The following is a 69,904-nucleotide window of genomic DNA, read 5'->3' as shown; positions in this document are numbered from 1 at the left end:
AAAAATGTAAAAATACCAACAAATGCTGAAACATGATACACAGGGATATTATATAAATATAGCACAACAATAACACTAGAAAGCAAGGTAACATGAGAATCTGAAAAAGTCATATAAATTAACAAAATTTTAATGTCATAGAGTAGGCGACATGCCATTTAATGTACTCATAGCATCAGTACGACATCATTTTCAAAATTAATTACAAGTATAATGATTTGTTGCCCACTTTATAAAGTATTACAATAAAGTAACTGTCTGTTTCAAATATCATAAGAAATAAATCAAGTACAGATTACTTCTTACTAAAGAAAATTAAATCTTATTTATATCTGATACAATTTTTCAATAAAATGAGGAAACCCATACCAGCTATGTCGTAAGATAATGTTACTCCCAACTTTTTTTTATCAATTGTAGTGGTCCACTCACCAAAAAACATTGGAACATTTAAATCATCGCCAGCAACTTTTCTCAATAAAACAAGATATACTGCATAACATATAGATCCAACAAGTGCCCACAATGCTCCTACTTCTACTGCTTTACCTAGATCTGCTCCACCTGATACGCTTACCAGGACAATACCTCCAATACTGAAAATAAATTTTAAATTTATATATTGATAGAGGCTAGGAAATAAAATTTGTAGAAAAAATAATTGAACAAAAATTACAAAAAATTGAGATTTCATAATCAGAAATCAAAGCTTCCAAAGAAATTATTCCATCAGTGAACTAGACCAGAAAAATGTTTTTTCTCTCATCAAATTGTAACAACAACTTTCATTTAAATATAAAGGTGCAATGGCCAAGTGGCAATAGAGTTAACTAAGTTGACATCGCAGGTAGAATTTTTCAAATTCAAACTCCATACGTAACAATCTGAATTGGCAATGTTAAATCATAAAGATTCCCCACATATCAGCCGATATTCGTCTAGAGCAGGGATGGGCAACGTTTTTGGACCAGGGGCCAAACATTGTGCCCATCTAAACTAGCGGGCCATGTAAGTGTGGCGTGAAAAGTTACATTCCATGAACATGATTTCATTCACAGTGTCACAAAAGCAAAATTGGAAAACAATAAACCTTGTGACAAACTAAACTTATTCGCAATCTTAACAAATTCCTTGGAGTCATTTTTTGGCTAATTGGGTAAAAGCAGAAATTTATGGCAGCATCATCACTCAACGGACCGGATTTGGCCCGCGTCTAGAGCCTTCCTTGGGATGGCTGTGTGTGAACAATTTAAAAAAAGGGAAAAATGCAAAAAAACATAATTCTGCATACTGTGATTTATGCCATTAATGAATTTTAAATTACAAATTATTACGTTATTACGTAAGTAGAAAAAAAGGAGATATCAAAATGAACTTAAATCAAAATTCTTCAAAATTATTTAATCACCATAACCTAATGTTTATGCTCACCAGACTAAAACAGCAAATAATTTGCATAAAGTAAATTTGTCTCTTTCATCAGACGGAAAAATTGCAGATAATATTAAAGTAAATAAAGATGAAGTTGAAGATAAAACGTTCACAACTGCAACTTCTGTGATAGAAAGTGCTTCTTGATAGGCAATGTTCCCTGCAAAAAACTGAAAAGAAAAATATGAAACTAGAATAAAAATAATTTAAATATTGTCGATAACAATTTAATAACCTGTATCAATATTCCACATTCCAAATACATTTAATGAGTAATTTCATGAAATATAGCATCTGCATTCTGAATATTGAAAAAGAAGATTTATAAATATTTGTAAATAAAATTCTTCTTACTATTAGAGCAAATACACAACTTATTCTTGCAATCTGAGCAATTGTTAGGTTTCCAGAGCTGCTTTTCAGTAATATTTTTGCTCTCAGGGCCGATAAATATGACATCCTGGCTATATGGGCAGCCGATGTGTCTAAAAATAGTTTAATTCATCCATGATGAAGCAGAATTAAAAACGTTTTTTACACACATAATTTGAAATAAATATTTGATAATGATGATTATGCCTGAAGTTTGTTTTTAAAATAGATCAGGAAATAATAGCGTGGCTGTTATGAAAACATTATACATGCTTGTAACATGATACATAAAAACATAATATACAGGAAAACAGTTAATTACATTAAGAGTTCAATACACATATTTATCTTCCAAGCCAGTGGCACACAACCTTTTTTGATGAAGTTCTCCCTTTGCCTCTTTTGAAACTCTACATTCCCCCCTTATTATGTACGAAAACTTTATTTGTTTGCTGTTAAATCATCAGTGGATCATTGAATGATGATATACATAATTTGCATTCATATTTTTGAATAGTTTGTTGAAGTAAATACCACAAATATAAATGGTAATCAAGAAGTTCTTTTAATCTCACCTAGTTATTATAGACCAGGGGTGGACAAGATTTTTGGGCCCATTTAGACTGGCGGACCAGGTAAGTGTGATGTAAAAGTTGACTTTTATGAACAATATTTGCAATAAGTGGAAAACAATAGGCCCCGTGCCAAAACTAATGATAATTTATCGCAATCTCAAAAAATTCCTTGACCTTTTTTGTAGCTAAAACATCAAAATTTGGTTTCAGTTTGGTTGAAGCAGCATCGTGCGAAACAGACTGAATTAACCAACGGGCGGGCCGATTTTGACATCCAATGAGGTGACCAAGATAGTTTCCAAAAAGGCATTTTAATATTGCCGCGGTTATGAAATAAAGTTTATTACCTTCAAGATGTCTTACTTCCATTAAATCATTAAATTTAACTCTGTGACCATTTGATCGCCGCTCTGTATCGCTACTTTCTAAATCAGATGGATATTTTGCTGGCACATAAGTCGGTTTGCTCTGAAACAAATATTAATAGAAGTACTATTATTAATGAAAATTTGCAGCAGAAAAAAAATTACCATTATCATGATCAGTCATATATTATGTCACATAAAAATAAATTGGTTGATATTGAATTATATATCTGGAATATATTTGCTAATTGGAACTCGCGACTATAGTCTACCTCACTATAATTCGAGATCTACCTGAAGCCAGTACTAGTTCCATTACTGATCAGGCCAAAAAATATTCTGATATGGGAGCTCCATTTGGTTCTATTTATATGAGAAGGTCTCACTCTCAGGGTACGGTAGACCTCAAGACTGCACGTGAGTAGGCGACATCTGGAGGTAGACCTCAAGTTATGGTAGCCAGTTTTGATCAGTAATTGGTATTGAAAATATTAAAACTTGAATTTACCAGAGATCGATGAAGTTGATAATCGACACCATCATCAGTATCAGTGTCTGTTTCACCAATCTTAAGGGAAAAACGAAATATGTTTCCCAGTAAAATAACTCTAAACTTGAAGAATATAGTTCAGTAAAGCAACATATAAGGTAGGGGAGAAATATACGAATAAAATAGAGCTACAAGAATTAAATCGTCTCTGTACGTGAAACACGTAATAAAGTTCAGCATTTGATCGAAAAGTAAATCATAAAAAGCAAGTGTCAGCAAAAGCAATTGCCAATAACATTTGTATTTTAAAGCATTTGCGCTACTTAATTAAAAAGTTTGAATAAAGAATTCAGATTGTACTATACCTTCAATGTAATGAAAAAAGCAGTTTCCACAAGGAGAATTTATTAATCTACAAAATCCCTTGTTACAACTTGGAAAACATTACCAAATCGCAAATATACAGACACTAGATGCATTGAGATAGTACTAGTAGCTTGAGAAAAGGAATGACCCTACCATTAGATATTGTCCTGGATAATCATCACATGCACATCTTATACATTTCTTCCTCCATGATCGAATAATAAGAAAACCAGTCAGATATATCGAGAACATAGAGATACTCAAATAGGTTGACAGATATGGTTTGTCATAGTCAAGATCCGTGAAAACATACTATAAAACAAATTCAAATAACTATTAATTCAACAATGTTTGGTTACATAAATTCATATATTTTATACTTGGTTATGAGATAAGATTTTCAGGTCTAGTCTATTCAGATAGTATAGTACCACAAGTACTTCTAATGAACATGGCATAATCATTTTGAACCTACTATGCATAACCCACATCGGTCTAGTATAGTACCACAAATAATTCTAGTCGGCATGGCATAAACATTTTTGCATATGTTATTCATAACCCTCATCTGACTACATCATCCAAAAATTATGTCACTGTGACGTCACAATCACGTCATGGAGTTTGTTAAAGTGTACCCGCGATAGCCAGTTTTAGCGCTCGCGTCGACAATAACGAACTTATTAACGTGAGCGATCTTTCTCATACTGGGTTCGTTATCGAAAACGTGTGAGAGAGTATGACTTTGTATATACGTCATTGCTTGCTCGATTTAAGGTGATCATCTGTGCGTTTTGGACGAACGCTAGTATATTCTGGCGGGTCTTATTATGTATGTGTATGTATTATGTATGTGACGCTGTATTGATGTAATTTTTGGATAAAGTGTATCAGATTCGGATAAATGGACTTGCACAATATCTGAAAATACCGTAATTATGCATCGTTTGCTCAGAGACTGAAACTCGTACTGTAGAAAAAATAAGATAAGTGAACTTTGAACTGCATCAATACTCTTGATGTTGAAATTTGAATAAAATAAATTACAGAAGTTGCTCAAATGAAAATATGAAATATTTTTAAAATTAATAAATCGAATCTGCTGTGACTATTCCAAATACAGAAATACATTGAAACATAATATGTATTGGATGAATGATCATTATAATTTACAGTTATGCAAGCCTGTACACTGCTACAGGCTTAATTATACCAGTAAACAGTGAAAAATCAACCCATTTTCAATTGATTACAGAATTGGGCCATTTCAACACACAGACACATTCTGACATTTGAATATAAAGATTTCAAAAATACATTCTGCTGTTCTGACATTGATGATTGAATTGCCTATTCCAGTATTCAAAACAAGTTAAAAGTGATAATTCAGTAATTGCAAGAAAGTGGAAACTTACTCTGCTTAATTCCGAAGAGGCAACCCAAATGACATCCACTAAAAGCAACAGGACAACACCTAAACAAAATCTTGATTTTGATGCACTTGATCTTGAATGGGTACGAGTGTGGTCGCTGTCCATTGTTTTGTATGTCTGCAACTCAATTTCTTTGCTTCACAAGTTCTAACTGAACTCGTCTTCCGTAGTTTAGTGGGCGGAAAAATTATCTTCATATAGATGGAAATATGATAAACGTATCATTGTCTGTCTCTAGCTCGAAAAAACGAAGCAAACCAAGCTCGACTAGCTCGCTATGTCTGTCTGTAGCTTCGCTTCATCGCTAAACAAAAACACAAATGGTACCGACCTTTGACCTAAGCTTTATTTTCCAAGTCGTTGAAAGTAGGTTGCCAATGAAAATGAGGTTTTTTGATGAATCTGACTCTATACAGTATGTGTTTTTGTTTCGTACGTGTTACATAAAATATTGATTTGTTTTTATATATAATTTTTTTTAGGGCAACGGGAAGCAAAAATTGACCTAAGATAACTTACAAGACAGGCTCATACATATTGACATAGCCCACCTAGTTGACTGTTTCACATAAAATGATTTAAGCATGTAATGTCCAGGGGGGGCTCCCGAAGTATGCGAACCAAGATGGCGGACATCGGAATGTAATATGTGTACTAGGTTAGGGTTAGGCCATAATTTGAGGTATAAATACTACGAGAGGCTCTTGGCTAGTCTTCGAACTGATAATAGGACTAAAATTGGTAAAAAATTATCGCCTAACCCTAACCTGTTACCCATGTTACGTTCCGATGTCCGCCATCTTGGTTCGCATACTTCGGGAGCACCGTCTAGGATTTGTGTTAACTTATTTCAAGAGTATTTCGAATAATGGAGTAAGTTTATATGCGTTGCTATTTATACAAAAATCAGCTTTAAAAGAATATTCTATTATCGCGAGAATCAGCATCACGGAAACCCTTAAAATCTGCAAAATACAAATTCGTAGAATCAAGAATCTCAATACTGCAGTGTGATGACGGTACCGGTTAATGAATGAAAGGTGCGGTAATAATGAATGCATGTTTTTCTCAGACCTCAACTTTCTTGTTTGTAATAGTAACAACGTTCAATCATAAATAAGTAACTATGATGTAACAGTTTGAATTCGTGTAGGTCTTTGGATATATTTCAACTCTGTTATAAACATCGCCTCATTTTAGTGGTTTTACGAGCTGTTTGCGGAGGAAATTACTCTTAAAAAAGCATAAAAAGAGTATTTTGGGGGTCAAGAGTTTGGGGAACAATCATGGGTATGCGAGGTTCCAGTGGGATATGGTGCAATGTAGCCTACTGCTATTTTTATACAGGCTCAAATTACAAACTTAATAATCACATTCCAATTAAGTAAGCTTTCAATTGTTTACTTATTTTTGACCTTGTAAAAACATATCGGAGTAGGTGTATGTTTCCTCGGGTGTTGACTCAACGGAAGTTTTTTTATTACTTAATTGTCATATTTTTGTCGCTATTTTGTAACCGTTTTTGTGATAAGACTGTAGGAACTTGTATACATATTCCGAACCGCAGTTTCAAAATAGCAAATGCCCTCGCCCTTAAAAATACTAACAGCTGATTTGGAGATTTTGACAAGGCCACGTCAAAGCACAGGCTATAAGTACAAATCAAATATGAGAAAAAGGTGACAAACAATGCACCCTGTCCGACTCATATAATGTAAAAAAAAAACTTTTTAGAATTGAGCTACATAACCTTAACATGTTTATTTATCATTTTTCATTAAAAACAAGTGAGCAAAGTTCAAATATATGGACACGGTCCAAAAGTAACATCAACTCTTTTACAGTACTAGTATTTACAGTAAATGCGATCACGGAACCACAGCACGAAGCGCATTTTTAATTTTTTTGGCCGTCATTACACAAAAATGTAACGAGAAAAACGAATTCCATAGAGCTCACATTAATAAACAAGAGAGCTATGCTCAAATATATGGACACGTAGAGTCACATAATTTTGATGACGTCATAGCGAAAAAAAAAGTAATAGCCTTCTGGAGAAAATTTTTATCTTTAACCACTGAAAATTTCAAAGCAATTGGTCCAGTATTCGAGAAGAAAAGCGACTTTTTAAAAACGTGTCAAAGAACAACAACAACATAATATTGAAACGATCGTTATGTCCACTACGTGTCCAATAAAAGTGTTATCCTTCTACCGACAACAACAACAATCTTTAACCACTGAAAATTTCTGAGCAATTGGTCCAGTATTTGAAAAGAAAAGAGATTTTTCACAACAATAACAACAACATGAAGAACTACAACAATAAAAGGATCGACAGGTCCACTTTGTGTCCAATAATAAATCAATTTATTTTATTTTATTATTGTTTTCATTTTTTTTTCATGCGGGATATTCAGAACATCTTTGAATTGATAATCCAAAGCAGTAAAAACGAAAATAGCAGTGGCGGCGCGTCAATAGGGCCAACCGGGGCAATGCCCCGGTTGTTTTTTCGGTATAATAAAAAATATTCGAAATATACCTCAATATCGGTTGCACAGACTGTCTACACTAGCCATATTCTCCCGACATGGTTCATTTTTCGCTCGCAAAGCCTTCGCCGAACGTCGACGGGGCGACGCCGATTTTGCCCCGGTTGCTCATTGTATATCGTATTCTCTTATCGTATTCTTTTATCTTCCACTCGCCGCGTTTGTCTCGTTTGTTTTCTGTTTCTTTTACTAAATCATCGGGGCCGATCGGGGCTAGCCCCGAAATTATGACGACACAATGCCGACGTTTCTTACAACAACGTGTTGACATATTCACGCATTCCTTCTCGTTCGTTGGTTGCTTGAAGAGTTGATAGTTTCCTCGCCTTCGTTTTTGTCGCTTGTTTCGCTACTTGAATCAGTTAGAGAGCTTTAGTCCATTTGCTTTCGATTTTCCACATTCCTTTTGAGCTCCTCACTTCTTTCCGACTTCGCATTTCTTAGCCTTAGAACTCATAATGAATAAGGTTGATGCGCTACTTCGCACTCCGTTTTCGCAGCTGCCGCTGGAACAAAAATTAGAGGTACAACGTCTTGGGCCTTATCAACCAAAAAATTGTTCACTGGAACAATCCCATGACGGAGGAAAGCGTCGGCGTACATTCTGCGCAGAAACTTGGTATAAAAAACACGAATGGTTGTGTTACATCGAGGACAAAAATGCACTTTTTTGTTTTTATTGCCTACTTTTTGCTACCGCCCGTGACTCACGTTGGTGTAAATTTGGTTTTAGAGATCTTAAACATCTTTCCGAGCGTGCCAGGGATCATCGATCTTCTATGGAGCAGCTGGACAATGCAGTAAAATACCGAACATTCGGAAATATTAATATTGCAGCACAGTTGGATGAAGGACGCGCGGTTTCTATTCGTCGGCACAACCGAAACGTCGAGAAAAACGTTCTCGGTCGATTGATAGATGTTTTGAAGTTCATTGGTTGTCACAAGCTGTCCCTCCGTGGGCACGATGAACGGGCTGGCTCTTCTAATAGAGGGGTATTTTTGGATATGGTGGAATACACCGCATCCCTAGATACAGTATTGAGAGATCATCTTGATGCCGCAACTGTTTCGAAAGGGACATCTAAGGATATCCAAAATGTTTGCTCGACTCAATGTATAAAATTTATTTACAACATTTGGCTCTGGAAATTGAGAATTGCCAGTTCCTTTCGATTCAGTCTGACGAGACAACTGACATCACGTGCGTTTCCCAACTGGCTGTGATTTTTCGGTTTGTGAAAGATGGTAAACCTACCGAGAGATTTCACAGCTTTGTACCAATCGTTGATCGCACGGCTTGCGGGATATCGGCTGTACTGAAAGAAGTGTTACAGCCTTACAACGCGAAGTCAAAATTGATAGCTCAAACTTATGACGGCGCGGCAGTCATGAGTGGGTCGAAACATGGTGTTCAAGTTTATATAAAAGAAGATTTTCCTCATGCGCATTTTTTACATTGTTATGCACACCAATTTAACCTCGTTATGAAAAATATGTGTCTTGATACCCCTCTCGTCCGTATATTTTTTGCAAATGTTTCGGGGTTTTCTTCATTTTTTTTCCGTTTCGCCGAAGCGCTCTGACCTCTTTCGCCAGATATGTAGCCGCCGTCTCCCAGCTTGTGCACCAACACGTTGGAACTTCCAATCACGCGTGGTGCAGGGCGTGTCCGAAATTAGGTCTGAGCTCATTGAGTGTTTCAATGGCATTCAGAGCTCTCCGGTTTGGGACGAACGCTCTGTGAGGGAGGCGGCAGGTCTAAAGCGTCTGCTAGAAGATGGTGAGTTTTCATTTTTTCTCGCCTTTTTCTCCACAATATTCTATCACGTGGATGTATTATACGGCGCATTGCAGTCAAGGCTAATGGATGGAGCGTCTGTGCAGTCGTGTATTTCAGACTTCTGCGATGCTGTATCTCGTATCCGGGAAACAATAAAATACGACGACACATGGAGTGCTTCTTTACGCCGCGGGCAAACAACGCAGCGTTTGATTTTGTCTGCAAAGGAATGCTGTGACATTCTGGTGAATCAAATAGACGATCGTATGCGCACTGAACACCTTGCCGCGTTCTCTTTGATGAACCCCAAAAATTTTTCGAAATTTGCACGTCAATTTCCCATCCATTTGTTGGCTACTGTCTCCAAATTTTAGCCCATGATAAACGTGGGTAAATTGGAAAATGAATTGCGATGTATATACACCAATCAAACTTTTTTGAACATCACATCAACTTGCGCGCTCTATGGGTTCCTCATAGATAACACTCTAGTAACTACCTTTGCGGCGTCTGCAAAATTTCTGGACATCATTTTGACGACGCCTATTTCTTCCGCCGACGCAGAGCGAACATTCATCACGCTGAAGCGTATTAAAACGTATCTCAGAAACACAATGAAGCAAGATAGATCAAATTCCTTGGCTGTTTTATCCATTCACAGAGACGTTATTTCTGGGATGCATGACTTTAATCAGCGCGTTATTGAGCACCTGCTTCCAAGAAACCGCGGCGTGTTGTATATATGTTCAAGCAGTAGAAGTCTAGCAGCATATATAACTATGAGTGAGCGACGCATGTCCTTATCTTTGCATTAACTTTCCTTTCTTCATAGTAACGTTTTAAACCTTATTTTAGGTTTTGTCTGCTTTCCCGAAGTTTCTGTTAATATGTCATTGTATTTATCTGGGTAAATATTGCCTTTCCTTTTGAAAGAGGTTTCAAAATAAACTATGTCTATATTTATTAATCCCTTGACTTGGACCGGTTTTAAAGACACTTTCTTTTCGTTAAAAATTGTCGCTTTTGCCGATTGGTTGTTACCGATGGAATGGTTTTTATACTCATAAAATGATGGGAGAACTTACAGCGCTCATCCTGTCCCCGTAGATGGGGGTGACTTGGTCCCGCAGTAGCTTGCCCCGGTTGTCAAAATGACCACGCGCCGCCACTGGAAAATAGTATACGGAATAAGAATATTTTAAAAATCTAAATGCTTCGGATTAAATACGTAGTTGCATAAAAGATAATTGATCGACTTTTTGTCATATGCTTTATATTTTATTTTGACCTTTGAAACACGATCAAGGCTACAACCTATTATGCTACATACGCACACAACGCTTAAACGATTTAGGTGTATTTTATAATTACGTTATTAGAATTAATCCAATCTAAATAATAATTTGTGGATCACATGAAGGTCCTCCCCCCAAAGTATCCAACTGAAGATTCACCCCCATTAGCGCTCATATGAAGATCCAATGACTAGATAATATGAATATATTGTTGTCATATATATATAGACGTCGCGGGTCTGGTCCAGATGATTGTCTCAATAAATTTAAAAATGTCTACCGGCAGACGAAAACAATTCTTCCTGAGCTGAAATAAATCAAATACCCAGACGTACTCCCCAATAGGGACAGGAATGATTATAATTATTATTTAAAGAGATATTTGTTGGCGGTAACGGCCCATGCTAGAACGTGCGGTAAATAAAAAACAAATTTTATGACTTTTAGATCGATGCTATAAATTATTCACGAACTAAAGTTTGCTCAATTCTCATTTTCACGGTTGTCAATTTTTTCTATATAAAAGCTATTTCAAATGCCGAAAAAAAAACAAGGCTTATTCGCACTTTACCATTATTACCACTGCAAAGTAGATCGATCTGTGTTTGACAACACTAAATAGAATCGATTTTTGTTGAACTCACTGAATTCTGCAAGCATTTTTATCTTAATCATAGCTGAACAAAGAAAACGAATTCTTCTCAGATTTTTATTACGAAATTGAAGTTGAGATCCACAGAATTCAATAGAAATGAAGGTAATGACAATTCCTTATCAGTAAGCTGGGTATAAACGAATAGCAGAACAAGTATCCAGACCAGAACATAAACCCTATCGCGAGAGATAGTTGTATCTGACTTAAAATTATCAAGGATAATTTACTTGTGAGTTACTTGTGAAGCGCAGTCATCGTAACAACCTTCGGAAGTTTCTCACTAGATCATTACATAATAGTGATTTACATAAACTCAAGATCATTGACACAATTTTGCAAGAGTAGTGGAATAATAAAGTATTATTCGCATTAACAGCTTTGTAATTCTTACTTTTGTTTATATACAGACATATCGATATCTGTTTGAATATATAGTTCGCACATTAGTTCCTCCCATGGGATCACTTTCACGCAACACAGATGGCAGAAACTACCAAAAAGAATTTTGGGGACAGTACCCAACATAACTGCAATGATTGTTCAAGTAAGTATTTCCACAGCAATTGTTTCCCTATTCGATTTCATTATGTCGAGTTCTTTGTTGGCACATTTTTTCAGTTCAGCACCAAGTTCGTCTATCCGTGCCGTGTGGCCAAAATCCATAACGAGAGCGCATACGGTAAAAGGAGATTCTTCGCCCGTTTCTAAATTATTATAAACCAATTTTTCGGCTAAACGAAATCCATTTTTCATATGAAAACGAACTGCCTTTTCGCTATGCGACAATACTATTGCTATCGGAGATGTGGACGTCTCCAAAGTCTTCGATATAGGGGTCCTTGACAGTGTCTCTTCTGATCTTTTTCGTGAAAATACACGTAAAAATCGAGATGATAATCGTGGTAAAATTTTCGAAGAATTGTTGTTATCATATTTTGAATAGTCTTTTGATTGGCATTTTGTATTCTGAAACTTTTTTGAGGAAGCGTATCTTCTTCTTTCAGCTTGTTGTAAAATTCTGATGCATTCAGCGTAACTGAAAGTACCACATCCTTGACCCGCAAATTCAGGATCTATTGCGCAGTAGAGACCATTCCACATTGGGATTTTTGATTTTGAAACGACTTTTGTTATGTGCTCATATTCCCATTCCTCGTATCTGAAAAATCATCACAAACTAAAATTTGACTACACTTGTTAGATGCCTTGTTTTCCTATTCGGGTTCTATATGATGCTTTTTAGCAAGGTGTAACTGCTTTTAAAACGTATTTTTCATATTCTGAATAAAAATATTTTAAATCAGTTTTGTTTTACTTGAATTATATTCAATAAATTTAGTGCGTTTGAGAAATTACAAATTGATTTCGAAAGTTTGTACTTGGTAAAACATTGCATCACATCATGAAGGTGACTTTTGGCTTTTTCATTCAGCTGTTGTACTTTTATGGAATCAGTTGAATTGGTTTGATGAACATCATACCTTTCAATTCTGTCCATTGCTTCGCTGTCCAGTTCTCTAAGGCCATGTTTCTTATATGCAAATGCAAAATCTTCATCGTTTGAGTATTCCCAGCCACCATTCTCTGATGCTGGTACTATCAATGCTCCACCGATTATTTTACGTGTTTTCCTCTTTTCGTCCTTAACAAAATTGTTAGTCTAACTTTGGTGATATTTAATCAATAAAGTTAAAATGACACCTCTTTCACTATATTACTATGAATTCTTCCTTAATTAATTCTTCATTAATGCTCAATTCACTAGGAGCGGATGAGGTAAAACAAAAAGAGCAAGTTTTATAGACCAGCAGTTGACCATAAATTGCAACATTAAAGAATTGCAAAAATGCGACCTATATATTCCTTTTTCGCCTTACGAAGAATACTAGCAAATGTTTTGGCACGCGTGCAACAAAATGCCCTCATATCAACAAAAACACGACATACATGTATTGTTCACGTACACTGTTAAATATTCGCAAAATAAAATAGGTTTATTTAGAATAAACTTAACAAAAACACAGCCATAAGATGAAAACGAAAAACAGTTTACTTGATTCGAATTGTAGAGAACGCATGTCAAAAGCAAAGAATTTCCCTTTGTAACAGTGACATCGTATATTGCGTTTAAATATCTCTTGAGGAACTCAGGTCGAATACTTTCATTTTGTATCAAATAAGTGTAGAGAGGGTAACGATGGAAGGCTCTCACAATGCACTCCCTCGCGCACTTCCAATCGTCTTCTCCCCGTGATAATTCTACTTTGATTTCTCGCCTATGAAGTGAAAAGAAATATGAACCAAAAACAATAGGAATTTTGTTTAATAATATGTGACATTCAGGTCACTTAGAATAGTAATATTTGATTTTAACATATTTGTTATCACTATTTGTGATTAACTCTATAGATACATATTATTGTAGGATAAATTGTAATGCATGGCCATTCTAACAAGATACAACTATCATGAAAACACCCATGTTACTTTGAAATAATTGCTATCAGATTTTTTCTGAATCTTTATTAACGCAAGAACACAACGTTTGCTCTTTTTTCAAAGAATGATTACATTATATTTCAAATTGGTTCATATCTTTATGTATTAACTATATCAGTAAAAATAATAATTGGTTCTGAAATATATTTGGCAACCAAAGTGTATGTAAATTACACTGCATCGATCAATAAAGTATATTGAAAGTCATGTACCGCCAAGGTAATTCTTTGGTACTTATTGACAAAATGACTTACCTTTGGTTATCCATATTTGCTGTTGTAGAGCGACCAAGATAAAATGCATTCAGTTTACAAACTGTAATTATGACAGTTTCACTGAAGGAATAGAAAATGGAGTTTGAATAAGATGTAAACCGCTCGGAAAAATATTTGTTACAGGGTTAAATAGGTTCACTTCTCATGAAAATAAATTAGATTTTACACCAAACATAGGCTGCAGCTGAAACTCGCCGTCAGTCTTTCTGTTGAAGAGTATATTTTTAGTAAGTGAAACATGAAGATCTCAATTACACCCAACGTGTTCTATCGGCAATGCTCGGTAAATCATAATTTAGCAAGCAAAACTATACGAAGGTAGTGTCTACTACAGACTATAAAAATATCTTAATTGGTATTAAAATAACATCGAAATAACTTGGAAATAATTCTCATTTCCGTTTGCTGACTTCTCCTCAATAAAATACATCTGAAATTCGATCTAATGGAGAATATTCTACTGCAAAATAAATATACTCAACAATTGTAGTGCAAATTTATTTCCCGGTAAACCATATGCTTTCTGTCCTTTTCATAAAACCAAACAGGTTAGTTTATGGATCTATAGACTATATGTCTATTGCGAGAAACATAACTTCTAAATATAATGTAAAGTCATAACGGAGTGAAATTTAAGCTACTAATCGAAAAACGTTCTAATTAGCTCTGCCCTCGAATGAACTTCCGCCGTCGAAGAAATGGTCGATTCTAAACAACGCAACATACAATGATCACGCGAATGGTTGTGTTGTTTGAGTTAATAATATTTTATGCATAAAATTGTACTTAAAATTATATTTTCCAAAACCTCTCAAAACATAATGTGCCAAAAATATTGGAAATTTCTGTACTGACTAAATAAAGTGAATTTGAATTTTAGATTCTAAAACTCGAATGATATTGTCAATATATTCTGGAAGCGAAACTGTCAAATAACTTCCGGTCATCGTTGCCACGTTCTATTACCCATTGCTTTCAATTTCAAATTAATTACTTTTTTGAATTGCTATTGTTTATTTATTACTATCACTTGGATAAGCGATTCTAATAAATCTAAATTGTCAAATCGATTAATGAGGCGTTGGCAATTCGTATTGCTTTCTCATTATTGTGTTGCAATAATACATTACTAAGTTATAAAAATTTAATATTAACATATTGGTATTGTTGTTCGGTCTATATATAATATAGTTTGATAAAAAGCAATTATAAGGAAATGATCAAACTCAAATAATTGCAAAACAACATTTGGAAAGTACATGAGCGTGCCTTCCGCAATCAACAGTTGTTGTTTTCTATACAACAGAATTAGATTTATTTCCTGGCCATGAAACGTTTTGAGACAGCTGGAAAAGAAAATTGGCCGAGGCAATGGCTTAATATTATATTCGAAAATGCTTCAAAATTGAGTCGGCAAAAATATCAAAACAATAAAAAAAGAGCTAAATATATGAATTGATTTTTCCCCAACATTGGTATATCACTGATTTTACTGTTAGGAATAGGGGATAGATTTGTATCCCTATCATGTCTGTATTATATACTATCCGCTAATTATTAGCAAAACTTGCATCTGCGTCAAGTATTATCCCAAAATATCCGCGAGTTCAAAATCGACCAAAATATAATTTATTTCAGCAAATATTACACTATAATTCCCAAACACTTCCTATACGGTCTTTTCGCTAACTGTAAAACATCAGCGTTACATGTCGCACGCGACTGTCATTTGAGGATAAATAAAATTTCTTTTTAATATTTGCAACTACTGTTGGCATATTCCACCAAGTTTGGTCGGTAACTAAAATAGATTTGAATTTTAAATAGGTGAAAGTAGGTTTTAATGGAATACTGCCAAATATCGTGCTAGACTCTTACATGGGCAATCGTTTAAATGGAACTTCATGTACGATTTCATGATGGTCCATGTTCGAAAGGATTACAGAGATAAGCATTGTAAAAATCGATGCGCCGCATAATTTGTCTGTTTTGTCTGGCAAATTATTTCAAAATAAACGCGGACTAATTCCGCTTGTTCGTGAAATATGATTCACTGAGCAATTTCCTTGTTCCTTTCATTTGAGGTCAAGGGTCGGCACTATATAACACGTCCGGCGAAAAGGCTTTAATGATGTAATGAAAATAAATTGCCGCTGATTTCCTATGCGTTTGATGTTTTCTGTACAATAAAAGAAGTAAAAATTTATCAGATTATCAGCCAAATTCAGATATCGAAAATCTAATTGAGCTGTGAAATGATTTGACAATGCCACACATTCGTCTCCGTCAACCAACTTCTAAAATTCTCGTACCAAATGAATCCTTTCTATTATATAACTGTCATTGAAAAGTTGTATGCAAGCACGATTGTGCAGTGATTGTGCTTTATACAAAAAGTTCTATACGTTCTCAAGAAGCATTTTCGGCCATGCAGTAGAGTTAAGACGTTCGAGGACAACAAAAGAGTTTGGGTCATACACAGAAACATAGTCTGATTCGCATATTCAATCTAACGATGCCGGGAATCGGAGCCGAAGTTATTAAATGGAACTTATAAAATAAAGACAGACAAACCTCAAAGTTTCCGTAGTTGAAATACTGTTATGCCCAAGTAGGAAGTATAGAAATAAGAAGACTATTTGAACTCGAAGTTGTGAACTAAAGTCGGATTCATAATTTCGTCGACGGGAAACGCGATTCGCGGCTGAAAACAATTTTCTGATGGCTCGAGGTGGGAGTCGCGTGAATTTTTATCCGATCCTCAAATCAATATTCTCTGTACAAACAGTAAAATAGGAATAAAAAATCTGGATATGCTCGTAGACATGAAGGCTAAAAATACTTTGAACATGATGGATTTTTTTGTGATAAAATAAATATGTGGTAAAGAATAACCTTATTTGTTCATATTAGCTTAAAGTTTCACATCTGTCAAGTGGACTTGTCGCATAATTTCTTAGCTTGCTTCTCCTTTGCTTTCAACCCAATCAAGCGTATTTGATTGAGTACCTGTGAGAATGATGCCTCAGTAAACAAACTGCGATATTAGTTTTTACTCGTAAACAAACGATTTGATTGACAGAACCATACTGTTGAATTATTTTGGTTGATGAACAAATAGGTTGATTATCGTGCGATTGTCGACCGCGCTGCGATACTTACGAGAATTTGACAACCTTGTAAACTAGTTATACTAAGAGTTGGATTATTCACATTTTCCCCATGATATCATCCTTTATCCTTCATGGTATTCTTCAAGTGAGTATAGCCTTCAAATTTTATTTATATATTGCATATTCAATATAATCAACGAAAATCGAGCCTGTACACTTAACACAGCAAGAAAATATTGAAATGACAAGTCATTATGGCTGTGATGGACCTTTAATTTTAGACCCCTCTGTCGCCCTGTACGGGTATACATAAGCCTGTATTGTAAAAGGAATTATATTCTTAAAAACTGTTCTTAAGCATAGTGCATACTGATTCAAATTTATATGTGCCCGGTATGCAATTGAATATGTTGTTGTAACTTATATTTAATATAATTTATTGGACACGTTTAGTGGACATAACGATCGTTTCAATATTATTGGACACGTAGTGGACAGACATAATGATCGTTTCAAAATTTTGTTGTTATTGGTATTATTTGTCTTCGTCAACACGTTTTGAAGAAATTGCTTTGAAATTTTCAATGGTTAAAGATAAAAATTTTCTCCAGAAGACTATTACTTTTTTTTTGCTATGACGTCATCAAAATTATGTGACTCTACGTGTCCATATATTTGAGCATAGCTCTCTTGTTGGACACGTTTAGTGGCCATAACGATCGTTTCAATATTATGTTGTTGTTGTTGTTGTTGTTGTTGTTCTTTGACACGTTTTTAAAAAATCGCTTTTCTCTTCGAATACTGGACCAATTGCTTTGAAATTTTCAGTGGTTAAAGATTAATTTCTTCGCTAGAAGGCTATTACGTTTATTTATTTCAAAATTTTGCGTGAATTCTCTGAAATTTGATATTTCGTCTAAAATTTTGCTGTATTATTTTTTATCCATGGGAACACGGATTTTAGTCAGTGTCATGACTGGCTGTACGTTTTGATTCTGCAAAATTCTTGCTACTGGAAATTCAGAACTTTTTTGAGTACCGGTAGCGTCAAAGGTACCGGTAAAGACTGATTCGCTCTGGTCTAACGTGTCCATATATTTGTGCGTAGCTCTCTTGTTATTGTTATTTTTCTTCATCATTATCAATAAAAAATCGTTTTTCACTTCGAATACTGGATCAATTGCTTTGAAATTTTCAGTGGTTAAAGATTGCCTTTTTTGCCAGAAGGTTATTACTTTTACTTATTTCAAAAATTTCTGTGGACTTCAGGAGATTCGTTTTTTATGTGTCAGAATGATAAATAGCGACATCTTGTGACGTGACCATACGCCATTTTGTGTCCAACTGTACTGCTTCGCTTAGTGTGAATATATTTGTAGACTGTGATCTGACGGTACGGTGAACCGTACTGTACTGCGAACAGACGTGTCCATTTATATGGGCGTATCTCTCTTGTGTTTGATTGATTTCAGATTCCTACAAAGGAGTTATTTTCTGACATTTACACTCTTATAATTTGTTATATAATATAACTTGTTAGTACGTAACCGCAAACCTAAACAGAATTTGCAGGAAATCATCGCATTGGAAATACTAACTCGAAGCTAAACAATTACTATTTCAAAGCCTCGTTCAGGCATCGATCGTAAAATAGCCTGATCATTTATCCATTGTTTATATTATTTGACAGAGTGTATCCTTCAAAACCGAGGAATCGAACCTAACACAAACTAGAGCCAAATAGAAACGAATTACATGTGTGAAACTCAGAAGTATAGCAAGGTTGGGTATTACTGGTGGTTAGTTATTACTTCACATAAAACGGAATTTACCGAAGCCTGCAAGCAGTTTGACAAGACTTGGCAACGTTTCTTCCGCTAATGTGATTTTGAACAAATTGAGTTTTAGATACAGGTAATGAGGTCGCATCGACGAATTCTCCTTGCAAAATATATTGAATCTGTTACTGATTAACTTCTACAATAAAGGATTTGCCGTAGCGAAATACTGATTGCAGGCGATATCTGCTAGTCTATTTCACCGTCGTAACTTGTTTACTTAGTTGCTACAGTGCCAGGTAGATATAGGAAGACGTTAAAACTATCAGCACACTATAGGCCAGGGATGGCGATGGGGAAGCATATGAATTACCAAGAACGTTTAGGGTTTCATAAACGATGTCAGGGACGATAGCTGAATAACGGTATACATCGGTGCAGACATAGTTTACTTGTGCAGCACTTTCATCAGGGACTTTTTATCGCACTCGATTTTATGAAATTAGAGAACGAAAACACGCATATGAATTACCAAAAACGTTTAGGATGATGCGGCAAACTATTTTACAGTTCCAAAGAGTTTGGAGGGAATTCCACTCTGATAGTGTCTTTTTCGATCAGCTTCCAACCACATTAAGTCACTTTTACATTGTCCCATTGTTATTTCAGATTTCTAGCTTTTTATTTCCAGTCTGAAAGATTTTGTTTTCTCAACCGCAATGTAGGCGAGAGACTGGTAATTTGCAAAGTCTAATTCTCGTATAATCCATAAAGCAGTCTGCAGATGCACTTCCGCAAGAGACAAGACGTTGCGAGAAATGAACAAATCAGTTACATTATGATGTCATAAACGATGTCAGAGCCAATAGCTGAATAATGGTACACAGCGGTGCAGACATATAGTTTAGTTATTGTTAGATTAGTTTAAGCCCGATTTTATCAATATTTATCACTGATATGTTAGCATTTTTTTAATTTTATTCGTGCCTTGGTGGGTCACGGATAAAACGCAGTGTCACTGGTTCGCCATCCCTGCTGTAGGTTGTCTGATATAAAGCTAACGAATGTAGTTTTGTACTAGAACAATGTGGTAAATGATTGTAACACACGTGAAAGATTATTCTAGCAAATGAGTCGGGGGTAATATATCAGTCGCAATTGTGAACTACTATGTGGTAAATGACAGTAGCAGGTAAAACGCTGGCAAAGGATGATTTCTAAGGATGCGCTTGAGATTGTAATCGCAGGATATGCATCATTTGACGCATAATTGCATCAAAATAAATGCCATGAGGGTCCGCAAAAACTAACCAACACACTCGTGTACGCAATTCAGAATTGGGTGCTCCCGAAGTATTCGTACCAAGATGGACAACCGTGTACCAGATCAGGGTTGTTAAGGTTGTGCGTCATCTTGGTACAAATACTTCCGAAGTGCTCTGAATTGTGCTTCATTTGAAACACATTTATGTGGCTCGTCAGACTGGCAGTATTTATGCGTCATAAATTCACGTGAGTCCTACAATGCTGTTCATTACGGCTCGCATGAACTTTATCCTAGTATATATTATATATATATATTATCGTTCATGCATTGCAAATAGTGTCGTACATATATATAGCAAAATTGAACAATGGTTATGCACAGTCCTTATCCTGATCTGGTAATTCCAGAAGTACCTCTACACGAATATATTCTGAAGAAAATCCAAAATTATGGAGATGATATTGCTATGGTAAGTGTTGAAGTAATAACTTTGTTAAGTATATCTTGGTCTTGTATTGTTTAGACTCACTGTTAGAATCTATGAAAACTCTAAAATCCACTTGCTTTAAAATTAAATTATTGATATAATAATGTGAGAATGTAAATGCTACAATGTAAGAGCATTATTATCTCTTTTTAAAATCTTATTTGAAGACCTCCATGAGTTTTAGAATCATCTTTTTGCATTGTACTTAAACCATTATTCTAATTTAAAATTTATTTTAGTTATAAATTGGAAAATGCATGTGGGACAATTTTATTTTCATACTGTGTATACACTATTATAAATCTAAGTAAAATACCCAGGTCGACTACACAAGAGGTGAATCAATTACGTTTCGACAAGTTCACGATCAAATACGAAGATGTGCCAGTGCACTTTATAAGCGGGGAATGAGGAAAGGAGATGTCGTTGCAATATGTTCATCAAATCGCGTGGAATACGCAATTATAATTCTTGCTGCTGCCGCTTGTGGTGGAATATCAACAACGTGCAATCCGGTGTATCAGAAAGGTACAAAAATGAGATTAAATGCTAATTATTGAACACGAAATGGACCGACGGATCGTTTTGTTATTATGTTGTTGTGCAAAAAACTTCTCTTCAGCTACTTGACCAATTGTTTTGAAATTTTCTCAGTGTTCAAAGCTTTTTGTTGTCGCTAGCTTTGTGTGAAACTCGTCACCGAAATTAAAAATTGCGTGCCCTGGTTCCGTGATTACATCTCAGTGATCTGGTGGTCAGACTACCGGTACCGTAGAAAAATTGATACTGCTTCGTTTTGACGTTCGTGTCCATATATTTGAACATTTTTCTCTTGTTTTCAATGAAGTGCTTTGTTCTGCCCGTACTGTTATTTATTATTACTAATATTGTAATGGTTGAAATGTGCAAAAAGATTAAAAATAAACAAATAATCTAATTTATAATTTATAAAAAACTTTCTTGCACGGAGGTAGGGAGAACAAAAGTTTGAACTTTTAGCAAGCATAAACAAAAAATTGTTGCTGTTTGCAAACAAATTTGTTCCCGAGAATTTTCATAAATAATTCCTTCATTTTAAACCAACAAGTTGCATACTCAAGAATTATTGTTAGGTTTTAACATGCCCAAAACAAACGTTTATGTGCTATTTCAGCGGAAATTCTACAGCAGTTTAGACTTTCCAAGCCCAACATTGTATTCTGCGATTCCGAAGCTTTCCAGAGAATGAGAGATATCGCAGAGGATCTGCCAACATTGCGGGTAAAACATATAGAAATGGAATTTTAATATTATATTTTTTAAACTGAAAATATAAAAAAATTAATTTGATCATATTCATAGAAAAATATTTTTCAATTGATTGTTTTCAGTGACTAGATGAATTAGATGAACAAGATTAGATAATTTACGTTTCTACCGTCATAATATGAAATTAATTGTGATTTATTATGTCATTGAATCAATGGAGTTCAAGTTGATTCACCGTGTTAAAGTTCATAGATTAGTTAGACTTCCACGCCCTGTAATTTTTTTTCAATTTTGAAACACGGAAATTCGGCGATGCCGAACACGTAATATTTAGCTGCAACGGCTTATAGAGTCTAGCCAAAGTATTATTTTGGCAAAATCAACTGAAATGTATCTTATCTGCAGGAAGTGTATACATTCGGCGAGACACAAGGAAGTATTTCGTACAACACACTTGTTCACAACGATGATGGGAAAGGTGAGGAAAAGATTTTAAGAAACCCAAACTGCGCTATTAAATGGTATTGTTTTCAGATTTTCCTCGAGTACAAATAGACACAAAGGAAGATTTGTTGCTCTTGCCGTATTCAAGTGGAACAACAGGATTGCCAAAAGGAGTCATGTTAACCCACCATAACCTAATGGCCCAAATGATATTAACTGTGTAAGTATATATATAATATAGTTCGTTATCCGCTGATTATTCAATTATTTTTACATTACTCCTTATGATGCTTTATATAACAAGGCCTTCGTATTTTCCTTTAAGTACGAGATCATCATTATATATATAGTGGCGTACGGACGTGAAACAGCGCCCATGGTTAAGTTTACAAATGCGCCTGCTTGATCGTTGAACGGCAATATTTAACGACAGTTGTTAAATTGAGATTCCCGCACGTTATTATTTAAGCAAAATACACGTTTCAATTATTTTCCATTTGAAATTGTTTTATTGAAACATTTCATGATAGAAACCCTTCTTGCGCCCCAATCGAACTGCGCCCGCGGCACGAGCTATGACAGCCACTGCCAAGATACGTAGCCCATGCAGACACATATATATATACTTGATAAACGACATAAAAGCGCTAGATGAAATACTGATCTCCTGTTCGTCGTAATAAATAGAAGAGTACTTAAGTACTTATATTATGTATATGAATGTGTTACTCTATATCCCAAAATCCCAATAACCTCAATATTACCTATTCATTTCACTGTCGGAGTAAGCAAAGTTGTTTTATCACAGTTAATACGTTTCGACTTATAGTGTTATTGTGACTTCGTTTTCAGAGTTGTGTTCTATCAAACCCGCTGTTCATCATACTACATGGTAGTCCCGATGTTTCATACATTTGGTTACTCAATGACCTTATATATGTTGATGCAAGGGACAAAGAATGTTTTCGATTCTAGATTTGAAGTTGAAAGATTGTTAAAGGCACTTGAAACACATAAAGTTAGTGGCTTTCATCTTATTTCTATAATATAAAGTGTCAAACGAACTAAATCAAATAAGATTCCAATCATTGCCTTATTGCTCAGTGATCGATCGAATCGGGTAATATGGTCGCTGAAAAGGTAGCACCGAAGTGCGCTGTAAAAATTGTGCCCAGGAAATTAACCAAATAATAGAATTGTTTGCTATTCGTATATTATCATTTGTATTCATGTCCACTATATTTAATAGTTGGTGAAATGTATGCCAATAAAATATAATATATATCATTCTCTTCCAATAAGGTTTTGTTGAACTAAATTTTCAAATCTTTCTACAGGTGACGCATTTTTCTGCAGTTCCCCCGATTATGTTGAAATTAGCACAAACTGATCTCGATAAAAAATATGACTTATCATCGTTACAAAGAATGGTCAGTGGAGCAGCACCAACTGCGCCCTCATTAATTACAGAAATCCAAGAGAAATATAATATCTTAGTCACACAGTGTAAGTATCTAAAATGCTGAAGGACACAACGAAATAGCGACTCTCTTTCACTGCCATAGTGAAAACTTTTGTCTGACAAACAATCACTATTACATTATTGGATAAATGAGTCGGCTTAGTCTTCAAGTTAATACAGTATAATTGAATTCAATTTAAGCAATTGGCTACTTTTAATAAAGCTCATATAATTTCAGCTTACGGGATGACGGAAATGGTTCCTCTTGCAATGGCCGACCCTCTTGTTAAAAAGTTGAACTCTGTCGGAAATATTGCTCCTAATACTATTATAAAGGTAAAATATTGCAGACTCATCATTGCCTATCATGCTTGCAATGTAGTTTACCTAGAATCGTCTTCAAAAATATATATCCAAAATTACTCCACTGTAGCGCTCATTAATTATTTTTCAAAAAGGAAGTTATTACGCAAATTACCCAACGTAAATATAAGTTTATTGGAGTATATTCAGCAGCAGACAAATTATCGTGAGCAAATTCACTATTCGAATATTCTCTAATAATGTCGCCACGCAACGTGGTTGACGGTGACGTCATAACTCTTGATCAACATCAAGCAGCAATTCACAAAAACAACACCCACATTTGGACAGCAGTGTACATGAAAAATCTTTTGAACAATATATTATTTTCAGCCGTTTCATATAATTGTGAGTTTCAACATGCACCAAACGCAAAAAATCATCTGTTTTTAAGGTTATCGATATTGAGACAGGAAAGGAACTCGGCATCGGAGAAGACGGTGAAATTGTGGCCAAAGGACCACAGGTACACACTAGAATACAATACTTATAGAATTTTTCTGCATATTACTACGGTTGGCATATTCATATATTTTTTCAATGCTTGTTGCTTATCGTCGATTTCACATTCAAGTTCCTGACAGGCTTCCGTAGTCAATTCATATGTCTGAGCATTTTGGAGCAATAAATCCCATTGAAACTCACAAAATCACAAAATTTAGGACCCATAATTATGCATTACAGCCAGTATCAAATGATTAAATAATCTGTTTTATGTAACAGATGATGAAAGGTTATCTTCAAAACCCCGATGCAACCGCTAGGACAATTGATTTGGAAGGATGGATTCATACAGGCGATATTGGGCATTACGATGAAAACGGGATGCTGTACGTTGTAGACAGATTGAAAGAGTTGATTAAATACAAGGGATTTCAGGTATTATAAATAACAGTTGCAAACTTATGTCTTGGTTATAATTTCACATTGCTTTATTTCATTGATGTCATTTTACTATCCACGCCAGGGGTGTGCAACCTTTAGTAAAAGAGGGCCAGATAAAAATATCTGGGTAGAACCACGGGCCACAGAAGGGGCATTGTAACGTCATAGGAATTGGTAATAAATTTGACTCAGGTATAGGATTTGTTTCGTGGGCCGCACCACACCATTCAAAATTGGCACTTCTACGCGGGCCTCACAATTTTTCTATGCGGGCCGAGGTTTTTACACCCCTGATCTACGTCACAGCAATACTATATTATTTGAGAAGTTGTTGCAAAGTCAATTTGTTCATTTTAGGTAGCCCCAGCTGAATTAGAGGCTTTACTGTTGACGCATCCCGACATACTGGATGCAGCAGTAATTGGTGTACCTCATCCAGACGCTGGTGAAGTTCCTAAAGCATTTATTGTGAAAAGAGATGCAGCATTAACTGCAGAAGACGTTGAATGGTTTGTTGCAAGTAAGAAAAATCAGTTATATGTAAAAAATTTAAAATTTGGAATGAAATTAATTTTATGATTGGTTAGTTATGTGAAAAACGTAAGGTTTCATTTTGAATTATTTCAATGTTGTGAAAATTACCGATCAGTCGATGGTAATTAGTGAAAGTGGTGGCATCGATATTAATATGAAATCATGAGACTAGAAAAAGTTGTATGGTAGGGGGAGAAAGTTGAATAGCAGGCCGCACCTAACCGAAACCTTTGTTTCAACAAAGTACCAAATGAATGAAATGTTGCAGATATATAAAAAGTAACGCATAGAATCACATTTGGTCAAAAAGAAATGAAGTAAATGCATAATTTGGTCATTTTTTAAACAAACTTTGCAAGACGTACGTATCAACCGTAACAATGTATACGGGGAAAGAATAACATGTAAATTCAGATTATATCTCACTCGGAATAATCAGCTTTCTGCTATGAAACAGCTCATTACACCAATTTTTAAGCTGTTTGAGGGACGTTCAAATATTGTAAAAAGCTGTTCGTGCTGCTATTGCAATACATACACTAATTGCTACAGCTTACAGGAATAGCTTGAGGGTGAATATATAATTTTGTGGGCACAGTTTCACATCCATTGAATTTATTCTAATACGCTTTCAAATAATGTTTTAAACATATCAAATCAGGTTTTCTATATATGGAATCGTTTCGAATAATTTTTCACAATATTAAATATTTGAAACGTAATTTTTACAGAGGAACTGGCGCACTACAAAAAGTTGAGAGGAGGGGTGGAATTTCTAGAAACAATACCGAAATCTCCTAGTGGGAAGATTCTTCGACGAGAACTAAGAAAACTGCCAATCGTTCGTTTTCGCATGTGAATAATTTCAATGCCGTTTTGCAATAAGTCATTAAATTGTATTTACAAAATTCATGAAGTTTAGGTTTCTATGTCTGGTTATATTATAGTATATTGTTATATTAATGATTACCACAAATTACCTGATTATCTTTTTTGCTTTCAAATGTTGGATAATAAATATACAGATGACATTGAAATGGTTAGCAAATGTTTATTTAATAATAATTTAATGATATATTCTATATCCTATATAAAAAGTTCATTCATTGACTTTTTACTTATCGATCTTAAGATCGGTAAGTATGTTGATATGTATTTGTCTGTCTGTCTATATGTCTGTTTGTTTGTCTGTTAGATGAACGCGATATCTCACGAAGGCGAGGTTGAATCTGCTCCAAAATTTTGCATGTGCATTCCTCATATCTCGGACCAGAAGCCTATTGAATTTGGATGAATTATGTCGTATAATTAGCGAGTTATTAATTAATTAGTGATGGGACACGCGGTGTCACTATAAGGTCATGAACCGAAACCAAACCGCAGTTTCGATCGATAAGTCTTCGGTCTCCGACCGAAATTCTCGTTTTTTTGTTAGACGTTTTTTAAACGTGACATAAGGTGTCTGGACTGAAAGTGATATTGCGTATATGGTTTAGTAACCAATAATCGTCACCAAACTTTGCAGTTTTAGGTCATACGTCCTAATGGAATCAATCGTGTAAGCGCCCCGCAAACAATTAGAGAGCGAAATCGCCGCAGTTTCAGATAATATATCCAATCATTCAATACATTTTTCCCAGCCCCCATTCAATAAAACAAAAATTTACCAAATGTACAAACATTAAACATGTTTATTATCCAACAATATATAAAATTAATGTTATGTAAATAAGAAAACCAACTTGTGCAATGACAGGCCTGCGAGCTTGTCGTAAGAAAATTAAACTTGCCTTCAAGTCAATGATTGAAACTTCCTCGTGACCATAATATAGAGAAATAGAGTATTATTTCATTCCATCATTTGATAAAAAAATGTATTCATTTGGTTATGAATATTTGAGCAAAATTAGACTCATAAAAGCACTAAAGGTGTTTCGCGTGCTTATAAGATTCGTGATCTTATATCAGTGGTCGACGAACTATATGTACTATTAGGTAAAATATACAAAATTTTGGTTGGTGCGGGCCACATAATTTCCGCCAATAAACAGTCGCTACAGGAGTCTTCAATTATGACTAACCCGCAATTCTTATTTCTTTGTTAATCACAATTAACGGTATAGGCACGTCCGTCACGTAAACGGCATACAACGGACATGTGCTTTAGATTAATAAATTAATTAATTAATAAAAATTAATAAAAAAATTAATTAATAAAAAAAAAATACTAACAAAATAAATTTATGTGGAATTTTTGCTATAATGCATTAAAATTAAGGTCCCTTTTGTTTTACAAAATATTTTATTTTTATTGATTGTCCGTGCTGTGGTTTCCCGATTCTGCTTCCGATTGATCAGCAACTGAAAAGAAAATGATTCACCGATAATGAATGAATACGACAATAGCGCTAGTTGTATAATCCATGAATACTCCGAATGCTTCCATGGGTTAGATATAATTTTTTATAGCACACGTAATCAAACAACCTTCGTCGATTATCCACTAGTTGCTTGTTCTTCCTGTTCAATTTCTGTTAAACGACGTGCTGGAGAATTGTCTTCTGGTTGTGATGATTGGTTACTGTGAAAATTTAAACAAACATACATATATTTCATTTAGTGTGGGCCATTTGTGTAAATCAAACTTGTGTGCTTAAACATTTCAAATAGGAAGTTTGTTTTCCAATAGTTTTCAAATTTTTCAGCCGCTCAAAATGGAAATATTGCATATTATATATAATGCAAATTTTTTTGTTTACATTTGCAGTATAATGTGAATACGAAAACTGCAAAAAATATAATAATCAGCGGTCAGAATATAGACCGAAATTTACCAAAAACTGCTTATTTTTATATTACAACCGTACTTATTTTTCGTCATTATTTATTTACTTTGCATATTAAAAAAAAGAACGGCTTACCAAGGCATCCGAACCAACGACCCCAAACAACAATGTGCAACAGGTTGAGACAAAATAAATCTTCGTAGACAAGTGAGTCATTTACCCAGAACTTTTCTCATCCAAATTTTCTATCAAACGTAGGTCAAGTATATGCCAGCACATAAACATAGAGCAAATGTGACTATACAAACTTCAAGACTTGTTGCACACCGTCGTAGGGTCATCAATTGAAATACCTTTAGAGAGTCACTTCAGAGATAAGACGAAACGATCATGATCAGTTTTTTCATGAAATGTTTGACTCGGGAAGGAACTGTTTACTGATTTTTATGATACGTTTTATATTGAAATATGGCTTGTTACATACAGACGTGTCCATGCGCGAGGGAGATGTACAAATATTGACAGGACAATTTTCGAGGGGCGTGAAGTTAATTAAAAATAAAAATATTTGTTGGATTTAATCTTGGCTGCCGTATTTTTGATATTTACGTTTCAAAACCTCTTGTTTATTTTATTATTTACGTTCCATCCACGTATTTTCAACGTGTTTTTTAAATAAAACATACTTCCGCCTTACTATCTGGTATCTCTAGCTTATTGCTAGATAGTTACTTTTGAGGTGAGGCGCGAAACTTGATCAATGCTAAAAAGGGGGCGCGGCTTGAAATGTTCAAGAACCACTGCTCTAAGAATTTTCTACCTCATCGTTAAAATTGATGAATTTGAATATATGTATTTCCCGGCGAATAAATCTATCCGGTAAATAAGGCGAGGCCCGTTTTTAAGCCTGAAAAAATGGGTTTTTGCATATAACCTCCCAATAAGACGGGCAGTGAAATCGGAATCTCAAATTATCACGCAACGGCTTCTGAGCGGTCCAGGTATGCGTTGCGTATATGCTAAAATGAAACTTAAATGGTTTTTTCCGTTTTTTAGTCTTTTATAATGCCGCTTTTCGATCAAGAAAATCTGGGCCACGTATTCACTTCTTTGTTTATCTTAGCATCTTGTCACACATGATTATGTAATAATCCGTTTCTCACAAGTGCTATGGCTGTTTCATAACAATAAAGTAATTATCGTGTCCTATAGTGGCACAAAACATATGTTGAGGGAAATTTGTGATCTGGCGAGAATAAATGCTGACTTAAAGATGTTTACGGCTATCACACTGACAAAAACAATTGACAATTTTCACAAATTGGCATTCCCACGTGTACCGGTAATAGCCTTTCACTCGTGATGCGGCAAATCACACAAATGCGGCAACTTCAAAATGATATTCACATGAATGCTATCGCGGAAGATATTTTATGTTCGGAATTGAATAATAAGGCCACCCCAAAAAAATAAAAATGATCCTACTCGCCCAATAAGACAGCCCCCAGAATCAGGCCGAAAATTTGGGTTTAGAAAAGCGATTTGTTTGCCGGGAAATACGGTATATATAAATAACAAAGACAATACACATTCGCTATATATCGTACGTACGGAGCACCTTAAGGTAAATGTGCTGGCTGATTTGTGCCGTCATACAACGCGTTTTGCTTTGTATATGCTTGCTGTGTGCAGTCGCTTCTTGCATTGCATTTTAAATTCACCGAAAAATTAAAAGTTTGCTTTTCTACATAGGTATGACGACCTTAACAAACTTATTATGGGAGGACAGTGTCTTAAATAAACTCACAAAGATATAAAGAATGTACATGCACTGCGGGTATTCTATATTGTTCTAACTTCCAATTGTTACAATGCTATATGATGAATTACTGAGAGTGACATCACGCGAAATTCCAACAATACGGCGTTGTACTCGAATCCCAATATACCATCTCAACATTCTAATCACTTGCAATGATATTACATTTGTCCCTACTCTATTTCTTTTTTATCGACTGTGTTTTGTATCGTAAACCTGACTGAAGTTAATCTTTAGGGAAAAAAAAACGTTTAACTATTATTGCTGACTGTACTTGATAAAAAGTCAACAAAAATTTACCCATTCGAATGTGTCGTGACACTAAATTTTGATAACACATCTTGTATCCAATCTCTTTAAATATCGAAGTATATTACTCTGTATGTACCTTTCAATATACGTGACATACCCTTTAGTACTTTCATTATGATCAATAACCAATATTTAAAAAAAAAATTAAAACCCATATGTCGTGTAAAAAATATCATGTTTATAAATTATGAAACATGTTTTTATTTTGATTTGATTAATTTTACTGTTATCTTATTGGACACGAAATGGATGGTTAACTGAAATTATTTTTGTTGGGGTGGCATTCGTCGACGGGAAAAATCTTCTTTTTCGGAAACTAATATACTAATCGGTTTTGAATTTTTGGTGCCTAAAATGGTTCAAAGCTGCTAAATTACTGTTATTTTAATTTCGTCAAATTTTCGTTGATTGTTATGGCAGGCGATGTTTTGTGAGATATTGCGACACCACGTGGCCATGCCATTCGGTCCTCTTTCTGACGAAGTCGAGGCTCAATTCTTAGGTGGTGTATTACAGGCTTACCCGTGAATAGCTACCGAGGTGGAACTTGATTTGCAATTTTTATCTGATCATTTTGAAGGATAAGATAGCGCATTCCAGTGTCGCTTAGGCTATGATACTGCGGTGAGACATGGGATCTTTGTGTCTGTACATTTTAGTATTGTATGTTGTTGTTTCATGTTACAAGCATGTACCACACAACTATAATATAGTTATCATACTGTTTAACTTTTCAACTAATCTCGGGCTCGTCTATGGAAATAGATATTCGTGGGGATTTACTGGAAAACATCCCATGTCATAAACTCTGTAGACATCAGATTCGCATGTAGCCTAACAAGAAAACTAAAGAATATACTGAATAAGCAGAGTGACTTAGAAGTGGAATATCCATATATAACAGCAGTACGTATACTGATCATTTTGTTTTGGTGTTTTACAAAAATTATAAACATACGTTACATATTCTTCAGTCAGATCGGAGTCTGAATCTTTATTGGCGACTTGTTCAGCGGCTCTGTTTTTCAGTTGAAATGTATAGTAGCATAATATTAAAATGTTGGAAAAAATAAAATTAGGTTTTATCGAAATCTACTTTATTCCAACTGCAAAATATCCTATAGGTATATAATATTTTCATTTGATATATTCACAGAGGACATCAAATTTGTCTAGATTCAACTACATAGTACTCCTAGATAGTGTTAACAATTGAAGAATAGGGCTTAGTCCAAATGGCCCATAAGATTTAAAAAACGATTTACGCAATGTTTGATAGCCATTACATAAACTTATGTAAAATATTCAAGTTGGTCGAAACAAGTGCCGGTATATTTCAGCAAAATCTACGAAAGCTACTATACAGCGCAACACTTTTTTTAAATCTAATCAAATATAAAAAATTTTGAAAATACCTGGCACATTCTGGGCGGCCGGCTGCAGTGCATATTTTTTGGCAAGGGCTTTTACAGTGAACGCATAAATTACTTGCTATTTGATTTTGTTCACTAATCAAAGAACCAGGAACGACATCAGGAGTCGGTTTTCGGCTATTATTTTCAGCTGGTAAATATAAGTGATTTTGATGATTGGACATTATCAACAGAATTTAGTCTACTTGTCAAGTATTATTGAGTAAATTAGGAAATCATTGCTTTCAAAAGATAGACATCCTTGAAAAATTGAGAAAACTTAGACACAGGATCGAATGGAGTAAAAATGTTTATCTGTATACGAATATGCACCGCTTTTTGAATTAAAGCGATCTCCACATATTCGTCTACATATGTACTCAAACCTGTTTTGCTATTTCTAGGGACTCAGTAATTATTAAACTTCAAAATGTTTAATTTTTAAATATATTTTCTTATTCAATTATTGGTTTGGAAGTAAATATATAGTAAGCGGGCAAGCTTATTTTCCTGAAAATCAAACATTGTAGATGATTCAGTCAGAACATTTTCTCTGTGCATTATGAATTTATGATGAAGTATTTTTTTGAATTCTATGAAAACAATTTATTAATATGGAAAAAGTGTATGATACTCACTCGGTTCCTGGTCCGCACATTGTATAAGTAGTTTATTTGATATTTCTTCCTCAGATGATGGGGCGGTTATAGTTGAATTTATTTCTGGTTGTATATCTCCCATGACCGTAATTTTTATGAACGCGGTGTACAAAGAAAATCAGTTTGAATAAATTTGTTGAAATCCACCACAACTGACTTTTACATTTAAAATAGCATTAATGCTAAAAAGTCAAAAATAAAATCGATTATAATATTTTCAAGATCGATTATACTTTTCATAATAGAAATCAGAACAATATGAACAAAATTGAAAACAGGCACTTCAAAAATGAAAACTAAATGTATCAAAACAAAAATTCATTATAATCATTTCAAAGCTACATAGACAGATTTATCTACAACTTCTGTTGGTTGAGAACATTCTCTGAATAGATTTAAAGACACTGTAATATTCAACATGGGGTCTTATAATAAAAATGAAAAGATGACGTCGTTACAAAACATCACAGAACTGAATGACAAAGAAACTCTTCAATAGAATCTCATACTCGACCACAAGTTACAATTGTAAACTTATAGTTATGGTTGCAGTGTAGTACACGTATTTAGGATAAACAAGATATATATATAATATGAAAATCTGACAGATGCAGAATTGGAGTTGCACTTTGAATGTGTGGTTTTTGGAGTTGTTGTGAGTTTTTTTATTCACAGATTCTTACATCGCTGTTACGGAATGCAATTTTGAGCTTTTCCGGAAATTAAGCTTGATGGAGTTATATATTATGAACCAAGAAAAACACCCCTCATGTAATTTTTCAGTTTATCCAATAAGAATCCAAACAGATGGTTATTAATTCCTTCATATTATCCATTGAGCTCTTTGTACTCGAATGTTTTCCCTGACAATTTTCGGGGGATTCACCAGGCCCAGATAGTGGTTTTAGGAGGAAGCTGACTCGGGAACATTTACGCAATGAGGTCAGGGAACTGTTGTGAACTTAAATATAAAATTACAAAGCAGACACAGAAGAACAATTACAAAATTTAAATGTTATTACTACATGACTTGCCATCATTGTAAGTACTGCTCAAATTCGTGATAAATATGTACTATTGAGAACAAGACCAGTATGGGCATCAAATAGTCTAAATCTGAAGCAACCTTTGCAAATGTTTTAGTATGTATCCCAAAGTTCTATAAAGAATACATTAAATTTAAAAACGTTGCGCACAAAAATTTGACACATCCTCTAATTGTAATGAACAAGTATTGAATATCCTCGTCAAATTCATAAAACTTATGTTAACACCATGACAAATGACACCACAACGCAGCAGAAATAACTGTACTTGATAATGCAAAGAATGGCGAAAACAGTTTTGTATCAAATTATACCAAATAATTTTAATTATCAGAACGTAGTAGAAAGTAGTTAGAATTTGTTATATTACACTTACATAGTTACAATAAATAACATTTTATTGTTTTATTACTACATATATTCCTTTTGTTTTACAAAATATACTATTTTTATTGTTGTTTGTCCGTGTCGTTTCTCGATTCGTCTTCGCATTGATCAGCAACTAAAAAGAAAATGATTCATCAATACCAAATGAATACGACAATATCTAACCAGATTAGCGCTAGGGTACTCCCGTAGTATGTGAACCAAGATGGCGGACACCGGAACATAGTATGTGTTTAGGGTTAGGCTATAATTTTACAAATACTACGGGAGTCACTTGGCTAGTCCCCGGACTCGTAATAGAACTTAAATAAGGAAAATTAGAATCAAATTATCAAATAATCCTGACCTGGTACACATACTATGTTCAGATGTCCGCTTTTTTTTGTTTACATACTGCGGGAGCGCCAGCGTTAGTTATATAATCACTGGCTACTCCGAACGCTTTCATGGGTTAGTTATAAGATTTTTATTGCACACACGAACCTTCGTTGATTTTTCACTTATTTTTTTGTTCTTCCTGTTCAATTTCCGCTAAATGGCGTCCTTGAGAATCATCTTGTGGTTGCGATGACCTGTTACTGTGAAAATACACAAACATACATATATAATTTGGGTCATTTGTATAAATAAAACTTGCTCGATTAAACATTTTGCACGGACACTTTGCTTTCTAAGATTAGCTGAGGTTCCTTCGTTCTTTCTGCCTTTTTTCGCTAACGACCTGAAATTTACAGATGCTTTCAAATTAATAACATCATTATTTTCAACTCCCCATTCCAGGAACTTGTGCAAAGAACACAGCTGATCTGAAATAAATTTGCGTTGAGTCTGAAATTTCAAACGTGGAAAAGATCAAGTGAGGGTGCACATATATATATATACAAATTTTATCACAACAATATGACGCTTGAACAATCGTTCTCCGAAATGCATGATTGAAGAATTCATCTGATGACCTAATTTTCCCCAAAATAAAGAAATGGTTGAAAAACCGCAGACAGTAAATGAATTCGAAAACTATTACCCTATTCAAAGGATCTATTTCAAGCTTTTGAATATTAGGAAACGGTTGAGTGGGTGAAAAGAAGTTTATGTCGTAACAGAAGCATATACATAACCAGCAACAACAATTTCCCAGATATTTATAGGATTAACAATAATTTTTAAAAATTGATATTTTTGGAATTACTTCACCACGAACTTCTTTAAATTTTATATGGTTTATTATTGATACCACTTTGTTAATAAGATAATATTTCGGTTTCTTCTTGGACTTTAGTAAAGTTGCAATGTACCGAAGTTTTCTCTCTCTCGCTAGTAGACACAGAGAAAAACTTTGACAAATTGATGTTGCTGTTATAGTATGCATTCATCTGAAACTGCTAAATCAATGACTTTCAAAATTTTCAGCATTCGATATAGGAAATAGGAATACAAGAAATGCAAATATAGAATAATCAGCAGTCAGAAAACAGACTACAATTTGCCAAAAACTGCTTATTTTTGTATTTCAATCTTACCTCTTTCTAACCTTCATTTATTTATTTTGCATATTAAAATAAAAAATCAAACAAAATATCACATATAAAAATATCAAATTGCAAATGAACAATAGCAACGTGGTGACAATAAATATACAGCATTACTTCTTGGAAAGCATGTTTAGAACAGCTAACCAAGGTATCCGAACCAACGACTTCAAACAGCAATGGGCAACAGTATGACACAAAACAAATCTCAATGGAATGGGGTGCAATAATTACATCACATATATCTATATTAGCATGGCATGTTAGAGATTTCAAGTTCAAATCGCAGTTGACCAGTATTATATCCGAGATGTCTTAATTCACTTGGGATGTATCAAAACAGAAAATTAATCCGCGAGATAAATCCAAGCATTTATAAAACAGTTCGTAGGGTCTTATTATAGGTAATTTTTTTTAAAACCCAAAACCCAAAGCTTTTTTCTTCCAAATTTTATTTTTACACTTTTGACGTAGGTATAGTATTGCCACATAAATATAGAGCAATGTGACTGTACAAACTTTAAGACTTGTTGCCACATCGTAGAATGGTCATCAATTCAAACACATTTGGAGAGTCACTTCAGAGATAAGACAAAACGATCATGATAAATTTTCTCATGAAATTTTTGATTCGGGGTCGAACTCTTTTCTGATTTCGATGATACGTTTTATATTAAAATATGGCAGTAATTTAACGTAGATACTGGTCCCGTTTACATTTTAGTTTAGTTTTTAACGACCTACTGATTTTTGTTCAAATGATAACCAGCACCATAGAAAATTGAGAAAATAATTTCACAGATAAGGGGATAATACGACCTATATCTGCAGTGACTCTTCTAAAAAAATCCCATTGGAAGTTTGTTACATGCAGACTTGTCCACGAGAAATAGGATTCACAAATATTGTTTAGAAAGAAGGAATTCGAATCTATTCACAGTTATAAGTCATCATATAAATATGTTAAAAACTAAACTACCGTATAGGATGTGCATGGATATTTAAATTTTTATTGATAAGAGACTCCAGAATTTATTTGGATCCAAATAATCGAATACATAATATATGTTTTGTATCACAGTTTATACTCAAAAACCAATATTCCATGGACGATTCAGAATAAAATACAATTCGAAACATATTGAAAATATATATGAAAAGACGCCTACATCATAGAATTAGAGAGAAAGATTTTGCCCTAGAAATGAAATTTATATATTTATATTTCAAAAACGTTTCTGTAACATAAATTATTGACTTCATGAAACAAAAAATAACTTAACAAATCTTGATTTATCCAAATTCACTTTCTTAGTGGTTCTCAAACGGCGGGGCGCGCCGCATAGGATGCTAGACAATTTTTGAGGAGGCATGAAGTTAAAAATAAAAATATTTGTTAGATTTGAACTTGGCCACCTTATTTTTGACGTTTCAAAACGCTTTGTTCATTTTAATATTTACGTTTCATCTATTTACTTTCAACGTGTTTTATGAATAAAACATATATACTTTCGCCTTACTATCTGTAGTTTTAAGCTTATTGTTAGCTAGTTATTTTTGAGATGGGACGCGAGACTTGATTAATTCTAAAAAGGGGGCGCGGCCTAAAATGCTTGAGAAGCACTGCTCGAAGATTTTTCTACCTCATCGTTGAAATTGGTATATTTGAGTATACATATAATATGTATATATATAACAAAGATAATACACATTCGCTATATATCGAACGTACTGGGCACCTTAAAGTCTGTAAATGTACTGGTTGATTTGTGCCGTCATACAACGTGTTTTGTTTTACATATCCTCGTCGATTTTTCGTTCCTTCTTGCATTGCATTTTGAATTCATCGAAAAACTAATAGTTTGCTTTCTTTCATTGGTATGACGACATTGACAAACTTATTATGAGAGTAGGAGGAGGAACTTATTATGTCTCGAATAAATCCCACAAAAATATATGAAGAATTTAGATACACTGCCGTTATTCCATCGTTCCACCTTCCAATTGTTACAGTGTCGTAGGATAAATTAGCGAGAGTAACATCCCACAACATTCCAACAATACAGCGTTGTACTTGAATCCTAAATGTCATCTTCAACATTCCAATCACTTGCAATGATATTCCATTTGTCCCTACTCTATTTCTTTTTTAACGACTGTGTTCTGTATCGTAAACCTGACTGAAGTTAATCTTTACTAAAGAAGAAACCGTTTCACAATTATCTCTGACTGAACTTGATAAATAGTCAACAAATATTTACCAATTCGAATCTGTCGTGTAACCCTACTATATTACTATGAATGGACCTTTTTATATATACATTAGGATACCTTTCAGTATTTCTGTGTTTCTCTTGTTATTGAAGTGTTTTAAATTTTAAAAAAAATCGGAATGTTAGAAAATTTCAATATTCCAACATTATTTCAAAAATTGTTGAACGCATTTGTCGTGTAAAAACCATTATGTTTATGGGTTATGAAACATGTTTTTATTTTGATCTAATTTATTCTACGGTTATCTTATTAGACACGGAATGGATGGCTTTCTTAAATTGTTTCTGATGGAATGGCATTTGTAGTCGGAAAAAGTCGCTTTTCTCAGAAACTAATATACTAATCCTTTTCAAATTTTCAGTATTTAAAAATGGTTAAAAGCTGCTAAATGATTATTATTCCATTCTCGCTGATTCTTATGACGTGCGATATTTTCTAAAATAACATCATGTGACAAACCAGTCGGATATCTTCCCACAAAGCCGATGCTCCCCACTTAGTCATGGTCTTACCAGCTGTGAATAGCTACCGAAGTGGAAATTGATTCACAATCTTTAGAGATTTTGATAGATCAGATAACGAATTTTAGTGTAAGTTCTAGGCTGCGATACTGCGGTGAGACGTTCGATTTTCGTGTTCATACATTTCAGTATTGTCTGTTGTTGTTGCTTCATGTTACAAACATGTACCACATTGACTTACTATATTTATCATATCATCTAACTCAGGGTGGTCCAAGGTTGTCGGCTCCGCGGGCCACAATAGTGCCAAGAATAGATAAATAGTACAATACAAAGCAAACACATGGTTATCAGACATAGCGAGTGGTGGAATTCAAATTTTTTGTCAGTCGATCCACCATACAAATGTCGAATTTCCAGGCGGTTCTGTTACAAAAAGTCATGTAATGCTAACCGGTTCGCAGATCTCATAAAATTCCGTGAGACGGTTCTATAGAACCGGTGCCAACCGGCTGAATCCCACTACTGGACATAGCCATCCCAGGCTAATATAATCCGCCTTCGATTTTTAGTTTTCTATGATGCCTATATCGTTAGCATATATTCCCGACCAAAAAGATAGAAAGCCAGATAATAAAATAGACTGCCACGCACATCATTCAACTTCGCTAGTTGCCTCGGCTAGCCATAACACTAGTCAATTCAGTGACATTAGTGATGTAACAATATGTCAAAATATTTTTCTGGGCAATTTTATTACGAAACATAACGAAATGCGATTTAATGATTACTCTCCGAATGTGACGCGGGTCACAGATAATGAAGCGGCGGGCCACATGTGGCCCGCGGGCCTGGGTTTGGACCACCCTGACTAACTTTTCAACTATTCTCAGACTTGTCCCGTTGGAATCTCATGAGAAACATCGCATGCGTAGAGACAGTACACATTAGTATTTCCCATGGGACAGTATCCATGTCATAGCAAATTGATTACGTCAGAGCTAAACTTAGTCTTTATACTTTTTACTTTTCAAATGTTTTTTACTCTCCATTTTTCTCTATATACTGTGTCTATTATTTATTTTGTTTTAAAAATTACGACAACCAAATTCACAACTAATAGATTATTCGAAAAATGAACACACGTCTCCACTGCGAAAACCTGGTGCGAAAATTGTTTTTGGCCATACCAGTGCCATTGGCAGCAGTGGGGTGCTTATTTTGTGCAGCCGGATTGTTGGAGAGTAACTTACAGAAAAGGAATTTTACCTGCTCTTGTTATAAACGCCGTATACATCAGATTCGCATGTAACATGAAAACTAAGAAAATGATTCAGAAATTACCCGGATTATCTTATTCATTAAAAACAGTCGATGAGCAAGAAATCTGCTGAACTCAGAAGTAGAATAAGAGTGGCAGGATGATACTCAATTGCGATAGTCAAACGATACTTCTGAAGTTTGACAAAGTCAATAAATAATTTGTCGTATTGCATATCTCTTTGTACATAGGATGTGACAGGCATAAATTGCTACGGGATGGGATGGGGCAGAAAATTGTCTCCCATGGACAAGCTTGACTATTCTATTCAGATAACTGCAATTCGTACTGACCATTCCGGATTTGGGGTTTTGTCGCAAAAGTTATAAACATACCGTACATAGTCTCTAGTTGAATCCGAGTCTGAATCTCCGTTGACGACTTGTTCAGCGGCTCTGTTTATCAGAAAACAAAAATTACCGTAATTGAAATCTACTTTATTCCGACTGCAAAATATCATAATATAGAATATTTTCGTTCGATCTTTTCACGGAGGATATTAAATTTGTCTCTAGCTACAACAGATGTTATCAGTCAATCCATGAAGCTCTATTCGATTGACCCAGCATATAAGCCATATTAAAATAGATCCACAAAATGTTCGATACATAAATAAACTTATATAAAATATTCAATTTGGTAAAATAAAGTGCCGTTATATGTCAGCAAAATCCACGGCTATTAAATATATCGAATATTAAATATACCTAGCAGATTCTGGGCGGCCTGCAGCAATGCATGCTCTTTTGCAATTGCCTTCACAGCGAACGCAGGAATTACTTCCTTTCTGATTCGGTTCATTGATCAAAGAATTCGGGACATCAGGTGTTGGTTTTTGGCTATTTTTATCATCTATGAAATATAAGTGATTTTGTTGATTGGGCCTTATCAACAGTATTTAGCCTAGTTGTAAACTAATATTCAGTAAAAGAGAAAATTATTGCTTTTAAACGGTAAGGCATATGTAAAAATTAAAATTGGACCCTAGATCGAATATAGTAAAAAGGTGAAATATATACGAATATGCACCGTTTCATGATCTTAAGTGATCTCCACATATTCATCATCAACATACCTCTTTAGTTTTTTTTAGGGACTCAGTAATTAGTAAACTTCAAAATATTGAATTTTAAATATGTTTTTCTATTCAATATCTGCTAAACGGTTGAACGTATTGTTTTGAAAACCCCAGCACTGCAAAAAGTTCAGCGGAAACATTTTTCTGTGTATTACAACGAAGCAATTTTTTAATATTTTATGAAAATTATTAAAATATGGAAATGGCTGTAAGATACTCACTCTGTCTCTGGTCCGCACATTCTTGGATTGGTAATTGATTTGATATTTCTTCCTGATATGATGGGTCGGATGTAGTTGAATTTACTTCTGGTTGTATATCTCCCATGACAGTAATTTTTACGAAGGCGATATACTAAGAAAATCAGTTTGAATAAATTTGTTCAAATCCAACACAATTTACTTTTACATTTTAAATAGCATTAATGCTGAAAATTGAAAAAATAAAATTAGGTATAATGTTCTCAAGATCGATTATTCTTTCATGATAGAAACTAGAGCAATATAGACATAGATTGAAAACGAGCCATTCAATAATAAAAACTAATGTATCTATGAAAAAGAATTCATTAGAATCCTTTTAAAGTAGCATACGACGCTAAATACATTTTGTTGGTTTAGAATTTAGATGTTTAGAAAATTCGCTGAATAGATTTAACGACACTGTAATACTCAACATAAGTTTAAATCAAGTTTTATAATGAAAATAAAAAGGTGACGTCTTTACTAAACATCACAGAACTGAGTGACAATGAAACTCTGCAATAGAATCACATACTCGACCACCGGTTACAATTTTGAAAACAATGATTATGGTTGCAGTGTGGTATATATACGTATTTAGGATAAACAAGATGTATAATATGAAAATCTGACAGATGCAGAATTTGATTTGCAGTTTGAATGTGTGGTTTTGGGAATTGTTGTGATTTTAATATTTTTTACTGATTACATCATTATTCTTGAAAGAATTTTTTGATATTATATAACAATTGAGCTTACTGGAGTTTATATAGTATGAACCTAGTAAAGCACCCCCATGTAATTTTTCAGTTTGGCGAATACAAAGATAAATAGATGCTGTTTATTACTTCTTGAATTCGTGGAACCTGGGTTCTTTGTTCTCGAATGTTTTCCTCGACAATTTTCGGGGGATTCACCAGGTCCAGGTAGTGGTTTTATGAGGCAGCTGACTCGAGAACATTTACGCAATGAGGTCTGTGAACTGTTGTGAACTGAATTCCGTTGGGAAATACAGAATTACAAAGCATAGAAAGAAGAACAATTACAAAATTTTAATTTTAATAGTACATGACTTACTATCATTTTAGTATTGCTGAATTTGGCCATAGATATGCACTATTGAGACAAAGATCAATAATATACGCATCAAATAGTATAAATCTGAAACAACTTTTGCAAGCTTTTTAGCATTTATACTCAACTTCTATAACAAATATATTGAAGTTAGAAAAATTGTGCACGAAAATTTTAAACAAGCCTCAATTGTACTGAACAAGTATTAAATTTTTTCGTCAAATTCCTAAAAAATATGTTTCCAGCATGACAAATGACACCGCAGAGCAGCAGAAAAAACGGTACTTGATAATGCAAGTAATAGCATTAACAGTTTTGTATCAAATTAAAAAAATAAACTTTGACTATCAGAACGTTATCCGCTATTTCGTTCAGATTAAGTTGCTCAGAGCCATTTGCAATTCAATCACTAAATGACATGATGCGTCAAATCGGTGCTTCACAGAAAATGCAGATACAGCGTGCATAATAAGCATTCTTGTTGAATTATTAACTGTTTAACATTAATCAAATGTAGTTGAATTTGAAATTGTGTACTGTATGTAAGTTGTCACATGACGTAAATGTACAATTACAGTAACTCAATCAACAATCTTTCCCCGATACTTATATCTTGGGACATTACCCGGACCTGCAGACAATTATTTGCTGAACTCATTTTATTGGAGAGTAAATATAGTTACGTGCAAAGTTCAGTTTAATGAAGCGGTTGCGTTGGTGACTTTATCTTCTGCAAACAAATATGTTCACCTCCTACGTTGTATGTATATGTCAAAGTTCATACATTGCTGCATTCAATTTATATATAAGTTCCCTCTTTGCAGAAACGTTAGCACGTCTGCAAAAATACCAGCACTAGCGAGTTGTATTCAAAATGTCTGTTTCCTGTTTTCTATCATGGGAAAGATCTGGAAACCATCAGTTCTTCTTTTAACTTTAACATTTGGGCTTAAAATGAATAGTACGAATAGCTAGTAACTGCTTCTATTAAGTCAGAACTAGAAATAGTAGAGACTAAAACGTCTATTATTTTGTATGGCCGATATTTGTAACATTTCCGCGACGTTTAACAGGGCAATCACGAGAAATCAGAAATAGTTTTCTGTTTCTTTCGATTACGCGATTACGAAAATTTGAGTCGAAATTATCCTTGTCATGTTTCCGTTGTCAGTATGCAGTTCTCTATGCTTCAAAATACGTGAATACTTTTACTTTGATTGGCGAAATTAGCTGAGTTTCGAGTCTATGATAATAACATCATACTTTGCCTTCCCAACTTTTCAAGTGCGAAATATTTTTATGGTACTTCCAATTTTTGTATTGCAAGTAGGACATTTTTTATTAGTTGCAGCACAACGGGAACATAATGACAGGTGGCTACAAGGCATGCAAAGATGATCTGACTCTTGTGAGGAACATCCTTTGCAAATTCGTTCCGATTGAAGATTACGTAATACTTGCGCAGTATCTGCGAGGAAAATAAAATCACAATCAAAGTTTATAAAATTAGTTTATTTATTCCAACAACAACAATTATCATATTCTAAAAAATAAAAAATAAAAAAAATTTGCTACCTTTCTTGGGATTTTGAAATGCAGGGATCGGAACAGGCGGGCCTTGAGCTACTCCAACATGTTCGCCGACAGGTGGTGGCGGTATGTCGTAGGAACAATGATTTCTTATTATTGGTCTTCGAATATTAGGATGCTCTTCTAGCAATCTTTTGACCAAATTAACTCCTTTGCGACGCAGAACATACTCGCATCTATAACAGCAACCAAAATTTTTTTTAAAACATGCTTTTATCCGATTATACTAGGCAGTGCGAATATTATGGGGTAAATCCGAAGCATTATAAAAAAATTCAGATTAGTAGAACTCAATTTTACAGCAATATTCAGTAAGTATGTGAATATAAGTAGAATACGAATCTATTGAAGGTTTCAGTTTTGGAGGTATAGCTATATCCGAACTTACCCCGGGAACCATTTAGCATGCTCAGTCCACGGCTCATCCCCTTCATCCCAGTTTTGCAAACCCCCATTGCAGTAAAAACATTTCGTCCGGTCCCCTTGGCCTAAGTATTAAAGTGGATAACACAATTTTATAACAATACAAAGTTACTATAGCAAGCGATGTAAATATTAGATTTTTAGAATACATTAGCAGCAGTTGTCTGATTTACTAATTTAACAATAACAATTTAAAGGTGACCGTAATTGATATTTAACAATAACAATTTAAGGGTGACCGTAATTGATGATGCCATTTTGCAAATTGCAATATAACTAATGTTTCTAGTTCTAACCAGATGAAACTAGTAAACGTACCTAAGTAGAAAAAGCCAGCGTTTGCAATGCTCCGAACTGTTGCCTTTAGTCTATGACCTGGCCATTCGGGTCCAAACGATGCGATTCGATCTTCAATGTTTTGCATATGGGGATTCAACGGATGAAGACACTTGAAATGATTTTCTAGATATAGCTGCTCGTCTGAAGTGGGATTTGCAGGTTCTTGCTCAGAACTGAGAGAATCTAAACGAAGCTTTTCTTCAAAGTCAATTCGTTGTCTTTCTATGTCCGTCATTGGTATATTTCTCGTTTCAATCCCAGTTATTATTCTGTATATTTGAAAGTTGTTGTATTTGTTGAATAACCCATTTTTGTAGTAAAGCTGTATGTATCTACGGCAACATTGGCGATAATATCGCGTAAGATAACTAATGTAAAAAGCACAATCTTATATATATATGATTTTATAGTGTGTATCCGAAAGGTTTTATAGTAGAATAGTTGTCCCAATCTGCTTGTCCTTACTCTCGTATTGTTAAACCCACGTTAGCGGAGTGAAACCCCAACTGACTCCTCATAGTTCAATAAGCACACAATGTATTGTAATGCCAAATGTTCCTATATTGTAAATTTGCACGATGAAATTGAATCCAAACAGATATATTAAAATATACACCCAAATCTTAATACCAACTATATGGTTGAAATTTAAATCAGTAAGCAACACAAAACAGGAAAAACACTAAATTCTCAACTCTCAAACGGAAGCCGGAAACACGTCACAAATTGGTCGATACAAAGAACAGTCGAAAACAGAGAAGCATTGCTAGTACTTGTCACTTGTCCCAATAATTCATAATCGGGAAAAATAGGGCACAGACATATTCATTAAATTCACATACTATTAATACAGAGGGGTTAAATAACATTAAAATCCATAGTTACATTCCACATTCGTCTTTTGTTTGTAATATTTGCATATCGAACAATGAAGAAGTTTACTATTGTCTGAAAAATTCGGGGATATTGTGGATGTGATTTACTACAACCGTACATTTTACTTCAACACAATCATAAATGCTTAAATGGAAGATGTAAGTGATTATCAAAACAACCGCAAGGCCTTGGATATTCAAATTTTGTGGAAGTTAATGTATGTGAAAGTACAAGTGGAGACGATTGCATCGGAACTTAACAATGTCATATTACAGTCTAACTTTTCCTCACTATTAAGTAAATATCAGTGAAAGACATCAGGAGTTTCAACAAACTGCCATTGCTATAATTCTATTCATGATGTTATTTTACAACGGTAACACATTTAATACTCACTTGCAATTCGGGAAATGTTTCCTGTGTTCTCTTCGTGGTTCATCATTTCTGGTCCAATTTCTGAGGATGCCAGAGCAAGAAAAACACTGTGCCCGGTCTAAATTGCCAAGATAGAAGAAACCTTCTGCTGCTAACTTAGCTGGAAGTTCTGGTGCTGGATGAGAAGGCCATTTGGCAAAAGTTTTTCTGCAAATATATTACATCAGAATGAATTTTAGAATCGGAAATTAAAAAATGACACTGGTTTTCTGTAAAGGTGTTATATAGTCAAACGAAACGAATTTACAGGAGTAAATTTGTGCAAGAATGAAGCAAAACTTTTCAAAATATTCATTGTACCTTCTGTGTTCCTCATTTCTTAAATCAAGAGAAAATATCAAACGTTCATGTTCTTCAGAATGTATTTCTCCCAAGCGTAATTCCTAGATTTGAAACAGAAACATTATTTCGTTTTGCTATTACATGTGTTTTAAGAATAAAAATTAGGCAAGATAAAAACACTCAGTCAAGCAAAGTTAATAAAAAGAGTCATCGGTTTCCATACCTCAAACTCCTGTTGTTGGTTTGGCATGTTTCTAGGATGAGCATATCTATCAGTTGATAAATCGTCAGCCACTTGGATACTCGCTATGAACAAAAATGTTAACGCGTATTTAGTATAAAAGATAGAAAACAATATAATTTTTATTGATACAATGGTGATCCATAATTAAACAGGACTCATAATTTTTTTAAATTTCTTCTACGAAAATGTAAACAATATATTTAATTTTGTTTGCACTTGAACTTCTGTTTGTGTATCTATTATAACCAAGATTTTCATAAATCTAGGACGCTGTCAACAAAAGTTATGTTCTTGCTAGACTATGTTCCAATTTTACCTCCTCGGCATTGAGACAGATTTGCATCCGTCGCGCGAAATTGTCATCTTTTCAAACAATTGGTAAACTCAAGGGTGCAATTATAATAATAATCAGCGAAATTCCTATAGAAAAGTGTGTGCGAGTGATTGATTATTTTGCTTAACGGATGTAAGTCTGTGTCCAACGCCGAGGTTGGCATTTGAAAAGGATTAAAAAACACTTTGCATGCAATCATATATGAACTGTTCAAGTGTAGATGAAATTGAATACTTTACACTATTTTCGTGGAAGTCCTTAGGAAAATTTAAAGGTTCCGTTTTTCGGAGTTCACCCTGTATGTTCATTTGAATATTTACAACTTCCTTATAGAATACCGCCAAAATAAAATAAAAACTTACCCGAGCATGCAAGGAATGGTTGCTGGGCGACGGAATGCCACTGATGGTGCCTTGCCTGAATAAAAAACAAAAATTACCCCAAAATCTGCATTTATTTATTGAAATTGTGATGTTTTCGCGCTGAATTTCTTCCACAAAATAACAGCAGAAGACTGCTATTTAAATTTCTCTGATTCATTTGTGTTACTATTCCCTATAGATTGAACTTTCCATATTAACTCTTACCGCGCTCGCAGAATTGGAAACCCCTGTTCCTCCAGTATTATTTGTCATTTGACGTTGTGGTAAAAATGTTTGATATCTGAAAAATTCGCGAGGAACGTTGGATTCTGCTCTTCCGTTAACCATTAGACAATCACTTGTGTGCCACACAGGATCTCGTCCGTCGTCGCCAATGATCCAGTTTTCTACTGCGATTCCACAGCTGAAATCGTCAATGCGGTGCCGGAGGATAAATTTTGTTATAGAATTTGTAAATTCAAAAGAAACAGTGCTGATATTTGTGGCCATTGCTTGGGAATATATATATATACTAGTAACTGACTACAAAACACCGCAAAGTCACTTACATAGTTCGAACACATTATTGATTTTAAGCAAGAACAGATCATTGTCAAGAAATGTCTCCAATACATATTTATTCTTAATTATTTGCTTTAAACTTAATATACGGCAGCAACAAATTTTACTTTTAAAATAAGTTTGAATATTACAATGCGCATACTCTGCGTTTCATTATTAATGAGAAACACACAAAAAAAGTTGTAATCAATTTCAAATTGTTTGTGAGCATTCAGTCAAATCGGTAGCTCTTAAAAATATCCCACCTGAAGCATTTTACTCTATCTCTATGTCCTGTATAATAGAATCCCGATGATGCTAAGTCTGCTGGATAAACAGCTGAACCTATTGGAAATTTTGCAAATGTAGCAAGTCTATAATCTTCGTTCCAGTGGTCTCCTGATGGTATATATACAGATCCTTGTCCTGGTGAAATAAAGATTCTAGCTCTAACTATTTCCAAATTCTTGAATACTAATATATTTTCTTTCAGAAAAAAAGAAAAGAAATTGCAACGTTAATACTAAATACAATTTGCACTTGCGATGAGTATTTTTCATATCCTGGTCACTATAGTTACCTCCTCATCGGAAGTGATCTAGATGTTGCGGATTTTGGTCTTTAATTAAGAGTAAATATTTTAAAATGAAACAAATGTGTCATTCATTGCGAATCTAGCGAGAATATAACCGACATCTAATTCGAGCATATAGTTTACATTTTGTGTTCAATAAGCCCACACTATTCAACAAATGAATATATGAAGCAGTCAACAAGCTTTTGAAAAAAACGATTTTTTAAGTGCATTCATCATACTCGTACATGTTAAATGCTAAATGAATTATGGTGCAAATTATATTATATGAGAACATACAGGTAGTCTGCAGTTAATTATTGAATTGTTTCATTTCGATTTTTACTTGAAATAAAGAGTCTAAGCTTTCATATAACTTTTACATAGAACAAGCTTTTACATACAAGATCAGTTTATCTTGTACTCAGGTTTAATAAATATAATTGGTTTACTAATGTTAATTTTACTAATTTTTTATACTTATACTTTAAAATCGACCCTTATTCTTTTTGTTCAAGGATATGTAAATTGCCCGGGGCGTAGCGTGGGTGTGCCACATAACAACCACATTGTTTGATCAATCTTTTATTCTTTGGACTGTCGCCACGATTACAAGTGCACGCTTGAGGTGCGTGATACAAATGAATAACAATATGTATTCAAGACAAGAACGTTTCGCAATAACATGAAAGAAAACTCTTGTTAATGCTTAAATTTTACTTAAAAAGGAAATTCATATAAAATCAATTATGCGCCACAGCACTCTACAACAATGTAATCAAATTTACTAACCAGGCGGATCTACTGCATTTTCGTGTCGGATTCCATCGGCCTCTGTCCCCTTGGTAGCACCGATTTCCGCTATACCGTCTGCATTTTAAAGTAAGGAAGAAAACTCAGAAGAAGAATAAACAACGATGAAATACCAACGCGTAGTTTGTAGTGAACAACTTTGTTTCCAATCCAGTTCTAACTAAGTTGTTTTGTGGTGTATTTTGAGTTGTATTACAATATTGTTATCAAGTAGTTACACCCATATATACAACTTACTATATTATCTATTGAAATAACGCTTCAAAATATCTAAAATGATGAATAACAACAGTATTATAATCACGCATATTTGGCATTTGATTCATTTCCAGTACAGCATTTACATCTATTTCATTCATTTATGCATTTGATTATAATAAGCATTTACCTTCATCGTCATCTTCATTGGACTCAAGTTCATTTCCAATATCAAAATGCCCCCTCAATGACTGAGAACAATCGGATATTGGAAGATCTGGTCCAAAGGAATTACGTAACTTCCGATGATTCAATATGTGCTTTTCCATGATGATTTTTGCTCAGATGTTGCTTCTTGCCAAGAAACGTTGTTAATTTTGGAATTTTTAGGTGTAGAAGAAAATCCAGGTTGCAGAAATACTAGACTATTGAATACTTGAAATGCAGGAATGCATTTTTTTATTGAACCGTAAAATTTTGCTGAAATGAAGTCTCTCGTATGTGCTTACCGTAGCGCTGTTCACGGTTATATATATATGTGGACGATCCTTCTCACACCACCAGGGGAATTACCGGAAGCATTTTCAAAATAATTATACGGGGCAGGCAATACAGAATTTATTTGCGCAATATAAATAAAGTGTTTTATTGATGATATTTGAAAATTTAAATTAATTTTTTCGGTATATAGAATAAAAGAGTTAATTCTCTGTTAGGATAAGCTTTCTTTGTTAACCAGATATAGTAAAAAGTCGGATTTGATACACGCGTGGGTGGATGCGTGGGATAGGTTGTAGGTAATGGTATTTATACAATGCTCTAATTGATAATTAGCATATTATAAATTACTTAAGCAATGTCAGTGGTTGTTGATTTTGATGTCATGCAATTTCTAAATACTACGAATGCAATTATATTACAATTTTCATGTCATTAAAAATGATTCTTCATTGAAGCAGGTGGGTAAACAGCATGAATATGTTGAATATTATTCACATTTTGTTATTGCAAACTTTCTAAATGTTCAAATTAATTGATGTAAAATTTGCTACCTATTTGACAAAGTTGAGTAGATAGAATTCGAGATCTTGTTTGAATCTTGAAACTAAATTTGATGTCATGTTGTTCACAAGCAATGGTAAAACATGAGTTACAATATAATTGTCGAATTATGGTAGTATTTAAAATGTAATCAGGAATTACTATATATGAGTTGTATTGTTGATTTCACACATTTCAATTGTCATCGTAGTGTCTATCGTTGAAAGAAAGTGAAAGTTAAAACGTTTAAAATACCACCAAATTTGAACCGGACTGGAGTGGAATAGTTCAAATATTACATCGGGAACTACTTGCGGATCAACAAAGCATGACGTAAGCCTTCCCTATTTGTAATAGGAATAAAAGCATTTGAGAGTATGGGATATCTATATATCATAGCAAAAAAAACTGTTTTATACCACATGACGTTTTACATATGAACCTTATTTAAAAAAAATCGACATTTCTTTGTCCTTGCAGGATTCATTTCACCTACGCGAGTTTTCTTCCAATCGTACTCTACAAATTGTAGCTCTTACACTTCAGTTAATTCAATGAAATTAGCTTTTGTCGCTGATATTAAATTGGATTTGAAGTTTTGCGTAGTCATTTATTCATAATTAATAATTCGAAGCCACTAAAAACGTCAATAATATCGTATCCAGTCCTATTTTGTATACTCTGGGATCGCAGACGACACGAATAAAAATAAAAGGTTTCCCCAGCACTTCAACAGTTAACATTGGATTATGAATTCGATTTTAGATAATAAATCTCGAGGCATGCGGTTGTGAGATACATCAAATTTTGTTCTAGAAAATACAATTCGACTTAATATCATTTCAATTTTACATAAAAAAAACATTATTGTGTGAAACTATGATTTATCTTGTATGACTTCCGTGTTGACTGTATCTTTATAAACGCCATTTAAGAATCCGCGTACAAGGAATGCTCTTGGTATACACATCTTCCAAGTTCTGCGCAAATCTAGTTCTATTTAAACTATACCTAGAACTGAACAAAGCACTACTAATAAAGAGAATTTATTTTTGGCCACCAAAGTCCTGGCTTGTTCCTGTTTGTTCTGTCAATAAGTATAATTTGAATAAACAAATACGTCATTTGCAAATCAAGCTATAACAGCCACTACCACAAAGGGCCTTGATAAGCTGGGGAATATTATTATCAGGTGCTTTTCGCTATAAAATTTATTTCTTAGTTCCTTTTGGCGTTATACCTGAAAAAAAAAACTGAACCATAATTTATAAATATATATATATATATATATATGTAATTAACGTATGTTCGTATATCTATCTCATCTTAAAAGCTATAAACAATCTAACTGAGTCTACCAAGTACAAAATATGAGCTGGGGGGATAATTCTGATTTTCTCATCTCAATAAACCATAATTGGATACGAACATGAGAATAAATTTTCATCAATCAAAGACGAAAGTAGATGTTGAGAGTTTATTACATTCAATTATCCACCTAAATTTTGCTTGCGTTTAATTTAACTTTTAACTTGCGTTAATAGTATTGCCCGATTCTGAATCGCGTTCACTCTTCGGTGTGCTTTATTTTTAACATTATTTAATTAAAAATAAATCATACTTAAATTAAAATATGTAATTATGGGAGCCAGAAACAATTTGTTTTTCGGTCGCTGATTTTCTCTGATGTAATCTGCTGTCATAAAATCAGACTTGTGCAATGTCAGACTTCGATTGATATAATATGACTCTCCAGAGCAAGATTGCAACAAGACAAGCGGAAAGAAAACACACAGAAAATGCTATCACACTTTCAGCTACATGGTGATTTTGTGCAAAATTTTATCAGTTATTGTGCAAAGTAAAAATTTTCGAATCGTAACATAGGATTATTTTGATTTCGAGAATCGGTATTGATTAAAATGCAATGCTTCTAAGAAATTATTAACTAATCTTAAAATGGAATAAAATACATTGCGTATAGATATTAGAGCATTAACGGCCAAATCACAATGCCTCAGGCATTGTTCAAACATTTGTATATTTTGGCACAAAAACAAGTAGCGCGCTCTTGCAAATTTTATGTCAGTAGTACGTTTATAGGTTACCTGCGCTTCTGAATTGTAAAACAGAATTAATGTTACAGCGTAGCGAAGGTTGATTCGGGGTCTTATCTGACTAAATCACTCTTCTGACTAATGACTAGATCAGTCTTGTTAAAGTGACTTTCAACTTACTACAAATACTATAATAATGTATGATATTCGTTAAGTGTATACAATGAAAATATAGAAAGGTAACAATGTTCAAACGCAACATGTGCTTCATAACGACGTGTATACTGACAATTGTGTACTGTGTTTATATCTCAACTCACATATATAACGGATATATGGCGACAACCTACCAGCAAATGTCGTTTTCTAAAACTGAATATGAGGGAAGAGACAACTTTGAAGATTTTTCCAGTAAGCAAGCATCATTCACTCCTACCATATATCAATTAACGGAGGAAGAAGAAAAGCAGCTTACTGAGAAATTAAACCAAGCATCGAAAAATAGAAAGGTATGTTGATTGATAATTAAAGGCAAGTATGTTTAAATATAACTTAGTCGTAAATAATCAATAGAGATAAAATTCCCTTAAATAGAATTCTCCCCATTTGTTTTACGATATTGTGCAATGTGTTTCCAAGCAAATATTTTGAAGATCCGAAGAAAAATGGGTACTCCCGTATAATGTACCAGGTTAGGGTTAGGACATAATTTTATTCTGATTTTTCTTATTTTAGTTATATTACGAGTTCGGGGGACTGTTTGAGTTAGCCAAGTGAATATACCCCTACCCATAGGCTTCCGTCCCTTTACACAACTTGATGTAAAGTAGGCGAACAAAATTAGTTAACTCCATATGGGTACACATACTTATAGAGCGCCGAAAAAGAACTTGAAAACGGTATAACGGCAATGAAATCTATATCTCTTTTCTTTTGTCTATTTTCGGAGGTTATGGACTGGCAGAAATCTGATCAAGAATATATTATTTTTTATAAGCTATCACGTTCAGCTCATGTCTAGTTATCAGCATACATTATTTTTCTGCACTACAGTTATTTATTCAATTTTGAAGGTGATTGTGATCTGGGGCGGATTCAACAGACCCGAAAGAACTGGGAATGAAATGAATAGAAATTGTGGATACTGTAGCCTTGTCGCAAAGAATAATACAAGGGTGTGATTACTTTCAAAGTGTTTAATTTAGATTTATGGCAGGAAAATACTAGTAGGTAAAATTTGTAATGAAATTCCATCGAAAACTTGAATCTTTGTATTCCTTTCAGCTATTTGTCAAATTTTTCGTGGAGAATAGTTATAACGTTGATGTGAATTAAAAAATGTAGGGGATTTGAATAGAAGTATTACTCTTTTGTGCCTATTACATTGTTTCAAACGTAACTTACTGGTGATTTATACAGTGTGACATCCAAAAGCGGTATATTTTTATGTCTAGATAGTGGACAGTCATACAGCAGCTGTAGTGTTTACCTACAGAAAGGTGAACTTTGCGACTATGCCATCGAAATCATTAAGGTAATTTGTACTATTAAATAAGAATAAAGTTTGAAAAATCTCGTTTCACCCCCTTTCTCGTTTATATCCACAAAGATATTATTGATGTACGTCGCTTCACGTTAAGTTGTTTATTTCAGCTGAAGTATTTTGTAGTCTTTTCACTTTTTGCTGACGTTTCGTCTTGGCTTTGAACAAACTAGCGTAAAAGTACAATACAGTACTGGGGTTTTGAGGGATTAATCTTAAATGTGGGTCCAACATGAATTTTGCATGTTGCTGTCAAATTTCGGTAGATGTATATTTCATATTCTGGCATTGAATTTTCTGTAATCCAAAAACTATGTGCATCATTCTAAAGGTATATATATAGAAAGAATGGCACATATATACTCATGAATATGCGTAGCTATATTCAAGTACCATATACTATAGAAATAATAACGATTGTTTTTTTTTTACTAAAGTTTGATTTGTTTATATTCGACTTCAGACGTCCTGACCAGTTGTACATTTGGCTAAGTGGTGAATCTCCATCTTCTCTACAACAAAGATCGATGAACTTCACTTTTGAAACTGATCGACAATTCAATGCCACAATGACTTTAAGAAGGGATTCCGACATTTTTTATACCTACGGAAACGCCTTTTTTTCGCATCAAGCAGTAAACAAACTATTTGCAAAGGAATACGATGGAAAATTTGAAAATATGCTCAGAGTAAAAACAAATCATACCATAGCTATTATTTCGAACTGCATGTTTTCGCCTGCTGCACGTATCCGAATAAAAATCATAACAGAAATGTCAGAATATGGACTTAGAATAGATAAGTTCGGATCTTGCTTCAACAACACTTTAGAAAGAGCATCCCACTTAGAAATATTAAAAACCTATAAATTCTATCTCGCTTTTGAAAATTCTTACCACTGTAAAGACTATATCACTGAAAAATTCTTTAAAATTGGTTTGCAAAATGGTGTCGTACCAGTTGTGTGGGGTCCAAAACGGGATGACTACAACAGAGTTGCACCACCGAATTCTTTCATTCACGTTGACGATTTCTCTTCACTACAAGAACTAGTTTCATATCTTGACTTCTTGGATAATAACGATGAAGAGTATCTGAAGTATTTTGGGTAAGTTGTTTTGGACCTCCAGAAGTATATGCACCAAGATGGCGCACAACCTTAACATAGTATGTGTACCAGGTTAGGGGTCAGGGTGTGCGCCATCTTGGTGCATATACTTCGGGAGCGCCGTTGTTTTATATATACATATATATTGAAGTTTTTGCACACCTTTGTCACCCGGTGGCTTATTGCTCTGAACACAACATTGTGAATTTTCTCCAAAAGAAATATTTATATAAAATAAGTCCAACCACAGGAATAATTTCGTGGGATATATTCGAAATAGATAATTCATTCCATTATGTAAGTGAAAATATTTTCGGGATACTTGATTTAATAAATCTTCGATAGATTCGTATAATTTAAAAATTGTATAGATGTTAAACATTACAGTGATAGATTTGGACTCTTGTTAAAAAAAATTAAATGTCGAATTACCGTAATTTAAATCTAGTTCTACCTAAAAAAAAGTCAGACGATGACACAAGAAATTCTCCCATAAAACATGCAGTGATGGGAATTGACAATATTGTAATCTTTTGTTACAACTGTTTCATTAATATATTCTAACTTCTTCCATATCCTTCATATTTAAATCTAATGTGATGTTCGAAAAGTAGTTAATTGAGTTCACAGCCCGTTCAGCACGCACAATATTCTGATATTATTTACCCCAAGTCATTGTTCAACGACTGAAAGTTGATGGTAAAATGCATCAAGTTATAATAAATAAATTTTGTTCTGGAATTATATCTTTTTACTGAACTGAAACTCATTATCAAATGAGATCTACAGAGAAGTTCAGACATATTTTCTTTAAAGGAGAGAATTAAAATAACTCAATTTTTAAAATAGAAAAAATGAATTTTGATTTTTATCAACGTATAACTTCTGTACACTGTCATAATTCATATCAGTGTATCGCCTTGGCCTGATGGACTTGAGAACGTCAGACCATAAGCAAATTTTTAAAAATACCTTTGAATCAACATGCTTCTATATTTCATTTCATTTTGTTACAGTTGGTATCTTCTTCCAGGAGAAGATATGCCTAATTATGGAAGACAAACGGCATACTGTCAAATATGTCGAATTGTGAATGGAATCAACATAGATGAGCGTTTCAAGCCAGATTTCAATTCGATGAACCCAAAGATACCTCTTTTTACAAATGGAACGGCAAGACGGACAATTACAGAACATATGGAAAATGTGATTTATGGAAGAGAAGATATTGAATGCTTGGAGAGCGATCCTGATGTTTTTAAAAACGAGAAGTACAAACCTTTAAAATACGGATCTTCCCAATTATATGAAGTAAATAACTATACAAATGGGCTTCATAAGACAATAAATCAGCTTGAAAATGCCAGATAACAATAAACAAGAGCATTATCCTAAAATGTTCTCTAATTTCGGCATAAAACTTGATTCTTAGAATTAATGTGATCTTTATTTTTACAGTTATATCTTGTTTTGTCTCAGGAAGTTATGACTTTGATCAAACGAAAGTTTACGAATAGTCTCGCTGATTCGTTGAAAAAAAATATGCTTTACTTTTTCAATTTTATGATTAAAATTATTGTATGAAAATAAGGAAAATAGGCCAAGCTTTGGAGTGCTATCACAAAAAAGCAAAATTCTGCATTTTCTTTTTCCAAGTAAAATAACACTCATTGAATGAATATTATAAAAGTGGGTCGTATGGGAAATTCGAATTTTAAAAGAAGCTGGTAGTCGAAAACTTCTCACTTTTAGAAATGGATGAAATATTATAATAGAAATATTTGAAGTCGTGCTATATCAATGCACAAAATGATATTAACGAAATAATAGAACTTCCGTCGACAACGTTAACAAGGGGAAACATCCTTTAAGAAAATTAACGTTTTTGGCTTAAAAACCAATTCGAAACAGGGTAGTCGGTTTGAATATATGTTATTATATAATATGTTCCAGATTTTACATAGATATATATATATATACTTACTTGAATTAGTCATATAAAAATTGAAAATAGATACGAATATAAAAAGAATTCAATAATAAAATACGATCTTACATTACAGAAAAATATTTTTGTATATCAGCTCTTTGTCGTGCTATTTGTAATGTGACATTACTTCATCAATTATCGAGATAATTTGCAATATATTACCAATAAAAATCGCACATATACATTTGATGTTTGAGATATTAATAAGTAATACATGTACTGTATTATATTTGTAAGATAACGAAATCACACATTTCAATCGTAAAATTTGAAACCAGATCGATCACTGAATAGTCTTGGGACGTGTAGACCTACTGCGGTATTTATTCACGCTGTTTTGCGGCACCATAGACGGTGATCTACTATGTTCTGCGGAACATAAATGACAACTGCGATCGCTTTCTGGGCGGATATCGTTTCTCACGTCTTCCAATATTCTTCGGGAATAATCGTTCCGGTCTTGTTCTCGACCTTAAAAAAACAGCCCACGCTTTATATCGCTTATGCCAGAGCTGATGATGATGTTAACACAGAATGTTATTCTCTTGAATTTAAAAATATTGAATTAAATCCCTATACCCTTTGGGCTTTGGGATAGCTTTGCTGTGGAGTGAAAACATGTCGCAACCAAAAGTGAGTGTCCGATTTCCAATTAATTCGAGAACTCAGCCTGTTCACAATTGGTTGTCGTCCTCTTTTTTTCAAATTGCTTAATAGTCTTAAAGCTATAAAAACAAATATTAGCGTTTTATTTTGAAACCAAAATACCTATGTAATTAATCCGATAATGCGTGTTATCTATGTTTTCAACCAGAACTATTGGGACTCATATATGATCCTATATATACCTTACCAAGAGATAATGATCTTCTAACAGAAGCTGATCTATCCGATGTCGGAGAGCAAAAACTCGCAGATCTGTAATAGTTATATATTTTTATGTTGCACATTCTTGTTCTCCACGTTATCAAGTATTTGACAGAGCAAAATAGATTGAACTATTGAACAATTATAAGTTTATATGGTGAGCAGCTTACATTAGTAAATGAATAAATTACAGTGGTTCTCAACCATTTTTGATTCGCTACACAATAATAATAAAAATGCTGGGTCCGCCAGCTGAAAAAGAAATGAGAAAAATAGAATTGAAATTACTCAAAAATAGAGCGCATTTAACACGCGGGAAGTCATGTTGGTGAGAGCGCTCACAACTCGATCCCAATATCAGCCAAGTTTAAGTCTTAAAGATTGGTATCCGTTTTTAATTTTTCCGCTTTTATATGCATTCATTTTATATTGCCGAACGCGATATAATCGGGATGCTACTTATGTGCTATAATATGGTTCTAATATGATTGGTTAGTAAGAGTTAACATCCGTTACGTATACGTCTTATCGTGGACGTATGCTGAAAACAAAAGCAATTCAAGACACTTTTGCGTCGTACTCAAGCATGATCCTTGCCTGTAAATGTGTTCGTAATCACGGTCGCGCGTAATTTCTTTTCGCATATTTTCAATTCTAATTCCGCTCGCTCGCAACAGCGCGCATGCGTCTCGAGAAACTGCTGGCATAAAGCGGCTAAAATAAGATTTTCAACAAGATATCAGTGAAGTTTCTCGCACGTTTGAACAAAAAGTTATGACATTTTTTAGAAGCGATAAACAAGAGTCTCAGAGGGAGGGTGATTCAATTGGGATTTAAAAAAAATTGCTGATAGAAAAAAGTTCTACGTGAAATTATTGTGATTCGCGATCCCCTCAAGGGAGCCCCCAGGTTGGGAACCACTGGAATAAAACAATTATATTCAATACGACAAAACTTTTCGAATGGAGAATCACTCTGATTTTCTATTAAGACCTTACCTGCGAATCATTTCATTTCGGCGATACGCGGAGTTATCTGCACAAAAACACATGATTTTTATTTCAGATAATATTATAAATTTTAAACACAATTAGTGAAAATTCATCTTACCCGTCACGGGCGAACTTAACAAATCAACAAGTCTCTTTTGAAACATCTAAAAATAATATAACGAAAAAGTATAAATATAATTAAATTGCAACATGGTGTATCCTATCTCAATTGTGTTTTCAGTAGTAAATGAAGACATAAAGCTAAAATCTGACATTTGTGGATTTTGACGATACTTGATGGTATATCAAATGCAAAGTACTTGAAGAATAAGGAGAATGATAGGATTTTTAAGAAATATATTAAATACTTCGTGTGATCACAGAGCAAAGCATATATATACATCACAGACCAATGATATAGTGCATCGATAAAAAATTCTATATAAAGCACATTTAGATACGAGCCACAAGGTTCCAAAACACTCCAATAATAAATAGCAAAGTATACCCTAAGCTCTTCTATTTTCCCAATGGATTTCATGAGTTCATCTGACATTCTTCTGAGTTCATCTGACTTTTCTTTATTGTCATTTTTGAGAAGACTGTATCTTTCTCTTAGCCGTAAAATTTTGGCTTTTCTTTTATTTGCAAGGTCAGTGACGTCACGTAACTTGTTCTAGAAGTATGTAATGAAATTAAAATCAAGTAAAATTTCAAGTTAAAAATGTGTTTCATCAAAGTATTATCGAATTATTAAAGAGCCCACCTGTAGATTTTCGATATAATTAATAGTGAGTTCTCTGTTGCTAATTATCCCGGTCTCGAGAAAATCAGAGATTGAAATCCTGAATGTGCTATTATCATCCATATCAATTAAAGTATATAATACGACAATGTGAGCCTCATGTAAGAAGATGACATCATGTTGTTTAGGGGAAGAGATACATTCTATTAATACCTGCAATATAAAACATCCACATTTCGTTGTTGTTGAAAATAGCAAAACTACGTTGCATCTAAAATAACTAACCCAATGTTTTTTCGTAATCTATAACATAAATCAAATTCGTATATGGCGGTAGATATGCTGTTTACTAATAGCTATCTCTAATACACTAAAGACTGCCACATTCCATTATAATCACACGTCATGCAATGTCAAGTGCAAACCTTGACAATATGTATAGTAATTTCTCATTCTGATTTGAACACTACTTCTTTGTAGATAAAATAATCAAATCAAATTCCAGTCATCAAGATATAATATGTCTCGACGTTCCGGTTCGCATTTCATAGAAAGTAGCATTGTGTATTGTATGTAGTATTGTTTCACCAGGAGTCAAGTTACAGGCACAACAGTTACTTAAAACACTTACACAAATATGGCAAATTTACTCATGATCACTCTCACTATATAACAGGGCTAAGAATGACTTGGCTTTATTGGACATGAGTTGAACCGATTATAGATCGTTCTGCTAAATTCTTGTTGCTTTTGTTCAGAAAAAAATCCCATTCGTTTTACCTAATGTACCAAGCGATTTCAAATTTTCAACACTTAAACATATATCTATTGATTTTATCTGCTATTTTATTTTGAGTATCCGGAAGCACTTTTTATTTTGCCGCGCTCAACCGCGTACGTCACGATTACCCGCCGGACCTTTCTAGTAAAGCACACGCGATACTCTAGCGCGTAGCCGTACCGGTACCGATGCGCGACCCTTACAATACCATTGTTACTTCATACCTGCGGCGGTGGGGATGCAATTCGGATTAGAATCTTTTAAATGATCAGATAACAGACTTCATTGTCGCACGGGCCACAGTGTTGCGTTTAGTCATTGAACATTTGTGCCTATGAATTGAGCATTGCTTTCAAGTTAATATAAAACAAAAATTGCACGGCAAAATTATAATTATTGGGTATTTTTCCCGGAAGTTTTCTAACAAATCAGTTATTTATAATATATTACCTACAATGATTGATGCCGTATAGGCGTATACTAGCTAAATGTTGATGGCACATTAACAATAAAGAACAACTCCAAACGTAAAAATTGATTGATTTAAATCACCCACAAGGCGGAACAGTACGGCGAAATAAAATTAAAAACTACTTTATTTTGTATCTGATAACCTATTAATTCTACATCTAGTAAAAACATATTTTAGGAAATATTTTGATAAAATGAAATGTTCATATTTCAAATTTTTGTCATAGTTTACTAAATGATATCCATAACTGAAACTAGGGAGAATAGCTGTTGGTTTTAAATTAGTAATTGTAGTTCTTTTTTAAAATATAATTTCAAACAACGTTGCTTACAATTCAACAAATTGTCTTGTACTAGCAACAATAAGTCACTAGAATGAAAATGCTAGTTTAGATGAAAGATTCGACATGTAGGCTATTCGATCAATGGAGGTGAATCAAATGAATAAAATGACCAAAAAATGTTGTCATTGTTCCATTTTACAACGCAAATTTATCACTTTATTTCAATATCAACATAAACATCATTTATTCAACCAACTTCATTTGGAGAAAACTTTGAGTTCATTTATATTATTGTCAACTTGCTTCGGTCATTTCTTCCTCGATTTCTTCCATTCATTTACATATTTCCTTCCTTTCAATCCTAAAATTGCAACATATGAATACAAATGCGCATACATACCAAATCAGAGAATACGCATACATAAAACAGGTTCTCATATTAAAATTTGAGATGAGTTTTGAGTGAGATATGTCTCTGTATCTTGTTAGATAAAGTTTGTTCACAACAGGTGAATCAATTTGTTCGTAAAAAGAAAATACGAATAGTTGATAATTAATATGCTATAAAAAAATTTAAACTCAAAATTGGGACAAAAATTCGAAATTTTTAAAGTAAAGAACAACTTATATTGCTATTCTTTATTAGCGAGAATCGTACTCCTAGCTTAAACTTCAATCGTGTGTGATATCCCCTTCGACAATAATTATCCCATTAAAAACGATGATAAATTACGGGTATTAATCGCTTCTTTGACTGTAGAAATAAAATATCCTGGTTTCGACAGGAAATTTTAACAACGTGAGAAACAATATTTAAAATTTCGTTACTTTCTCCCTATTTGTCTAGAAATAATTGATGAAAGTACTTTATCTGTTGTAAATTATATCTAAATGGAATAAATGAAAAAATAGTTTTTGTTGAAAATGCTTTCGTTTTTTTTTTAAAATAACGTGAACAGTTTCGTTTGGCTATAACCCTCTATGCAACGTAATTGTTAGAATTCAAGTCGAATTTCGCAAACTGAATTATCGAATAATTGAGATTTTTAGCACCAATCGAAACGACTTCAAAATCATTGCAACGTCATTTTGATAAATACATATATATATTTATTCATTTTAACACCAAAGGAAATTAAGGACACGTCGCAATGAGTCATGAAAACCTAAAGGGCTGCGTGATGAAAACGGACTATTTTCTTGTTGGGTAATTGACTGGTTCTTGATCGCTCGTGAAAATTACGTCGATTAGTTTGTTTCTCGACAACATGAAATTATTAGAAATGCAAATAGGCCAGCTTCATACCAAATCTAGCTCCTTATATGTACAATGTTTACATTTAAATGTCATATGAATAGTAGTATGAAAAATTACGAGTAATACCTGTTAATATGTAATCAGTTGTTTGATTCCACAGATTGAACGTTCAAATCTAAACAAAATAGACTAGGCCTCAGGCTATATTTGTGAAACGCGTTGCAATAATTTTTTTAGCACGAACGAGTACAAGTTATAAATCTGTATATCAACACTGTGAAAGAATATACATAAATGAACGTTGAATTTTCGACATCCATACAAAGCCCCTAGAAGCGATTGATAAAGCTACCGCCATAATTGGAAATGTGTTAATTTGTAAACCCTGTATAGTTTGTAATGTGTTGAAATTTTACAACCACAGACTTGCTTGCGCTGTATGTAAGTCAAAATATCAAATTCGCGCTCATTACATTACCAGCGTTTTTTTCTCACATATCTGATCTTGAAAGTCACGAGACGTCTACCGATATTTTCAGTTTCTTTTGCAGGTTAGCGTTAAAGAGTAAGACAGCTTAGTCGTGAAAAAATTGTTTCCCTGGTAATACCTGGAAAATTTTTCCAAATAAGGTATAGGTTTCTATACTTAAAATTGTTGATATATTTTCCTGCAATTTAAAGGTAGGCCTATACGATCATTTCAAGGTTAATGTAAAAATAGTAAAGAAAGTGTTTAGTTGTAATAATAAGATAATTATTTTATAATTCACCTAAGCTAGTGTTTAGGTAAAGGACTTTCGCAATCACTTTTCCAGTCGCTTAAAGCGGATAGTTCTTCGTAGTACTCTCATTCTGTGAGGCTACGTTTCGTCTGCCCGTCTGTTTATATGAATGGTATAGTATTGCACTATTGCGCCATCTCAGTTCACGTTTTGCGTCTGCTGATGTCGATAGCGCCTACAAAGCACCGGATTTAGGAATAAAAATTTATCTCTTTTCGCATCTTCGACGTAGCTCGCGGATTTGTGTTTAGAGTATCTTATTTTTAAAATGTATCACTGTTGCCTTGTATATGTTACATTTCATGTATTTGCACAATCTAAACGCTTGGGCAAACAATATACATTCGTATTGCCAACTAGTTTCACTTTGATACGTTTGTTTGAATCTGTAGCGTAAACAGCATATCGGCGCTTACCCACAGTTTATTACAAATATATTACAATAAGGAAGAAATTCATTTTAATTATAATTTTAAAATATATAAACTCGACTCGGTTGATTACTACTATAAAAAATAACAAGTATAATAATTATGTTGATTCTACCTAGAGAAACAATTTGGTAGCAGGTTACGTCAATTAAACATTATGATTCGTCTGTAAAAGATTTTTTTGTAAGACTATGTATAACAATTTAGTAAGTCATTCATTTCATACCTTTGAAATGGGTTGGAAACTTGAAAATGCCCTATTTCTAATAATTCTCCAATATCGACAAAGTTTATTCGGTGCAGCCCCTAAAAATTCTGATACCGGTACAGATTTGTTACACGCAAGAAAATGGAGATATCGAAATTATTACGTCTTAGTGATATGTCATTATGTCAACAAGTATGATATTAACCAGAAATGTTCTCGTTCTATAGAAACTGAACATAGCCCACTAAGACAGATAGTAACGCTGTAAATATGTGTAAATAAATCGTATCTCTAGCGTCCATGACTTTACGGGTAAGATTTACCGGAAATCTACCGTGAAAACTAAAATAGTATTAGTGCTAGAAAACAGAATACGGACGGAGGAGTTCGAAATCACTGCAAATCTATATGTGAATGTAAGAAATGGCATTGTGTCTGAATGAATCTTGGAGGGGTTCATGTCATATCAAACGGCATCCACGTATATATATATATATAATTTTATAAATACAGAGAAATTTTTAAGGTCGTTGCACAAGGACGAGTAATATACAGTAAATTACAATCGGATTATAATTCGATCAAAGTTTTTTTTTATCGAAACAATCACACTTTTGTGAGGAATGGTCTCATCGGTCTGTTCAGTGAGTTGAAAAGATCACAGTCCAGCGATTCATATAGCATAGTTCGTTCTAGCCAGCAGACGAGGTAATGAGCAGTCTACGCGCCTGGCAAGTATGATATATTATCAGAATTTATCCGTCGCAAAACATCATATTGCAGGTAGCACCTCGTTGCTGTGAACTTCAACTAATTATTAGGTTTCCATGATAATTAGAAACATAAAATTAAAATGAATTTGAGGATATCAATGGAGTCAATCGAAGAACATTTGCTAAACATTTATATAAGTAATATTGTAATTATAAAAATGATTTAAACAACAAAAACACCAACTTAAATTGGATTTATAGCTTCACTAAGATTGTTTATTATTCAAAATTTCTGGCAAATGACTTTCGATTAATGCCATCTTTTCAATTTTGAGGTCTTAGAATAGTCTTCAAACAGTAACTTAAATAAATAAATGTACATCGCAAAATATCATTTATTTCCTAATTATGCCGTCTTTAATATTTTATCCTTGTTGAAAACTATTATGCTTTTATTATAAATTTTTGCTCATCATTTTTTAGCTGAAATAATTGAATTTTCATATAAGTTACCACACAAATTAGGTAATCAATTTTGCTCGCCTTCACTCTACCTTTTTTATTTTTGTAATATTATTAGAGAATAGTATATACAAATCGCATATATTACTGTAAGTAGGTCGGAGAACGTAAACTCGTATAGAGTAGGTTTTGTTATACATTTTGGGAGATATTACTTTTGACAAGTATATGGAATATGGCCTCTTTCAGTAACATAGCTGAAAGGTTCGATAACTTCGGCATTAGAACTCAAGCGGAGCAAGATGTGCTGAAACTGCGGGTAAGAGAATTATCTGTTATAATACAGCAACTAGTTTGCCATGTTCGATTCGGATTGGCTTGGCCTAATATTTTAACGTGATACTATTTAAGAATTTTTAACTGTAGAACGGGATTTACAGCGGATGTGTTTCGAAATAACTTGTCATGTTCTCATTAAGCTGATATGTCTCTAGTTAATGAGAATTTAATCAGGGGTGTCAAACTTGTAGATATTCGGGGGCCACATTGCATGCAAGAATTTGTGCCGGGGTCCGCATGTAATTCAGGGACACTAAACACATAAAATAGTATGCACGATTTTAATTGTAATTCAATTAATCGCCTTTTAGAGCTGGGTTAAGGAAATTTAGATCCCGCGTTAAAAAATGTATTACTTTTGGATATAGACCTTGCAGAATGCGACAATTATTGATCGATGCTCGAGGGACAACGCTGCAATAAATTATAAATCATCGCAACAGGCAAAGCTTGATTAGAGTAATAACACAATATTTATGACGGTTGGCGATAATATATATATATATACAATATATTTTCGGTATTCATAATACATTTTTTCAATTTTACAGGAAGAACTCTTTATAATAAGACAAGAGCGAGATACTTACAGGAAAGAATGTATGAAGTTGAGACAGGTATATCTATCTCATATAAAATCATTATTTTCAAAGTGTGAAACGCTTGATATATATATATGTATATATATGTCATAATCAACTTTTTTAAACATTTTTATATTCAGTTGCTAAAGATAAAAAACGAAGCAGAAAGGGAGAGGAATGAAGCATTGCAGAGAATGCTAAACGCCCAAGTTTTGGAGAGTCGATTGTCAAGATTGATATATAGTGGCGCTGAATTAAGTGATTCAGACGAGGAATTGAATTATGGAATTCTACGCCATGTGCAGCCTCAAAGAGACCGGGAAGAAGGTATTAAAATTTTCGTTTTTCCATTCCGCATTTTTAGATTACAATGTTGGATTTTGGGTCAAACACTACAAATAACCCGCTTCATATATATATTAGTTAAAGAAAAATTTGTGCCCTTTCTTCAATGCTCTTGCCACTTTTAAATGCTAATAAATTTTGAATTGTGTTCACAGATGTTGATACACTATATTCAAACATTACAACAACAAGCGCACAAGAGGCGACTGATGACATCAAGTAAGATTTATATTACATTATATATTATATATATAGTTGAGAATTTCGCGTTTAATGTGCCTTGTTCTCAGTAAGACCGGGCATTTTCGAATAACTGATAATTTCAGAATCCAATCGAATATTTTTTTCGAATCGAATCTCGAATAGCCTACTTGGAAGATTTGTAATTGCATGTGACTTTTCTATTTTTATTACCAAATTACTGAAATCATAGAATCTATTACTCAGACACAAAAAAAATGTTTCACAAGTAACTCACTAGGAACAAAGGAATAATCTATATATATGTTAGAATTGCATTTCTAAAAATATTTCTTCAATAAGAAAAAATTGATAAATTCACCTCGACCTTCGGTGGACAAAAAAAATAGAATGGCGTCGATTCGGAATTTTCGTCTGAATGGATTCGAATAATTTACTATTGGATATACTCAGCCCGAGTTACCAGTTACTATATTGGACATTTATGATAGATAGCAACACGATGGATGGTTGGACATTTTATAATAAATACAAGCGTCCTTACACGCATTCAACAATTGTTGAACACAATAGCAAGAAAAATTTAGGAAATTTTCATTTATTGAATTATGACAGTGAAAATTGACTACAACAACGCTTATTTTAGATCTCTCGAACCAACACAAGTAAAAGTTCACATCGATCACAACGAAGAAATTGCGACAGGGTCAGATTATCTAGCTCCTGATCTTCCACCCAGGCCATCCAGTTTTTCAACTGCAGCCGCTCCCCGAAGACCCCAAATTTCTTCAGTTGGGAATATGGCAAGACTGAGTAGATCAGAAGCTGCGTTGTCTAACAATCGTCCGAAAAAGACTAAATTTGTGAAAAAATGGTTTCGAAAATCTAAGCAAGCCAAAGATGAAAATCGTGAATATATTCATAAATTTTAAGACATATAGCATTTATACAAATAAATGCCGGGGGAGTCTTACAAAAAAGGAGGTATTCTGCCAAATCATATACCTCATATTTCAGAATTACTATCTTCTACCATGTCCAGTCGTTGTCGTATTTAATCTTGTAGCGACCCTCATTCTTGGAGATTTGCCGACGTGGCTTACCCAATGCATTTTTGATTAGTTTTTTATTTATCTTTTTTTGACATTATTACTCGCTGGTGATTTGTGGCTTACCCAATGTATTTTAGATTCAATATTTATTTATCTTTTTTTAACATTATTACTCGCTGCTTTCATTTTTCAAACTTTTTAACAAAAGTTTCGATAGTCTGATGACGCACGCAAGGAAGTTTATTTTTCTTAGAAAAAATATCAGAAATACACAAATAAATGAACAGATACAATACAGAACAAGGAAAACATATTCGATCCAACAGCAGTCAGCTGTTAAAATGGAACAGCAAATGTTGGGTGAAATATCAGGTATCGATCTTTCGGCAAGAACAGTGATCGGCCTTTCCTGAGTAACCGATGCGCAACTTTTTGTGCCTATACTTCATATTTTGTTGACGGTTGTTATATATACTTGTTGAACTCATTATATTTTGTAAACAGTAATAAAATTCACTGTAAACAACCTTGGTCACATTTCCAAGGCTTGCCAAACAATGAGACGTGTCAAGCATTGGGAGAATACGGTCGCCACCGCACAAAACATTAAACGAAAAGGTTTGCAGATAATGGTTTATCAACGGGATCAACATACGAACAATCAACGACCATACAAGACGTTCAGCTCGTGGTTTTATCGCAATATGAAAGGGACATTAGGTAACATAACAGAATCAAAATATATTGGATCAGGAATATGAATAAAAGTATGGAATTGAAATTCAACTGTCAGCAAGATACTGCAATTTTTATTTGGAAATTAAAAAAAAATCGAACAATCTCTTTGGTACGATATATGCATAAAATTTTTGTAATGTAACACGATATAACCAGGTCAATTCATAACGTTTTTACATATTCATTTCATGGCGTACTATTGTTTTGTGTGTATCCTGTTTTTGAGGACATTGGCTTCATTATTTTGCATACATGTTTACGCGTGATTAGTCAGTTAGTGTTTTTCTGATGATTGTTTTTATGAGTGCATGTGCACATAATTTACCAGCATTGTTTTGATTCGTTTGTATGTGTCTTAAACCACTTTATCACATTTTCATCGATGTCAAATCAATGTAGTTTTTCATGGCTTTTGACCGTTCTCGTCACCTTATTACATTACACCTACTCTTGTTGCCTTTGTATCAGATTGAATTGGTATTTATTGGCCTAAGTATTTTAAAAGTATACAACAGCCCAAAAGTTTAATACATTCGCGTGCTTATTTTTGGCCCAAGATTTGTTTAACAAGATTTTGTTGTATATTGGTGTGCGGGCACATGATACTCAACTTGTTTTAAACTTTTTTAAAGGCTTTGCTTGCTCGCTCTCGAGAATTCTCTCCATTTATAATTTGTGTGTATTGTCAGATTGCGGAGTTTTCAAAATAAACTATCTAACTACCGGAATCCGGCAGGGATAATAGAAGTGCAGATGAAACGTTTCATTCTTTCAGCATATAAAGGTATATCTTGTGTTCGTGAGTGTTATTGTTTAAAATGTGGCTCTTCGCTGTAATAAACTAAGAAATGAGGCTCTTGATCTCCGACTGGTTGGCCACCCCCGTATTAATGGAATGGCTCGTATTAGTAATAACCAACCACAAGTAATATATACTTGAATCAGTGAGTGGGTAACTCTACTTCATACTGTTTTTGAAATCCCGGTATCGGGATATCCTGGGATTGAGCGTAAAATCTCGGGATCAAGCGAAAACTTGCATGACAATAAAAGCAAGTATTTATTTCATGTAATATCGACGCAGAAATATTAGAGCATCTAGGGCAGGGGTCACCCAACGCGTTGCCCGCGGGCTCCAAGTCGCCCGCGAGGACCATATGAGTCGCCCGCAGGTCTGTTCCAAACTAAGCTTAATAACGGCTCTTATAAGTAAGCTACATCAATTAAATTTTCTCCTGCTATTTTAGTATAAATCACACTTATATGGGAACTAGAAATGACACTATAATAATTATTGTAACCATCAACCTTATTTTTATTTGACCTCAGTAATGTGACGGGTCAATTAACACTCTTCCAATTATGACATCACACTGAGATCACTTTCCACGAACCCGCGTTTTTTCTTGTCCGTTGGTTAGCGGAGCAGTATGGTGGCCCATCGTTGTCACGCGTAAAATTGAAAATAAAAATAAAATAAAAAACCGATAATAAAAAAATTTTTGTGAAAAAACATAAAAATAATTAAAAAAAAAATGAAAAAAAAAAATTAAAATTAAAAAAAAATAAATAAATGAAAACAAAAAAAAAAAAAATTGAAAAAAAAAAATTGAATAAAAAGAAAATAAAAAGGTTGACAACGATGGTCCGCCTCGTGGCCCATCGTTGTCACGCGTTTTTATTTTTAGAAAATTTGCTTCTGCTTGGGACCAACGTTGTCAGGCATAATCCTACGCGCACAAATGTGTTCCCTGGGTTTCAAACTCACTACTGATTTTCTTGAGCAATATTCAATATGAAAATGTTC

The 69,904-nt window shown here is 33.9% G+C and overlaps 9 protein-coding genes across 14 annotated transcripts in view; 3 read left to right on the top strand and 6 right to left on the bottom strand.

The window, feature by feature from the left end:
- LOC120337632 (solute carrier family 35 member F5-like) overlaps positions 1-5,359 on the bottom strand; it is an 8,374-nt gene extending 3,015 nt beyond the window's left edge. The window contains exons 1-8 of the mRNA XM_039405491.2: positions 5,015-5,359; positions 3,753-3,911; positions 3,252-3,311; positions 2,726-2,846; positions 1,786-1,916; positions 1,432-1,601; positions 433-596; positions 1-25 (exon numbers count right to left, since the gene is read on the bottom strand). The exon at positions 1-25 is cut by the window's left edge and continues 135 nt beyond it. Of these exons, the coding sequence (XP_039261425.2) occupies positions 1-25; positions 433-596; positions 1,432-1,601; positions 1,786-1,916; positions 2,726-2,846; positions 3,252-3,311; positions 3,753-3,911; positions 5,015-5,137 (953 nt within the window). The 5' untranslated portion in view covers positions 5,138-5,359. The remainder of the gene's footprint in view (positions 26-432; positions 597-1,431; positions 1,602-1,785; positions 1,917-2,725; positions 2,847-3,251; positions 3,312-3,752; positions 3,912-5,014) is intronic.
- Positions 5,360-11,093: 5,734 nt separating this feature from the next.
- Positions 11,094-15,774, bottom strand: LOC120338375 (uncharacterized). 2 transcript variants are annotated; one of them, XM_078116946.1, is made up of 5 exons: positions 14,529-15,774; positions 14,073-14,158; positions 13,373-13,595; positions 12,801-12,961; positions 11,094-12,478 (listed from the first exon to the last, which is right to left on the bottom strand). In XM_078116946.1, the coding sequence occupies exons 2-5, from the start codon at positions 14,084-14,086 to the stop codon at positions 11,860-11,862; spliced, it is 1,017 nt and encodes a 338-aa protein (XP_077973072.1). In that variant the 5' UTR covers positions 14,087-14,158; positions 14,529-15,774; the 3' UTR covers positions 11,094-11,859. The 2 variants fall into 2 exon arrangements, with proteins under 2 accessions (XP_077973072.1, XP_039262293.2); XM_039406359.2 differs by lacking the exon at positions 14,529-15,774 and having other exon boundaries at positions 11,095-12,478; positions 14,073-14,511.
- A 3,043-nt stretch (positions 15,775-18,817) lies between these two features.
- Positions 18,818-26,705, top strand: LOC120337870 (uncharacterized). The gene is made up of 12 exons (XM_039405770.2): positions 18,818-20,720; positions 21,059-21,266; positions 21,892-21,998; positions 22,392-22,464; positions 22,521-22,650; positions 23,283-23,448; positions 23,768-23,936; positions 24,131-24,228; positions 24,650-24,721; positions 24,979-25,134; positions 25,498-25,660; positions 26,406-26,705. The coding sequence occupies exons 1-12, from the start codon at positions 20,619-20,621 to the stop codon at positions 26,531-26,533; spliced, it is 1,572 nt and encodes a 523-aa protein (XP_039261704.2). The 5' UTR covers positions 18,818-20,618; the 3' UTR covers positions 26,534-26,705.
- Positions 26,706-26,875: 170 nt separating this feature from the next.
- Positions 26,876-32,910, bottom strand: LOC120338474 (uncharacterized). The gene is made up of 5 exons (XM_078116945.1): positions 32,642-32,910; positions 32,007-32,154; positions 31,550-31,609; positions 28,162-28,255; positions 26,876-28,035 (listed from the first exon to the last, which is right to left on the bottom strand). Exons 1-4 carry the CDS (start codon positions 32,742-32,744, stop codon positions 28,171-28,173), a joined length of 396 nt encoding a protein of 131 aa, XP_077973071.1. The 5' UTR covers positions 32,745-32,910; the 3' UTR covers positions 26,876-28,035; positions 28,162-28,170.
- A 38-nt stretch (positions 32,911-32,948) lies between these two features.
- LOC120338432 (uncharacterized) lies at positions 32,949-41,236 on the bottom strand. 2 transcript variants are annotated; one of them, XM_039406444.2, is made up of 5 exons: positions 40,980-41,236; positions 40,388-40,532; positions 40,016-40,075; positions 34,596-34,673; positions 32,949-34,210 (listed from the first exon to the last, which is right to left on the bottom strand). In XM_039406444.2, exons 1-5 carry the CDS (start codon positions 41,083-41,085, stop codon positions 34,204-34,206), a joined length of 396 nt encoding a protein of 131 aa, XP_039262378.2. In that variant the 5' UTR covers positions 41,086-41,236; the 3' UTR covers positions 32,949-34,203. The 2 variants fall into 2 exon arrangements, with proteins under 2 accessions (XP_039262378.2, XP_077973070.1); XM_078116944.1 differs by having other exon boundaries at positions 32,950-34,210; positions 34,579-34,673.
- LOC120338433 (baculoviral IAP repeat-containing protein 7-B-like) lies at positions 41,186-49,619 on the bottom strand. Its single transcript, XM_078116943.1, has 12 exons — positions 49,296-49,619; positions 48,887-48,964; positions 47,787-47,946; positions 47,185-47,383; positions 46,960-47,014; positions 46,243-46,325; positions 46,038-46,120; positions 45,699-45,884; positions 44,406-44,695; positions 44,053-44,152; positions 43,650-43,840; positions 41,186-43,542 (listed from the first exon to the last, which is right to left on the bottom strand). The coding sequence occupies exons 1-12, from the start codon at positions 49,432-49,434 to the stop codon at positions 43,355-43,357; spliced, it is 1,752 nt and encodes a 583-aa protein (XP_077973069.1). The 5' UTR covers positions 49,435-49,619; the 3' UTR covers positions 41,186-43,354.
- Positions 49,620-49,953: 334 nt separating this feature from the next.
- Positions 49,954-56,376, top strand: LOC120337737 (4-galactosyl-N-acetylglucosaminide 3-alpha-L-fucosyltransferase FUT6-like). Of its 4 annotated transcripts, XM_078117465.1 has the most exons (7): positions 49,954-50,064; positions 50,358-50,479; positions 52,557-52,712; positions 53,277-53,378; positions 53,658-53,737; positions 54,210-54,854; positions 55,871-56,376. In XM_078117465.1, exons 3-7 carry the CDS (start codon positions 52,560-52,562, stop codon positions 56,223-56,225), a joined length of 1,335 nt encoding a protein of 444 aa, XP_077973591.1. In that variant the 5' UTR covers positions 49,954-50,064; positions 50,358-50,479; positions 52,557-52,559; the 3' UTR covers positions 56,226-56,376. The 4 variants fall into 4 exon arrangements, with proteins under 4 accessions (XP_077973591.1, XP_077973590.1, XP_039261552.2 ...); XM_078117464.1 differs by lacking the exons at positions 49,954-50,064; positions 50,358-50,479 and adding an exon at positions 50,492-51,970; XM_039405618.2 differs by lacking the exons at positions 49,954-50,064; positions 50,358-50,479 and having other exon boundaries at positions 51,978-52,712.
- Positions 55,583-59,657, bottom strand: LOC144428352 (uncharacterized). Its single transcript, XM_078117467.1, has 6 exons — positions 59,470-59,657; positions 59,212-59,379; positions 58,822-58,867; positions 58,710-58,746; positions 57,698-57,762; positions 55,583-57,315 (listed from the first exon to the last, which is right to left on the bottom strand). The coding sequence occupies exons 1-6, from the start codon at positions 59,569-59,571 to the stop codon at positions 57,128-57,130; spliced, it is 606 nt and encodes a 201-aa protein (XP_077973593.1). The 5' UTR covers positions 59,572-59,657; the 3' UTR covers positions 55,583-57,127.
- Positions 59,658-64,961: 5,304 nt separating this feature from the next.
- Positions 64,962-69,498, top strand: LOC120337532 (uncharacterized). Its single transcript, XM_039405347.2, has 5 exons — positions 64,962-65,157; positions 65,729-65,794; positions 65,902-66,088; positions 66,262-66,325; positions 66,954-69,498. Exons 1-5 carry the CDS (start codon positions 65,074-65,076, stop codon positions 67,237-67,239), a joined length of 687 nt encoding a protein of 228 aa, XP_039261281.2. The 5' UTR covers positions 64,962-65,073; the 3' UTR covers positions 67,240-69,498.
- The last annotated feature ends 406 nt before the right edge of the window (positions 69,499-69,904 follow it).

This window comes from Styela clava, chromosome 10 (assembly GCF_964204865.1).
Source record: "Styela clava chromosome 10, kaStyClav1.hap1.2, whole genome shotgun sequence".
Taxonomy (NCBI): domain Eukaryota; kingdom Metazoa; phylum Chordata; class Ascidiacea; order Stolidobranchia; family Styelidae; genus Styela; species Styela clava.
The sequence above is the reverse complement of the archived record's forward strand: the minus strand, read 5'-3'. Positions and strand labels throughout refer to the sequence as shown.

What these genes read in the sequence shown, in the direction of transcription:
- LOC120338375 (XM_078116946.1), bottom strand. An exon ending in TTCTCTACAATTCGAATCAA is followed by an intron (nt 12,962 to 13,372) that starts GTAAACTGTTTT and finishes AATTTTGTTAAG; the next exon opens with GACGAAAAGAGGAAAACACG. An exon ending in GCAATGGACAGAATTGAAAG is followed by an intron (nt 12,479 to 12,800) that starts GTATGATGTTCA and finishes ATGATTTTTCAG; the next exon opens with ATACGAGGAATGGGAATATG.
- LOC120337870 (XM_039405770.2), top strand. Translation starts at nt 20,619, where the DNA reads ATGGTTATGCACAGTCCTTATCCTGATCTGGTAATTCCAGAAGTACCT. An exon ending in AGGATCTGCCAACATTGCGG is followed by an intron (nt 21,999 to 22,391) that starts GTAAAACATATA and finishes TCTTATCTGCAG; the next exon opens with GAAGTGTATACATTCGGCGA. An exon ending in CTCCTAATACTATTATAAAG is followed by an intron (nt 24,229 to 24,649) that starts GTAAAATATTGC and finishes TCTGTTTTTAAG; the next exon opens with GTTATCGATATTGAGACAGG.
- LOC120338474 (XM_078116945.1), bottom strand. Translation starts at nt 32,744, where the DNA reads ATGGGAGATATACAACCAGAAATAAATTCAACTATAACCGCCCCATCA. An exon ending in ATGTGCGGACCAGGAACCGA is followed by an intron (nt 32,155 to 32,641) that starts GTGAGTATCATA and finishes TATATTTACCAG; the next exon opens with CTGAAAATAATAGCCGAAAA. An exon ending in GGCCGCCCAGAATGTGCCAG is followed by an intron (nt 31,610 to 32,006) that starts GTATTTTCAAAA and finishes ACTGAAAAACAG; the next exon opens with AGCCGCTGAACAAGTCGCCA.
- LOC120338432 (XM_039406444.2), bottom strand. Translation starts at nt 41,085, where the DNA reads ATGGGAGATATACAACCAGAAGTAAATTCAACTACATCCGACCCATCA. An exon ending in GGCCGCCCAGAATCTGCTAG is followed by an intron (nt 40,076 to 40,387) that starts GTATATTTAATA and finishes TCTGATAAACAG; the next exon opens with AGCCGCTGAACAAGTCGTCA. An exon ending in TCAACTAGAGACTATGTACG is followed by an intron (nt 34,674 to 40,015) that starts GTATGTTTATAA and finishes GTATTTTCACAG; the next exon opens with TAACAGGTCATCGCAACCAC.
- LOC120338433 (XM_078116943.1), bottom strand. Translation starts at nt 49,434, where the DNA reads ATGGAAAAGCACATATTGAATCATCGGAAGTTACGTAATTCCTTTGGA. An exon ending in TTTCCAATTCTGCGAGCGCG is followed by an intron (nt 47,015 to 47,184) that starts GTAAGAGTTAAT and finishes TTTTTTATTCAG; the next exon opens with GCAAGGCACCATCAGTGGCA. An exon ending in AAACATTTCCCGAATTGCAA is followed by an intron (nt 44,696 to 45,698) that starts GTGAGTATTAAA and finishes TCAAATATACAG; the next exon opens with AATAATAACTGGGATTGAAA.
- LOC120337737 (XM_039405618.2), top strand. Translation starts at nt 52,449, where the DNA reads ATGTTCAAACGCAACATGTGCTTCATAACGACGTGTATACTGACAATT. An exon ending in TCGCAAAGAATAATACAAGG is followed by an intron (nt 53,379 to 53,657) that starts GTGTGATTACTT and finishes TTTTATGTCTAG; the next exon opens with ATAGTGGACAGTCATACAGC. An exon ending in GAGTATCTGAAGTATTTTGG is followed by an intron (nt 54,855 to 55,870) that starts GTAAGTTGTTTT and finishes ATTTTGTTACAG; the next exon opens with TTGGTATCTTCTTCCAGGAG.
- LOC144428352 (XM_078117467.1), bottom strand. Translation starts at nt 59,571, where the DNA reads ATGGATGATAATAGCACATTCAGGATTTCAATCTCTGATTTTCTCGAG. An exon ending in GTTAAGTTCGCCCGTGACGG is followed by an intron (nt 58,747 to 58,821) that starts GTAAGATGAATT and finishes GTTTTTGTGCAG; the next exon opens with ATAACTCCGCGTATCGCCGA. An exon ending in TAGAAGATCATTATCTCTTG is followed by an intron (nt 57,316 to 57,697) that starts GTAAGGTATATA and finishes TGTTTTTTTAAG; the next exon opens with GTCGAGAACAAGACCGGAAC.
- LOC120337532 (XM_039405347.2), top strand. Translation starts at nt 65,074, where the DNA reads ATGGCCTCTTTCAGTAACATAGCTGAAAGGTTCGATAACTTCGGCATT. An exon ending in AAGATGTGCTGAAACTGCGG is followed by an intron (nt 65,158 to 65,728) that starts GTAAGAGAATTA and finishes TCAATTTTACAG; the next exon opens with GAAGAACTCTTTATAATAAG. An exon ending in GAGGCGACTGATGACATCAA is followed by an intron (nt 66,326 to 66,953) that starts GTAAGATTTATA and finishes CGCTTATTTTAG; the next exon opens with ATCTCTCGAACCAACACAAG.